Source organism: Zingiber officinale, chromosome 5A (genome assembly GCF_018446385.1).
Source record: "Zingiber officinale cultivar Zhangliang chromosome 5A, Zo_v1.1, whole genome shotgun sequence".
Taxonomy (NCBI): Eukaryota; Viridiplantae; Streptophyta; class Magnoliopsida; order Zingiberales; family Zingiberaceae; genus Zingiber; species Zingiber officinale.
In genome coordinates this window covers 133,748,285-133,820,373 of record NC_055994.1, presented here as the reverse complement: position 1 = coordinate 133,820,373, position 72,089 = coordinate 133,748,285, and the positions used below count along the sequence as shown (strand labels likewise).

At 42.4% G+C, this 72,089-nt stretch overlaps 2 protein-coding genes and 1 long non-coding RNA gene across 3 annotated transcripts; 1 reads left to right on the top strand and 2 right to left on the bottom strand.

Moving 5' to 3' along the window:
• Positions 1-32,348: 32,348 nt before the first annotated feature.
• On the bottom strand, positions 32,349-33,745 carry LOC121983268. The gene is made up of 3 exons (XR_006112442.1): positions 33,351-33,745; positions 32,890-33,264; positions 32,349-32,409 (listed from the first exon to the last, which is right to left on the bottom strand). It is a non-coding gene; the product is annotated as an uncharacterized LOC121983268 (long non-coding RNA).
• Positions 33,746-34,837: 1,092 nt separating this feature from the next.
• On the bottom strand, positions 34,838-44,488 carry LOC121980041. The gene is made up of 2 exons (XM_042532013.1): positions 42,737-44,488; positions 34,838-34,921 (listed from the first exon to the last, which is right to left on the bottom strand). The coding sequence occupies exons 1-2, from the start codon at positions 44,486-44,488 to the stop codon at positions 34,838-34,840; spliced, it is 1,836 nt and encodes a 611-aa protein (XP_042387947.1).
• Positions 44,489-46,964: 2,476 nt separating this feature from the next.
• Positions 46,965-48,535, top strand: LOC121983267 (phenylpropanoylacetyl-CoA synthase-like). Its single transcript, XM_042536214.1, has 3 exons — positions 46,965-47,192; positions 47,283-47,833; positions 47,913-48,535. Exons 1-3 carry the CDS (start codon positions 47,012-47,014, stop codon positions 48,354-48,356), a joined length of 1,176 nt encoding a protein of 391 aa, XP_042392148.1. The 5' UTR covers positions 46,965-47,011; the 3' UTR covers positions 48,357-48,535.
• The last annotated feature ends 23,554 nt before the right edge of the window (positions 48,536-72,089 follow it).

Below are 72,089 nucleotides of genomic sequence, written 5' to 3'. Positions count from 1 at the left end.
ATAGGCAGAAAGAGGCACACTTAATGGTATCAACCTTCTCAACTTCTGGTTAGTCAAGAAGCTCCATTGTGCTCTCAAATGTCTTGAACCAAGCCTGGGCATCCCAGGGCTCAGTCATGCCTGAGAATCTTTTTGGTTTCAGCTTCAGCCACTGGATGAGGTATGCTTCTTGTCTTCTAGGTGTTATGGCGACTTCTAGGACAACCGATAGGACTTCAATCACCTCTGGGGTCTCCACATTAATGGTTGGGGGAGTGGGAGGAGCTGACTTCTGATTGGCCATTAGATTGGCAATCACTTGCTACTGCTCGCTACTTGTCTCTGAAGTTGAGCAACAACTTCAGAGAGAATAGGCCCAGGGGTTCTGGGCTCTTCGTTCTCCTGAACTCGGTCCTCAGTATAAACGGTACGGGGACGTCCTCTTCTTGACATCTAATTATGCAAAGAAAGAAAAACTTGATATATTCTTTATCCTTTCTAACCAACTTAGGTATATGAATAAAAGAGAAACAAACTTCTATCTTACAGAAGCACATATAAGCAATTTCTCCATACTGCAAATAATAAAGAAGCATAAAAGGAAAAACTTAAATACTTTCTTACTTGAAGACGGCAAGGATGATGCTGATGTGTGTGTGATGCTGGAGAATGGGAACCGCTCTGATACCAACTGTAACGACCACCCTTCTTACTACTACTACTACTCTCTAAGAGTGACCGTTACTTATCTACTACTCTACTTAACCGGTTTATTAAAAATCTCTAGGAAAACCCTACCGAAAAATTTCGGCAGAATCTCCCCTGTACCGGTGATAATAATCATAAGTACATACATATACAAAGCAATAACATCACCACGCAGTTTATATATAACTAAAAATAAACTATCCTAGCCATAGTAAACAAAAGAACTCCAACAATAGGAAATAACTCAACTACAATGCGGAATAAACTTAACATAGACAAAGGAAAACTACTAAAACAATCTCTATCAATTTAATAACTGAAAGAAAACTCCAAAGAAGGAGTCTTGACAGTTTCCTTAACAAACTCATGATCTCTCCATAGTCCAGCCATCACACACCTTCATCATCACCACCTTGTCGCCTTCTTTTCATACTTTAGCTTTTCCTTTATCTGCAGTAGGAGGAAAATAGTATCTATAAGCTAAAAGCTTAGTAAGTGCTTGCCTACTCACAAAAACTCGATATGCATGTATATAACGAAAAACATGCTAAATCTGAATGCTTAAAAGAAAGCTACTCATGCTCATCTACTAGTAAATAAATCAGATTAACTGAAATACTAAACATGTAATCATGCTCATAAATAGCATAGAAATCATATTAACTGAAAAGCTAACATGTAAAGCTACTCATGCTATACAAGAATAAAACTATAACTGCATGCTGAAAAGCAAATAAAGCTAATCATGCTAAATAATCTAATAGCAAGAAATCAACTAAATGATAAGACATATAGTCATGCTAAAATAAACTCATAAGGAAGCAAATGAAAACTGATACTGCATGCTTCAAATAACAAGAAGCTAAACTTTCTAATTCTAAACATATTTGATGTTTGTTTCATTTGTTTCCAAAAACTTTTACTTTTATACTTCAAAATAATAATCAACTTCTCTTGGGCCCGGCATTGTACCACTTTGGTATTTTACCAATTTGCGCGCATCCTTAATAAGAGTCGAGGTAGCTAATCCCGAAACTACTAAGGTACTTCTAGGCCTTGTGCCTAGGGGCATCTTGGAGCCCATCCCTTGGACCTTGTGTCCGGTACATGCCCTTTAAAAGTAAAATACTTTTTATCTTTAAATACTTCTTATAATAAAATGTCTTGGCATTTTAATAAGCACCTTGTGTGCCAAAATCCCTAAAGTCTTGACTTCGGAATCTTACTTAAGGCTTTAGCCTTTTTCTTTCTTTTCTTTATCTTTCTTTTACTTATCTTTTGGTAATTTAGTAGAGGATCATAACTAAAACCAAAAGTAGATCTGTTCATGCTAAATGAGGTAGTAAAGAAACTTAAATCTAAACTGCATACTATCCTAAACAAATTCTGCATGCTTTGTTAACAAAATTCTAAAATACTATAAATACATGCTATCCATGTTCATTGCATATCTATAAAAACTAAAACTATATATTGAACACATGCTATTCAAGTTCATTGCATATATATACAGAAAACTAAGCAAAGCAATAAGAAAATCTGCTTGTCTAACCGCAATAAGAAAATATGCTTGTCTAATAGCAATGGAAGCTACTGGTGAAGTAAACAAAACATGTTTCAAAATCAAGCAAAACTGAAAGTCATGTTCTTCTTCTCTTGTTCATAATATAGGCAAATATTGATTGACTTTGCATGACCCCTTGGACCTATTCCGTATACAAATCACAAACGTGCTTGGAATTAATGACTTAAATGTTAAACAAGGAAGTATCCACCTCAGTAAACAAAACAAACTGATCATTGCTCATTAAGGTTGATACGGATCAAAGAAGATTCCAAGTTTTCAATATTAAAGCACTCTTCATAAACCAAAACTAGAATGCTGGCCTCAAACAAAATCAGATATTTAAATACTATCATAAAAATTACTATTTCAATCAGTAATACCATATTCCTTATAAACCTTTTAATTGAATCCAAACATAGACATTATAACATCTTATAACCCTTTTAGCCATGGTTGTCACCTTGAGGTTTGGGTTAATTTATATGCTCAGTTGCGAACACTGTAGTTCAATCCTTAACTTGAGAATTGTACCAATGGTTCTCACAAGAAGGAATACATGATAGTACAAAATTGAGTAAACACTTAACCTTAAAATGCTATAGGATATTTCCTTTTTTTTCTTCCTAATGATCTTATCACCGTGGCCATCACGTTTCTAAACTCTCCATAGCCATCAATTTCATTATAAGCATCCTGATGGTATTCAACAGAATCTAGCCAGCATTACCAACATCAAGGGAGACATTTATTCCATTATTATCACAAAGCATGAAACTAAGTAGCATAGAATCCGATCAAAAATGCCAAGCACCCTCATGCTGTCCAAAAGCTTTCGGGAATAAGGAAAAAGAACAAGGAATAAATCTCGGAGCTATCCTACCGCAGGTGAGAAGCACTTACATCGCTGTTCTTGGACTTACAACCGAAAGGAAGAAGAAAAGCTCTAGGGTTTCGAGTGAGGTGAAGATCTCGGCGATTCCTCTACGTCTTCACCTTCTCCTCGATGAAGGGGATCAAAATCGGCAAGGTTTGCCGGAAGAAAGCCTTCGTCGGCCACCGGAGAAAGGAAGCCTAGCTCCGCCGCCTCTGTCGCCCGAGCAGAAGTCGCAATGCCGCGCAAAAGAGAAAGAAGAAACGAGGGTTTAGGCTACGGGAAAATACCTAAGTTCTCTTCTTATAACTAAGGTTCTTATTCTCTAACTACTGCTTAAGTATTATTCACTCCTTCCTTAATTAACAATCGCCGCCAACACAGCCGGTCAGGCGGGTTTTGCTCGGGTCAAAGGTCTCGGCTTCGAACCCTCAGCCGCGCACTTTTAATTCCAATTTATTTTAAACGTTCCAACTATAGCTTAAATATATTCCGCTACATACTTGGTTAACAAATCACGCGCAACCCAGTTGGTCAGCTGGCTTTTAACCGAAGCCACAGATCGCAGCTTCGATCCCTCATCCGCGCACTTTTTCCCCATTTATTCCCTAATCATTAACTATGCTATAAACTTAATTCTCACCATATAAGGTTAACAAAACCGTGTAGCCCAGCTGGTTAGGTCAGTTTTGCTTGGGTCAGTCCGACCCGAGGTCGTGGGTTCGAATCTCACCTTCAACGTTTTTTTTTAAAACTTCTTTCTTTTTGTAACCCTACTAAACGATCTCCAAAAATTACGTAAAAATACTCTAAAAATTCCTAAAATTCTCTAGAATATTTTAAAAGTATTTCCAAATATTTTTATGGACTTTTAGAACTTGAAATAAGGAAAATTGGGTCATTACAATTCCTCCTCTTATTCCTCCGAATAGTCCGAGGATTCGTCCCACTACTTCCTCACGCCTTCTTCCTCGTGCTTCCGGTTCTGCCAGATGAGCTTCACTAGTGGTACTTCTTTGTTTCTTAGTCTCTTGACTGCTCTGTCCACTATCTGTGTAGGTCTGCTCTCGTAGCTAAGATCCTCTTGGATCTGCACTATTTGAGGCTGAATCACTCCGCTAAGATCGTGAATACTCTTCTTTAGCATAGAGACATGAAATACATTGTATATTGCTGACATGTCTTGTGGCAAATCCAGCTTGTAAGCTACCTTCCCAATCCTGTCTGTAATCAAGTAAGGTCCTACATAGCGAGGACTTAATTTGCCCTTCTTGCCAAATCTCATCACTCCCTTCATCGGAGCATCCTTGAGAAAAACTGAATCCCCTACTTGGAATTCTAGTGGCCTACGGCGTGTGTCAGCATAACTTTTCTGTCTACTCTGGGCAGTCTCCATTATCTGTCTGATTTTCTGGATAGCCTGAGTGGTCTCATCTCATCTATCATCTCTGTCTGAATGTCTAGTTCTACTTTCATTTATTTTCTTTCACCTGCTTCTTGCCAGCAAATGGGTGACTGTACTTCCTGCCATACAACGCTTCATATGGTGCCATTTTGATGGTGGCCTGATAGCTATTGTTGTAGGCAAATTCAACTAAGCACAGGTACTTGCACCAACTTTCCTTGAAATCTAGTGCACAAGCTCTGAGCATATCTTCTAGAATCTGATTTACTCGCTCTATCTGTCCATCAGTCTGTGGATGGAAAGCTGTGCTGAACTTGAGTTTGGTGCCTAGTGCGTTCTGAACACACTCTCAAAAGTGAGAGGGGAAGCGCCCATCTCTATCAGAAACAATAGATTTAGGAACTCCGTGAAGTCTAATCACCTCTTTAACATACAGCTGTGTCAACTGCTCTATAGAGTGAGACACCCTGATGGCTAGAAAATGAGCAGACTTGGTCAATTTGTCCATTATCACCCATATCGCATCATATCCATTTGTGGTTCTTGGGAGACCTGTTATGAAGTCCATGGATATGTCTTCCCACTTCCACTCTGGTATAGGAAGAGGCTGTAGGACTTCTCCCGGTCTCTGGTGTTCTGCTTTGACCCTCTGACATGTCAGGCAGGTACTGACATATTTAGCTACATCTCTTTTGAGTCCAGACCACCAGAATCTTTGTTTCACGTCTTGATACATCTTGGTAGAACCAGGATGCATGGAGTATGGTGTGCTGTGAGCTTCTTCTAAGATCTTCTTCCTCAGTTCTTCATCATAGGGCACGCAAATGCGACTCCCCTGATAAAGAATTCCACTGTCTGATACTCGAAACTCCGAATTTCCTTCTTCTTGTATCCCTTGCTTGATCTTTTGGATATCAGGATCTTCACTTTGCTTTCTCTGTATATCCTCAAGCAGGGTAGACTCTAAGGTCAATGCAGAGAGTTATCCGTAAATAATTTCAAGTCCAAAATTTGACAACTCCTTCTGCGGTGGCAGGGATAATGATGACAAGGACATCAGGGATGCACTGGATTTTCTGCTGAGTGCATCTGCCACTTTGTTAGTTTTGTCTGGGTGGTAGAGGATTTCACAGTCGTAATCTTTGACCAACTCTAGCCACCTACGCTGTCTCATGTCTAAGTCCTTCTAAGTGAAGAAGTACTTAAGACTCTGATGGTCTGTGAAGATTCTGCACTGGACTCCATACAGGTAGTGTCGCCAGAGTTTCAGTGCAAAGACCACAGCTGCCAGCTCAAGATCATGAGTGGGGTAGTTCTTCTCATAGTCTTTGAGTTGCCTGGAAGCATAATCTATAACTTTTCCTTCTTGCATGAGTACAGCTCCTAGGCTCATCTTGAAAGTATCACTGTAGATGTCAAAACTCTTGTCACTCTCTGGAACAGTCAGAATGGGAGCACTGGTCAGTCTCTTCTTCAACTCTTGGAAACTCTGCTCACATTTGTCTGACCATTCAAACTTCTTGTTCTTTCTAGTCAGGGTTATAAGTGGAGAGGCTATTCTGGAAAAGTCTTCCACGAATTTCCTGTAGTACCCAGCTAAACCAAGGAAGCTTCTGATCTCCCTGGCATTCTTGGGTCTCTTCCAATTGCTGGCCGCTTCTACTTTGGCTGGATCTACTTGTATGCCTTCTCTAGAAATGATGTGACCTAGAAACGCTACCTGCTCCAACCAGAATTCGCACTCTGAGAATTTAGCATAGAGCTGCTTTTGTTGAAGGGTCTGCAGAACTATTCTCAAGTGCGTGTCATGCTCCTCTGGGGTTCTGGAATAGATTAGAATGTCGTCGATGAACACAATGACAAATTTGTCAAGGTATTCTCTGAACACTCTGTTCATCAAGTCCATGAAAATTGCAGGTGCATTAGTCACACCAAATGACATGACTACGAACTCGTAGTGTCCGTATCTGGTCCTGAAAGCCGTTCTGGGTATATCCTTTCCTTCACTTTTAGCTGATGTACCCAGAGCACATGTCTATTTTAGAGAACACTATTGCCCTTTTTAGCTGATCATATAGATCATCTATTCTGGAATGAGGGTACATGTCCCTAACTGCTACTTTGCTCAGCGCTCTAAAATCTATGCACATTAGCATGGATCCGTCTTTCTTCTTATCGAACAACTCTGGAGTTTCTCGGGGTGAATGACTAGGGCGGATGGAACCCTTGTCAAGTAACTCCTGAAATTGTTCTTGTAGTTCTTTCAGCTCTGCTGGAGACATCCGGTACGGAGCTTTTGAAATTGACTCCACTTCTCTGTTTGGAGGTAGTCCAGGTAGCCTTTCTGGAAATACCTTTGGATACTCACAGACCACCTGAACATCTTCCTGCTTGGGTCATTCTTGTTCTTCTGTACTCCAGTTCTGATTACTTGACTGGGGTCTCTGTTTCCCCACTGTCTTGTCTTCTATCTTGACTGACTTGTGTTACGTTTGTTGTGCCTTGCTGCTGTTCAGATAGTGCTCACTAATGCCCTGCTGACTAGCTCTTCACCCATCTATGGTCGGTGAGTTTCACTACTCACATTAGGCGTTATTTCTGGTCTCATCATTAGGAACATTAGTCTGACTCGTTCTTTCACTGTACTTACTTACTCTAGGCAAAGGCGAGCTAGCCTGTTAAATCTTTTAACCGCTTCTTCTACTGGTAAATCACTTGGTCTAAATTCTATAACCTCCTCATAATGTTTATTGGTGATCCGTTGGCGAAAGAACTCTTAGTAAAACTGTATCTCAAAGTCAACCCAGCTCATCTGGTTGACTGCTCTCTTACTCTTAATTCGCTCCCACTATATACAAGCATCTCCAGATAGGCAGAAAGAGGCACACTTAATGGTATCAACCTTCTCAACTTCTGGTTAGTCAAGAAGCTCCATTGTGCTCTCAAATGTCTTGAACCAAGCCTGGGCATCCCAGGGCTCAGTCATGCCTGAGAATCTTTTTGGTTTCAGCTTCAGCCACTGGATGAGGTATGCTTCTTGTCTTCTAGGTGTTATGGCGACTTCTAGGACAACCGATAGGACTTCAATCACCTCTGGGGTCTCCACATTAATGGTTGGGGGAGTGGGAGGAGCTGACTTCTGATTGGCCATTAGATTGGCAATCACTTGCTACTGCTCGCTACTTGTCTCTGAAGTTGAGCAACAACTTCAGAGAGAATAGGCCCAGGGGTTCTGGGCTCTTCGTTCTCCTGAACTCGGTCCTCAGTATAAACGGTACGGGGACGTCCTCTTCTTGACATCTAATTATGCAAAGAAAGAAAAACTTGATATATTCTTTATCCTTTCTAACCAACTTAGGTATATGAATAAAAGAGAAACAAACTTCTATCTTACAGAAGCACATATAAGCAATTTCTCCATACTGCAAATAATAAAGAAGCATAAAAGGAAAAACTTAAATACTTTCTTACTTGAAGACGGCAAGGATGATGCTGATGTGTGTGTGATGCTGGAGAATGGGAACCGCTCTGATACCAACTGTAACGACCACCCTTCTTACTACTACTACTACTCTCTAAGAGTGACCGTTACTTATCTACTACTCTACTTAACCGGTTTATTAAAAATCTCTAGGAAAACCCTACCGAAAAATTTCGGCAGAATCTCCCCTGTACCGGTGACAATAATCATAAGTACATACATATACAAAGCAATAACATCACCACGCAGTTTATATATAACTAAAAATAAACTATCCTAGCCATAGTAAACAAAAGAACTCCAACAATAGGAAATAACTCAACTACAATGCGGAATAAACTTAACATAGACAAAGGAAAACTACTAAAACAATCTCTATCAATTTAATAACTGAAAGAAAACTCCAAAGAAGGAGTCTTGACAGTTTCCTTAACAAACTCATGATCTCTCCATAGTCCAGCCATCACACACCTTCATCATCACCACCTTGTCGCCTTCTTTTCATACTTTAGCTTTTCCTTTATCTGCAGTAGGAGGAAAATAGTATCTATAAGCTAAAAGCTTAGTAAGTGCTTGCCTACTCACAAAAACTCGATATGCATGTATATAACGAAAAACATGCTAAATCTGAATGCTTAAAAGAAAGCTACTCATGCTCATCTACTAGTAAATAAATCAGATTAACTGAAATACTAAACATGTAATCATGCTCATAAATAGCATAGAAATCATATTAACTGAAAAGCTAACATGTAAAGCTACTCATGCTATACAAGAATAAAACTATAACTGCATGCTGAAAAGCAAATAAAGCTAATCATGCTAAATAATCTAATAGCAAGAAATCAACTAAATGATAAGACATATAGTCATGCTAAAATAAACTCATAAGGAAGCAAATGAAAACTGATACTGCATGCTTCAAATAACAAGAAGCTAAACTTTCTAATTCTAAACATATTTGATGTTTGTTTCATTTGTTTCCAAAAACTTTTACTTTTATACTTCAAAATAATAATCAACTTCTCTTGGGCCCGGCATTGTACCACTTTGGTATTTTACCAATTTGCGCGCATCCTTAATAAGAGTCGAGGTAGCTAATCCCGAAACTACTAAGGTACTTCTAGGCCTTGTGCCTAGGGGCATCTTGGAGCCCATCCCTTGGACCTTGTGTCCGGTACATGCCCTTTAAAAGTAAAATACTTTTTATCTTTAAATACTTCTTATAATAAAATGTCTTGGCATTTTAATAAGCACCTTGTGTGCCAAAATCCTTAAAGTCTTGACTTCAGAATCTTACTTAAGGCTTTAGCCTTTTTCTTTCTTTTCTTTATCTTTCTTTTACTTATCTTTTGGTAATTTAGTAGAGGATCATAACTAAAACCAAAAGTAGATCTGTTCATGCTAAATGAGGTAGTAAAGAAACTTAAATCTAAACTGCATACTATCCTAAACAAATTCTGCATGCTTTGTTAACAAAATTCTAAAATACTATAAATACATGCTATCCATGTTCATTGCATATCTATAAAAACTAAAACTATATATTGAACACATGCTATTCAAGTTCATTGCATATATATACAGAAAACTAAGCAAAGCAATAAGAAAATCTGCTTGTCTAACCGCAATAAGAAAATATGCTTGTCTAATAGCAATGGAAGCTACTGGTGAAGTAAACAAAACATGTTTCAAAATCAAGCAAAACTGAAAGTCATGTTCTTCTTCTCTTGTTCATAATATAGGCAAATATTGATTGACTTTGCATGACCCCTTGGACCTATTCCGTATACAAATCACAAACGTGCTTGGAATTAATGACTTAAATGTTAAACAAGGAAGTATCCACCTCAGTAAACAAAACAAACTGATCATTGCTCATTAAGGTTGATACGGGTCAAAGAAGATTCCAAGTTTTCAATATTAAAGCACTCTTCATAAACCAAAACTAGAATGCTGGCCTCAAACAAAATCAGATATTTAAATACTATCATAAAAATTACTATTTCAATCAGTAATACCATATTCCTTATAAACCTTTTAATTGAATCCAAACATAGACATTATAACATCTTATAACCCTTTTAGCCATGGTTGTCACCTTGAGGTTTGGGTTAATTTATATGCTCAGTTGCGAACTCTGTAGTTCAATCCTTAACTTGAGAATTGTACCAATGGTTCTCACAAGAAGGAATACATGATAGTACAAAATTGAGTAAACACTTAACCTTAAAATGCTATAGGATATTTCCTTTTTTTCTTCCTAATGATCTTATCACCGTGGCCATCACGTTTCTAAACTCTCCATAGCCATCAATTTCATTATAAGCATCCTGATGGTATTCAACAGAATCTAGCCAGCATTACCAACATCAAGGGAGACATTTATTCCATTATTATCACAAAGCATGAAACTAAGTAGCATAGAATCCGATCAAAAATGCCAAGCACCCTCATGCTGTCCAAAAGCTTTCGGGAATAAGGAAAAAGAACAAGGAATAAATCTCGGAGCTATCCTACCGCAGGTGAGAAGCACTTACATCGCTGTTCTTGGACTTACAACCGAAAGGAAGAAGAAAAGCTCTAGGGTTTCGAGTGAGGTGAAGATCTCGGCGATTCCTCTACGTCTTCACCTTCTCCTCGATGAAGGGGATCAAAATCGGCAAGGTTTGCCGGAAGAAAGCCTTCGTCGGCCACCGGAGAAAGGAAGCCTAGCTCCGCCGCCTCTGTCGCCCGAGCAGAAGTCGCAATGCCGCGCAAAAGAGAAAGAAGAAACGAGGGTTTAGGCTACGGGAAAATACCTAAGTTCTCTTCTTATAACTAAGGTTCTTATTCTCTAACTACTGCTTAAGTATTATTCACTCCTTCCTTAATTAACAATCGCCGCCAACACAGCCGGTCAGGCGGGTTTTGCTCGGGTCAAAGGTCTCGGCTTCGAACCCTCAGCCGCGCACTTTTAATTCCAATTTATTTTAAACGTTCCAACTATAGCTTAAATATATTCCGCTACATACTTGGTTAACAAATCACGCGCAACCCAGTTGGTCAGCTGGCTTTTAACCGAAGCCACAGATCGCAGCTTCGATCCCTCATCCGCGCACTTTTTCCCCATTTATTCCCTAATCATTAACTATGCTATAAACTTAATTCTCACCATATAAGGTTAACAAAACCGTGTAGCCCAGCTGGTTAGGTCAGTTTTGCTTGGGTCAGTCCGACCCGAGGTCGTGGGTTCGAATCTCACCTTCAACGTTTTTTTTTAAAACTTCTTTCTTTTTGTAACCCTACTAAACGATCTCCAAAAATTACGTAAAAATACTCTAAAAATTCCTAAAATTCTCTAGAATATTTTAAAAGTATTTCCAAATATTTTTATGGACTTTTAGAACTTGAAATAAGGAAAATTGGGTCGTTACAATTCCCCATACCTTATAAAAAGTTCGTCCTCGAACTTAGAATAGTTCTGGACATTTCTGTCTCATACTATCCTCACGCTTCCAAGTACTTCCTCGTGCTTCTGGTTCTGCCAGATGAGCTTCACTAGTGGTACTTCTTTGTTTCTTAGTCTCTTGACTGCTCTGTCCACTATCTGTGTAGGTCTGCTCTCGTAGCTAAGATCCTCTTGGATCTGCACTATTTGAGGCTGAATCACTCCGCTAAGATCGTGAATACTCTTCTTTAGCATAGAGACATGAAATACATTGTATATTGCTGACATGTCTTGTGGCAAATCCAGCTTGTAAGCTACCTTCCCAATCCTGTCTGTAATCAAGTAAGGTCCTACATAGCGAGGACTTAATTTGCCCTTCTTGCCAAATCTCATCACTCCCTTCATCGGAGCATCCTTGAGAAAAACTGAATCCCCTACTTGGAATTCTAGTGGCCTACGGCGTGTGTCAGCATAACTTTTCTGTCTACTCTGGGCAGTCTCCATTATCTGTCTGATTTTCTGGATAGCCTGAGTGGTCTCATCTCATCTATCATCTCTGTCTGAATGTCTAGTTCTACTTTCATTTATTTTCTTTCACCTGCTTCTTGCCAGCAAATGGGTGACTGTACTTCCTGCCATACAACGCTTCATATGGTGCCATTTTGATGGTGGCCTGATAGCTATTGTTGTAGGCAAATTCAACTAAGCACAGGTACTTGCACCAACTTTCCTTGAAATCTAGTGCACAAGCTCTGAGCATATCTTCTAGAATCTGATTTACTCGCTCTATCTGTCCATCAGTCTGTGGATGGAAAGCTGTGCTGAACTTGAGTTTGGTGCCTAGTGCGTTCTGAACACACTCTCAAAAGTGAGAGGGGAAGCGCCCATCTCTATCAGAAACAATAGATTTAGGAACTCCGTGAAGTCTAATCACCTCTTTAACATACAGCTGTGTCAACTGCTCTATAGAGTGAGACACCCTGATGGCTAGAAAATGAGCAGACTTGGTCAATTTGTCCATTATCACCCATATCGCATCATATCCATTTGTGGTTCTTGGGAGACCTGTTATGAAGTCCATGGATATGTCTTCCCACTTCCACTCTGGTATAGGAAGAGGCTGTAGGACTTCTCCCGGTCTCTGGTGTTCTGCTTTGACCCTCTGACATGTCAGGCAGGTACTGACATATTTAGCTACATCTCTTTTGAGTCCAGACCACCAGAATCTTTGTTTCACGTCTTGATACATCTTGGTAGAACCAGGATGCATGGAGTATGGTGTGCTGTGAGCTTCTTCTAAGATCTTCTTCCTCAGTTCTTCATCATAGGGCACGCAAATGCGACTCCCCTGATAAAGAATTCCACTGTCTGATACTCGAAACTCCGAATTTCCTTCTTCTTGTATCCCTTGCTTGATCTTTTGGATATCAGGATCTTCACTTTGCTTTCTCTGTATATCCTCAAGCAGGGTAGACTCTAAGGTCAATGCAGAGAGTTATCCGTAAATAATTTCAAGTCCAAAATTTGACAACTCCTTCTGCGGTGGCAGGGATAATGATGACAAGGACATCAGGGATGCACTGGATTTTCTGCTGAGTGCATCTGCCACTTTGTTAGTTTTGTCTGGGTGGTAGAGGATTTCACAGTCGTAATCTTTGACCAACTCTAGCCACCTACGCTGTCTCATGTCTAAGTCCTTCTAAGTGAAGAAGTACTTAAGACTCTGATGGTCTGTGAAGATTCTGCACTGGACTCCATACAGGTAGTGTCGCCAGAGTTTCAGTGCAAAGACCACAGCTGCCAGCTCAAGATCATGAGTGGGGTAGTTCTTCTCATAGTCTTTGAGTTGCCTGGAAGCATAATCTATAACTTTTCCTTCTTGCATGAGTACAGCTCCTAGGCTCATCTTGAAAGTATCACTGTAGATGTCAAAACTCTTGTCACTCTCTGGAACAGTCAGAATGGGAGCACTGGTCAGTCTCTTCTTCAACTCTTGGAAACTCTGCTCACATTTGTCTGACCATTCAAACTTCTTGTTCTTTCTAGTCAGGGTTATAAGTGGAGAGGCTATTCTGGAAAAGTCTTCCACGAATTTCCTGTAGTACCCAGCTAAACCAAGGAAGCTTCTGATCTCCCTGGCATTCTTGGGTCTCTTCCAATTGCTGGCCGCTTCTACTTTGGCTGGATCTACTTGTATGCCTTCTCTAGAAATGATGTGACCTAGAAACGCTACCTGCTCCAACCAGAATTCGCACTCTGAGAATTTAGCATAGAGTTGCTTTTGTTGAAGGGTCTGCAGAACTATTCTCAAGTGCGTGTCATGCTCCTCCGGGGTTCTGGAATAGATTAGAATGTCGTCGATGAACACAATGACAAATTTGTCAAGGTATTCTCTGAACACTCTGTTCATCAAGTCCATGAAAATTGCAGGTGCATTAGTCACACCAAATGACATGACTACGAACTCGTAGTGTCCGTATCCGGTCCCGAAAGCCGTTCTGGGTATATCCTTTCCTTCACTTTTAGCTGATGGTACCCAGAGCACATGTTTATGTTAGAGAACACTATTGCCCTTTTTAGCTGATCATATAGATCATCTATTCTGGAATGAGGGTACATGTCCCTAACTGCTACTTTGCTCAGCGCTCTAAAATCTATGCACATTAGCATGGATCCGTCTTTCTTCTTATCGAACAACTCTGGAGTTTCTCGGGGTGAATGACTAGGGCGGATGGAACCCTTGTCAAGTAACTCCTGAAATTGTTCTTGTAGTTCTTTCAGCTCTGCTGGAGACATCCGGTACGGAGCTTTTGAAATTGACTCCACTTCTCTGTTTGGAGGTAGTCCAGGTAGCCTTTCTGGAAATACCTTTGGATACTCACAGACCACCTGAACATCTTCCTGCTTGGGTCATTCTTGTTCTTCTGTACTCCAGTTCTGATTACTTGACTGGGTCTCTGTTTCCCCACTGTCTTGTCTTCTATCTTGACTGACTTGTGTTACGTTTGTTGTGCCTTGCTGCTGTTCAGATAGTGCTCACTAATGCCCTGCTGACTAGCTCTTCACCCATCTATGGTCGGTGAGTTTCACTACTCACATTAGGCGTTATTTCTGGTCTCATCATTAGGAACATTAGTCTGACTCGTTCTTTCACTGTACTTACTTACTCTAGGCAAAGGCGAGCTAGCCTGTTAAATCTTTTAACCGCTTCTTCTACTGGTAAATCACTTGGTCTAAATTCTATAACCTCCTCATAATGTTTATTGGTGATCCGTTGGCGAAAGAACTCTTAGTAAATCTATCTCAAAGTCAACCCAGCTCATCTGGTTGACTGCTCTCTTACTCTTAATTCGCTCCCACTATATACAAGCATCTCCAGATAGGCAGAAAGAGGCACACTTAATGGTATCAACCTTCTCAACTTCTGGTTAGTCAAGAAGCTCCATTGTGCTCTCAAATGTCTTGAACCAAGCCTGGGCATCCCAGGGCTCAGTCATGCCTGAGAATCTTTTTGGTTTCAGCTTCAGCCACTGGATGAGGTATGCTTCTTGTCTTCTAGGTGTTATGGCGACTTCTAGGACAACCGATAGGACTTCAATCACCTCTGGGGTCTCCACATTAATGGTTGGGGGAGTGGGAGGAGCTGACTTCTGATTGGCCATTAGATTGGCAATCACTTGCTACTTGTCTCTGAAGTTGAGCAACAACTTCAGAGAGAATAGGCCCAGGGGTTCTGGGCTCTTCGTTCTCCTGAACTCGGTCCTCAGTATAAACGGTACGGGGACGTCCTCTTCTTGACATCTAATTATGCAAAGAAAGAAAAACTTGATATATTCTTTATCCTTTCTAACCAACTTAGGTATATGAATAAAAGAGAAACAAACTTCTATCTTACAGAAGCACATATAAGCAATTTCTCCATACTGCAAATAATAAAGAAGCATAAAAGGAAAAACTTAAATACTTTCTTACTTGAAGACGGCAAGGATGATGCTGATGTGTGTGTGATGCTGGAGAATGGGAACCGCTCTGATACCAACTGTAACGACCACCCTTCTTACTACTACTACTACTCTCTAAGAGTGACCGTTACTTATCTACTACTCTACTTAACCGGTTTATTAAAAATCTCTAGGAAAACCCTACCGAAAAATTTCGGCAGAATCTCCCCTGTACCGGTGACAATAATCATAAGTACATACATATACAAAGCAATAACATCACCACGCAGTTTATATATAACTAAAAATAAACTATCCTAGCCATAGTAAACAAAAGAACTCCAACAATAGGAAATAACTCAACTACAATGCGGAATAAACTTAACATAGACAAAGGAAAACTACTAAAACAATCTCTATCAATTTAATAACTGAAAGAAAACTCCAAAGAAGGAGTCTTGACAGTTTCCTTAGCAAACTCATGATCTCTCCATAGTCCAGCCATCACACACCTTCATCATCACCACCTTGTCGCCTTCTTTTCATACTTTAGCTTTTCCTTTATCTGCAGTAGGAGGAAAATAGTATCTATAAGCTAAAAGCTTAGTAAGTGCTTGCCTACTCACAAAAACTCGATATGCATGTATATAACGAAAAACATGCTAAATCTGAATGCTTAAAAGAAAGCTACTCATGCTCATCTACTAGTAAATAAATCAGATTAACTGAAATACTAAACATGTAATCATGCTCATAAATAGCATAGAAATCATATTAACTGAAAAGCTAACATGTAAAGCTACTCATGCTATACAAGAATAAAACTATAACTGCATGTTGAAAAGCAAATAAAGCTAATCATGCTAAATAATCTAATAGCAAGAAATCAACTAAATGATAAGACATATAGTCATGCTAAAATAAACTCATAAGGAAGCAAATGAAAACTGATACTGCATGCTTCAAATAACAAGAAGCTAAACTTTCTAATTCTAAACATATTTGATGTTTGTTTCATTTGTTTCCAAAAACTTTTACTTTTATACTTCAAAATAATAATCAACTTCTCTTGGGCCCGGCATTGTACCACTTTGGTATTTTACCAATTTGCGCGCATCCTTAATAAGAGTCGAGGTAGCTAATCCCGAAACTACTAAGGTACTTCTAGGCCTTGTGCCTAGGGGCATCTTGGAGCCCATCCCTTGGACCTTGTGTCCGGTACATGCCCTTTAAAAGTAAAATACTTTTTATCTTTAAATACTTCTTATAATAAAATGTCTTGGCATTTTAATAAGCACCTTGTGTGCCAAAATCCTTAAAGTCTTGACTTCAGAATCTTACTTAAGGCTTTAGCCTTTTTCTTTCTTTTCTTTATCTTTCTTTTACTTATCTTTTGGTAATTTAGTAGAGGATCATAACTAAAACCAAAAGTAGATCTGTTCATGCTAAATGAGGTAGTAAAGAAACTTAAATCTAAACTGCATACTATCCTAAACAAATTCTGCATGCTTTGTTAACAAAATTCTAAAATACTATAAATACATGCTATCCATGTTCATTGCATATCTATAAAAACTAAAACTATATATTGAACACATGCTATTCAAGTTCATTGCATATATATACAGAAAACTAAGCAAAGCAATAAGAAAATCTGCTTGTCTAACCGCAATAAGAAAATATGCTTGTCTAATAGCAATGGAAGCTACTGGTGAAGTAAACAAAACATGTTTCAAAATCAAGCAAAACTGAAAGTCATGTTCTTCTTCTCTTGTTCATAATATAGGCAAATATTGATTGACTTTGCATGACCCCTTGGACCTATTCCGTATACAAATCACAAACGTGCTTGGAATTAATGACTTAAATGTTAAACAAGGAAGTATCCACCTCAGTAAACAAAACAAACTGATCATTGCTCATTAAGGTTGATACGGGTCAAAGAAGATTCCAAGTTTTCAATATTAAAGCACTCTTCATAAACCAAAACTAGAATGCTGGCCTCAAACAAAATCAGATATTTAAATACTATCATAAAAATTACTATTTCAATCAGTAATACCATATTCCTTATAAACCTTTTAATTGAATCCAAACATAGACATTATAACATCTTATAACCCTTTTAGCCATGGTTGTCACCTTGAGGTTTGGGTTAATTTATATGCTCAGTTGCGAACACTGTAGTTCAATCCTTAACTTGAGAATTGTACCAATGGTTCTCACAAGAAGGAATACATGATAGTACAAAATTGAGTAAACACTTAACCTTAAAATGCTATAGGATATTTCCTTTTTTTTTCTTCCTAATGATCTTATCACCGTGGCCATCACGTTTCTAAACTCTCCATAGCCATCAATTTCATTATAAGCATCCTGATGGTATTCAACAGAATCTAGCCAGCATTACCAACATCAAGGGAGACATTTATTCCATTATTATCACAAAGCATGAAACTAAGTAGCATAGAATCCGATCAAAAATGCCAAGCACCCTCATGCTGTCCAAAAGCTTTCGGGAATAAGGAAAAAGAACAAGGAATAAATCTCGGAGCTATCCTACCGCAGGTGAGAAGCACTTACATCGCTGTTCTTGGACTTACAACCGAAAGGAAGAAGAAAAGCTCTAGGGTTTCGAGTGAGGTGAAGATCTCGGCGATTCCTCTACGTCTTCACCTTCTCCTCGATGAAGGGGATCAAAATCGGCAAGGTTTGCCGGAAGAAAGCCTTCGTCGGCCACCGGAGAAAGGAAGCCTCGCTCCGCCGCCTCTGTCGACCGAGCAGAAGTCGCGACGCCGCGCAAAAGAGAAAGAAGAAACGAGGGTTTAGGTTACGGGAAAATACCTAAGTTCTCTTCTTATAACTAAGGTTCTTATTCTCTAACTACTGCTTAAGTATTATTCACTCCTTCCTTAATTAACAATCACCGCCAGCACAGCCGGTCAGGCGGGTTTTGCTCGGGTCAAAGGTCTCGGCTTCGAACCCTCAGCCGCGCACTTTTAATTCCAATTTATTTTAAACGTTCCAACTATAGCTTAAATATATTCCGCTACATACTTGGTTAACAAATCACGCGCAACCCAGTTGGTCAGCTGGCTTTTAACCGAAGCCACAGATCGCAGCTTCGATCCCTCATCCGCGCACTTTTTCCCCATTTATTCCCTAATCATTAACTATGCTATAAACTTAATTCTCACCATATAAGGTTAACAAAACCGTGTAGCCCAGCTGGTTAGGTCAGTTTTGCTTGGGTCAGTCCGACCCGAGGTCGTGGGTTCGAATCTCACCTTCAACGTTTTTTTTAAAACTTCTTTCTTTTTGTAACCCTACTAAACGATCTCCAAAAATTACGTAAAAATACTCTAAAAATTCCTAAAATTCTCTAGAATATTTTAAAAGTATTTCCAAATATTTTTATGGACTTTTAGAACTTGAAATAAGGAAAATTGGGTCGTTACAATTCCCCATACCTTATAAAAAGTTCGTCCTCTTAGGTTCGGTCGTCGGATGCTTCCTGCACCAACAGTCGATACATACTCTCCACTTATTGTTGGGTTTCTTTACCAAGACTACATTGGAGAGCCAGGATGGGAACTGAACCTCCCGAACATGTCCTGCTTTTTTGAGCTGATCTACCTTAGCTCTTATTATTTTATTCTGGTCAGCTGAGAAATTTCTTTTCTTTTGCTTCACGGACCGGGAGTCAGGTAATAGATGCAACTTGTGCTCAGCCACCTCTGGCTTGACCCCAGGAAGTTCCTCAGTAGACCAGGCAAAGACATCCCGATTGCAGATTAAACACTAAATTAATTCTTCTTTGAGGGGAGGAGGAAGGTAGCTCGCCACCCGGGTCAGACTTTCAGGTCGATCAGCATGTAGTTGTACTTCTTCCCAAGGGATGGGCTCCTCAGCTATAGGAAGAGGCTCTTCTTGAACAACATGAACACCTCCGTCCTGCATCCTTTGATGTTTCCGAGCTTCAATTCGGACCATGTCAATATAGCACCGCCGAGAAACCTTCTGTTCTCCTCTAACTTGTTGGATCGAGACGCGCTAGAGGGGGGGGTGAATAGCGCTCGTGGCTATTTGTTTGGTTCGTAAAACGTAAGAATTATTGGAGTAATTAAGCAGCGGAATAAAACAAAGTAAGCACACAGAGACAAGAGGATTTTTACTTCGTTCGGAGCCTTGATCGACTCCTACTCGAAGGCCCGCGATCCTTGATCGCTTCCGGTGGGCAATAACTATAAGCTCGTTAAAAGATTACACTTATGAGTACAAATAAAAGCTACAAATATTATACCGACAACAAGAAATGTTAAATCTGAAGCTTCGGGTCGTCGGACACTTGTAGCAGCACTTCGGAACGTCTTTTGGAGCAGCACGTTGATGAAAGATCACTTGGAATTCATTGTCTTGAAGTGCTGGTCGAAACCCCCTTATAAAGGGTGTTCAAGGAGCCTTGAAGGCTGTTCAAGGCGCCTCCATGCTGCCTGGTCTTCCGCGTGGATCAAAACTAACCTGGTCGAATTTCATCCATTCAAGGCGCCTTATGGCCCTCTTAAGGCGCCTTCCAAGGCGTATACACTGCTTGGCGCCTCGATGGTGCCATCGCGGCTCGGCCTTTACCAGCCTCGAGCTCATGGGCGCCTCGGACTTCTTCATCCGAGGCTTTAGGTTGCTCCTTTGCTCCTGCAAGATCGTTAGTCCCAAACACTATCCCGCAACATAAAGTTAGCACAATAAACATTATTAAAGTATAGGCAGTCTCCGGACAGTCTGACCGGGTTTCCAGCGAAACCCTAGGTCGATCCGGCGCCTCTGTTCCCTACATGGGAAAGCGTCCTCACCTACTCCTCTCGGAGATTTACTTTGCCGATCGATCCTCGGATCATTGGACTTCTCGGCTTTTCGATGCTTAGGACTTTCTGCTGGACATCCGCTTCCCGGCTAGTCCAGACTTTCACCTGGTTCGCGACACCAGGACTTTCCACCTAGGGTTACCACCCCCTAGGACTTTTGCCTGAAGCCATCGACCTGCCAAGACTTTCCGCATAGGGTTACCACCCACTATGACCTAGGGTTACCACCCCCTAGGGTTTTCCCTTTGCCTAACCGCAGCTAGGACTTTTCTGAAATCCTCAAGTAGACTCGTTAGACTACAAAAACATCTTAACTTTGAATTCTTTTGCCGTTATCAAAACACGAGTTCGATCGTCGGATGCTCCCTGCACCAACAATCTCCCCCTTTTTGATTATGGCAACTCAAATTCAAAGTTAAGTGAACAAACGAATAGATAGACAATTTTAACACAGGCAAATCTACTAAGTATAGATGAACAAGGTAACTAAAGTAAATTTGCCCTATATGCTCCCCCTTAACTTTGGCTCCCCCTTTGTTTTTAACTTGAATTTTATGTTTACATTTTTGCTACTCTCCCCCTTTGCCATAACTCAAAAAATGGGCAATAATAGGTGTTTTAATGAGTTGTACATGATTAAGGTTAGCAATGTTCAACAGGGTTTGAAAGTTAAGGTCAATTGGAATAATAGTTTTAAGGTTTTAGGACAAGATTATTCATTTAAGTTCAGTTGGTCCTTAAGTCCAAGCACAAGTCATGTTGATATATTAGGTATCAGAGCCATAAGGAACAAAACATTCTTAACTAAAAAAAATTGAGTATCCTTTACCAACTGTCTAACTTTTGGTTACTTGTTGATTGTCTACAGGACAATAGCTTTCACTAGGTTAGTCAAGTTAAGTTATTTTGGTCCAGATAGACTTGACTAGAGCTGGAGAACTTAACTTGATTAATGTTTATTGCATATTTAACGCCCAAACTCATATTGATGCACAGATATAAGCATTCATGAGTCCAGGCTATACCCTATGCATCTCACACTGTTCTATATTTTTCAAACACAATCAAGGTAAACCTAGGTGTTTGTGAGATGCTCTGGCTTAATTCTAGGGGAACATGATATCTAGGGTGAAAGCTTAGGCTAATTCCAAAATTTTGAACAATCTAACAAAAAGTGGGGTTTTGAAAACTGTTTTTCCTAGAATTTGAAAGAAAATGATAAGTAAGTCTGGGGATTTGGAAATTTTGAAATTTTCTTAGAATTTGAAAAGAACAATGAGAGTTATTTTAGAAAATAAGAACACTACTCTACCCAACACATTCCTATTTGCCTTCTAAGTGCACTGAACTCAAGTTCAGGTAAGGGTTTTGTAAAGATGTCAGCTAGGTTTGATTTGGACTCAACGTGGTTGAGTGCAATTTCACCTTTAGCTACATGGTCCCTTACAAAGTGGTGTTTTACCTCTATGTGTTTAGTCCTAGAGTGGTGAATAGGATTCTTGGTGAGATTAATTGAGCTGATATTATCAATGAAGATTTGTGTATTTTTATACTCTAGTTGATAGTCTTTTAATGTATGCATCATCCATAGTAGTTGAGATGCACATTCTCCTAGAGCTATGTATTCAGCTTCTGTGGTGGATAGAGCAACACAATGTTGCTTTCTGCTTGACCAACTTACTAGGCACTGACCTAGAATCTGGCAGCTACCCCTTGTACTTTTTCTGTCTAGCTTGCACCCAGCATAGTCTGAGTCAGAATAATCGTAAAGGTTAAAGATGCAAGTTCTTGGATACCAAAGTCCTACATTTAGAGTTCCTTTAATATACCTAAGTATTCTTTTAACATAAGATAGGTGTGACTCTTTTGCACATGATTGGTATCTTGCACACATACCTACTGCAAACAATATGTCGGGTCGACTTGCAGTTAGATAGAGTAAGCTACCTATGGCACTTCTATAGTATTTTGAGTCAACTGGTTTTCCTTCAGGGTCAGAGTCAATGTTTATGTTGGTTGCCATTGGAGTATTTATAATTTTTGAATTTTCCATACAAAATTTTTTAATTAACTCTTTAGCATATTTAGTTTGATAAATGTAGATCCCATCTTTAGTTTGTTTAATTTGTAAGCCTAAGAAGAAATTAAGTTCTCCAACCATACTCATTTCAAATTCACTTTCCATTAATTTGACGAATTCTTTTAAGAATTTTGAATTGGTTGAACCAAAGATAATGTCGTCAACATAGATTTGGGCTATAAAGATGTCTTTCCCTATAGTTTTCACGAATAAAGTAGGATCGATTTGTCCTTGGTTAAATTCTTTGGATATTAAGTAATTAGATAATCTTTCATACCATGCTCTAGGGGCTTGTTTTAGTCCATATAGTGCCTTTTTTAATTTAAATACGTGATTAGGGTAGTCTATGTCTTCAAACCCTGGAGGTTGGCTTACGTAGACCTCTTCCTTGATAAAGCCATTTAGAAAGGCTGACTTTGTAACGATCACCCTTCTTACTACTACTACTCTCTAAGGATGACCGTTACTTAACTACTAACTCTACTTAACCGGTATGATTAAAATCCTTGAAGAAACCCTACCGAAAAATTTCGACAGAATCTCCCCTGTACCGGTGACCAAATCAACAATACAAACAAACTATACTCAGCCACAGGCGGCTGGAACATATATTTTCACAACCAAAAGGAATAACATCACCACGCAGTTTAATGAAGTCAAAGCATGCAAGTAATAAATAGCGGAAACAAAATAAAAATATACAGTTAACTAACAGCGGAAGACTAAATGACTCATCTAATACATTCTTAATAAATTCTTAAACTAAGTCCCAAGGCTTCCATAGTCCTGGCATCACACATCCCTCGAACACCTCCTTGTCGCCTTCCTTTCTATATCTTTTCCTTTCCTGTATCTGCAGTAAGAGGAAGTGTAGTCTATAAGTAAAATTTGCTTAGTAAGCGCTATCTAACTCACAAAAACTCGATATGCATGTATATAAATAAAAACATGCTAAAACTGAATGCTAACATGCAAAGCTACTCATGCTCATAAATAGCAAATAACAGTAAGCTAACTCATGCTCTCCTAATAGTAAAGAAACATACTGAAAGGCTAAACATGTAAGACAAGTCTATACTATCATGCTAGCATAAAGAATTTAACTTACTGAATTCTAAACACTTTCTGATTCTTATTAAACTTACTTAATAACTTATTCTTTTATTTTACTTATTTAAAACTTATTCTTTAATACTTGTAAACTTTTGTAAACACCTTGTTTTATTAGTTCAAAAGCTTATACTTATAATACTTCAAAATAGTAATCAACTTCTTCTTGGGCCCAGGCATAGTACCATCTTATGCGCGTTCCCTAATAGGTTGGGGTAGCGAGCCACCAATCCTAAAAGAGCAGACCTCGATCAGGGCCAAGACCTCGGAATTGGACACTGGATTTGTTTAACGACAAGCTCTTGGATGTCGGGTACTAGCCTCTTCTTAAAAGTAAAATATTTATAATCTTAATTACTTCTTCTTTTAATGCCTTGGCATTTAATAGCACCTTATTGTCGCCCCAGTAGTCCTGTCAGAAATTTGACGTCTCCCTGTCTGACAGACGATATGAAGCTCGGTATCATATATCTCCATACCTCGGCGCAGTAGGAATATCTAATCTGAAAAGAAAGCCCGCGGTTTATATCAACATTCCACATAATTGACATATAATCGATCCACGCGGTTTAATAAGGAAAGGCGATATAAAATCTAGAAAATATATGTCTGCATCCTACTCCGCTACATGAAGAAAACCCGAATCCGAAGTAATGAAAATATCTGCGGTGAAAACAATAGTAGTAAACTTAGAAGGTTCGATGTCAATCTGAACCCACGATACCGGTATATAAGATCTGGCGAGAATAAATCCGACAAAGAAAATCCTCGTGTTAATGGGGCTAGCGGTGGAATATCTCGCGGCCTCGGCACGAAAAATAGTAACAACGGGGTGAGTTGAAGAACTCAACGGGTAATCCAATAGATATATGCAATGACGTATAACCACGGTAATAGCCTAAGGTACGGTCTCTAAACCGTGGGATCGAGTCTGATTCTCAACCATCTGACCTACGGTATAGTCTCTAACGGAATATGATATGTCATGGCGAAATAAGCGTAGTAACCGTGATAGGCGTAAGTGCAGATCTATAGCAAGAATAATAAGAAAATGCATAAGCGAAATAAGCTGTACTCACTGCGAGGCTTGTCTGTTGTTGTAAACATACGAGATAAAGATAGTCGAAGCGTATAACTTTGTATGCGTATCGATCATATCGATCACCAAATGCATCGATCATAATTAATGCGATGCATGCGTATGATCACGAATGGCGTAGTCACCTGGCCGGTCGGAATCTCACCTGATGGTGAGACCGGCGTGGGTAGGGCGTGACACGTGCACTCTGCCGTCGCTGCCACGAAGAGTGGCAGGTGGACGGGATGCCGAGTACACCTATCCTCGACCTCACTATAGGAGGGCGCCGTACTCTCGTCTCCGTGCTGTGATGCGGGGAGGGACCCGGTGTGCTGCACTGTCACACTACCCGTGGGTGGAGCCTCGGTGAACACCGGGCGACCCTCACGCACCACAGTGTCGTGCCACTACCCGTATGGTGGTCGCGTGGTCTTGGTCGATGTGGCCGTGGCGAGCTCGTGATAATGGAGTCGTCGATCGCCCGACTGTCGATAATGCGATATGGTGCGTCGACTCTGATATATCATACCGAACATATCCTCCGTATGTAGATGCGAGCAGACGAACACGTATATAACGATGATAATAAGCGTGACGTAAATCAAAGGCATCACGTATAACGATGATGTAAGTATCGTGAATCGAGGCGTATCGCGTGTAAAGCAACTAATCCGATGAGGTAAAGCCTATAGATGTCGTCTACATGATCGTATATACGTGGCGAGATATAATACGATCACGAGTAAAGCAACTAGCGGATGAAGCATGTGATAGGTATCAACTAAATAAAACCGGGGAAGAAATGATCTCTATCTACCACTAGTAAATATATATAAGCTACGTATAATAAGACATTATCAAAGATAAGTCGAAGGGTACGCCTCGAATAGAAGGTCTGATCGAATCCGAAGTCGGCGTCGGGGCGTGCATCTCGAATCGAGAATCTGCGTCGAACAACGTATATATTTTATTTAGCTAAATCCATATGAATAGCTAAATAAAATCCTAACTACTAAAAGGTGAACCTACATCCAATCCCACTCTACACTTTAAATCTATTCTCGATTAGGGTTAGTTACCTAATCCCTAATCACCAATTAGATTAGAAATCCAACGGTTGATTAGGGTTAACTACCCTAACCCTAACCATTTCATTAGATTTCTTCTACACAATTAAATCTACACATATGTATTAATTAATCATGGATTAATCCAATGCATTCCTTATCCAATACATGAATCAAATTCATCTAGCACGAGATCATCAAACTAATCTCCAATTTCAATACCTCATGTACTCAAAATCCCTACATATAAACCACTAAGTAAAACCCTAATTCCAATCTAGAACAAGATCATCTAGCATTCAACTCCGAAACATGATCTACAACCAAGATCAATTACCTCACAACTTACCTTGATCTCAAATGTTGTTGATGCTAGAACCAGCACAGCTGCTGGATGAGGTGTCTGCTGAAACAAAGGTGAGTTGCTTGATCAAGAACACCACAGAGCACAGTGAGAGGAATTTTCCTGGCTGGATCAATGGAATCACAGCTAGCCCTACTGGAATTCTTCCCCACTTCAGCTGATACCTCAAACACAGCAAAGAAGCTGATCTCTAAAGGTCATCTCCAGAAGAAGTCACCCAATCGGAAGATCATCACTGATCGATTACAAACCACAAGAAGATGACCAATCTGATCAGGGAAAACCTAGCACAAGTCTGATTCGATTCCTTCCCCTAATCCAACAACACCTCCCTGATACCAACTTCTCCAAAACCGTGACCTAATTCCACCGCCAAGAAGATGAGGATCAGTAAACAGAGAAGAAAACCGAAGCTCTAACATCCACAGCTAGGTTTAATAGCTTACCTTCGAAACCCTAGGGCACCTTCAAGCCGGCGATCGAATCGGGGAAGAAAGGATCGGCAGAACCGGGAGGCAAGATCAGGGAAGGGTTGAGAAGAGAAAATCAAGATGAGCCGTGCCTCCTTAATTGATCTCCGACAAGCTCCGAGGATAGGTCTACACTGGCGATCATCGGCGTCGTGTCGTCCACGCGAGAGAGGCTCGGCTCGTTGGTTGGCATCTGATGTCGGCCATAGCAACCGAGGGCAACGCGAGGGAAAGGCCCGCGCTTGAGTTCGACGGAGCTCGGAAGAGGAAGATTATTGCCGGCGATCTACTCCTTGGTGTCGGCCTCGTCGGAGCAGAGACGAGGATAGGGCAGAGAGGAGTCGGGGAAGAGAGGTCGGGATCGGCAGTGTTTGGGGAAAACGGCGATTTGGGGGGGGGAAATAAAAGAAAAGAATTATTTAATAAAACATTTCCTCCCTTAAACGGGTATCCAAACAGGCTTTATCCGAACCGGTCGATCGATCCCCTCAAAACCCTCCGTACGAGCTCCGAAAAATTCCTAGAAAATTTCTAAAAATTCCGGAAAAATTCTATAAGGTTATTTCCCAAATAACCTTATTTATTAAATTCTTCCGAGATCTCACATCCTCCCCTACTAATAAAAATTTGGTCCCCAAATTTCGCTATAACCAACAGCAAACACTGAAATATAACCATGCAGTATAAATGCTGGAGGAACTCTAACCCACATACCTCAAGTAAACAGATGGGGTATCGAGCTCGGATCGTATCCTTGACTCCCAAGTAGCCTCCTCGTCGAATGATCTGCCATCCGACTTTAACTTGATCAGACGGTCTTGTTCATATGACGCTCTCTATGGTCCGAATCCGTCTGGGAACCTCCTTGTAAGTAGCGTCGGTGAATGAGGCGATATATCGGAGAACATGTCGGGATCGGATCGTATCTCCTCGGCGTAGATACATGGAATACATCGTGGATCTGGCTAGTGATGGTGGTAGCGTGCGGTGGCTCTTGCTCCGATCCTCTCGAGATGGAATAGCCCGATATATCGGGGCTAGCTTACCTCGGAGACGAATCTTTTCACCTCTTTCATGGGTGAAACTCGAAAAAATACATGATCACCATAGAGAACTCGGGGTCTCCAGTCTCGATCGGCCTGACTCTTACGGCGGTCTGAGCCTCGGCATCCTCCGTCGATGAGTGCGAACTAACTCTGCGTCTGTTGAGCTCTCGGGTCCTATCCACTAGGCCTCCGACCTCTTCCCGGAGGGTGGGTGTCAAGCAAGCCTACCATACAACGCCTCAAGCGGTGCCATCTGGATAGTCGAATGATAGGCATTGTTGTGGCGAACTCCACTAATGGCGGTGGTCCTCCCAGCGCCTCAAAGTCCATGACCAAGACCTCGTGAGTCCTCGATATACGAATAGTCCGCTCATCGCCCGTCATGCGGATGGAATGCCGTCTTGAAGCAAGTGTGCCCGAGGCTGCTGCAGACTCTGCGGAATCGGGACGTGAACCGTGGGTCTCTATCGGATATGATGCTCAATGGAACTCATGCGATATGATAATCTCTCGACAGTCAACTCAGCTAATCGATCCGAGAATCGGTCTTCGAATCGCTAAAAGTGTGCGGTTGGTTAATCGGTCGGCGATTACCCGAATCGCATCGTGATCTCGTCGAGTCTAAGCGATCCTACCACAAAATCCGTGATATGCTCCACTTCCACTCGGAATAGGGATCCTCTGAAGTAAACCAACGGGTCTCTGGTGCTCACTTCACTGGCGACAAACAAGACATCTAGCTACAAATCCACGATGTCTTTCTTCATGCCGTTCCACCATAGGAACGTCTCAATCGCGATACATACGAGTCCCGCTTGGGTGGATAGCAAATCTAGATCGATGAGCCTCACGAGTAACTCCTCCCGGGTGACACCGAGGTACACATAATCTACCTCGAAATAAACAATCCCTCGTCATCTCGTGTAAACTCATTCTGCTGTCAGGAAGCTATCATTTGCTAATGAGGTAAATCTTGATCTCGGCTGGGCCTCTCGAATCCTCATCACGATCGACGGTGAGCAACCATGGTAACAAGAATACCTGCCTGTCTGTCCCTGCAGGCCCAACTCGGAGAATCCCAGAATCAAGTCCGTGACAGTAACTTGATGATAAGCTAAAGTCCCTCTGGACTTCATGCTAAGTGCATCGCACATTAGCTTTACCGGGATGGTAGCTAATAGTACAATCATAATCCTCCAGGAACTCCATCCATCTCCTCGCTGGAGATTGAGTTCCTTCGGGTGAAAATATATTTGAGACTCTTATGATCGGTGAGAATCTCAAAAGTAATACCGTAAAGATGATGTCGCAAATCTTGAAAGCAAAGATAATAACGGCTAGCTCTAAATCATGTCTTGAGTAGTTCTTCTCATGCTCCTTCATGACGAGAAGCCTAGGAGACTACCCTCGTCTTTGCGTCAAAGCAGCTCGAGCCACGAAGAGATGCGTGCATGTCGATATGAATCCGTCGTCACGGAAGGTAAAACCAAAGCGGTGCGATACGATCTCGCTTGACTCACGGGCTGGTCTCACGAAGCCTCGACCACGTGAACTTCGCCTTTCCTAGTCGGGCGTGTCGATGGCATAGCAATCTTTGGAGAAACCCTCAGCGATTCGTCGGTAATATCCGACGAGCCCAAGAAAATCGAATCTCTTGGGTGACTTGGTGTCCTCTCGAACGAAACTCCGGACGCTCATGCCGAGCCTTGTGATAGTTTGGCTCAAGTGCAGGCGGTTTGCAATAATATGGTTGTCCCAGGGATCGTCACGGTGATGTGACCTAGGGATCCGTATCAAGTGCATTAAGAGTCACCGGTGGTATTTCGGTTCCTGAGAAGGCAGGAACATCACGATGAAACATCGACTTGGGTCGGCGGATGACCTGAAGTACTCGACCCATCGAGGTGATTTCTCTGCTGCTTGATGATACATGGGCTTGGATCCGTCCGGAATCCGTCGATCCTTTCTTTTCTTATACATGTTGCTCTCTCTTGGTGCCTAAATCATAAGCGCTATCCGGTGCCTCTGTATGATCCTATCACGAGACCGGCAATCTTCACTGAAGATGCCGTCCGATCCACGACAAATGAAGCATCTGAGATCTATCCTCGACAATTAACTCGGGAGAATCGGCGGCCAGATTAAATTCGGCATTATACTCCATCACTCACGGTTATTTTGTCGAGATCCCGCCGACGTGTCATCTGATACGCCGGGAAAACACCGACTCTCGAATGCCTCTCTAAATCTAGTATATATAACATCTTGCTACTTTATGATCGTTTGTGTGTCCCACAGATCTACCCCATCTAAATGCGTGGTAGCGGCCCTCAACCTTCTCCCACTCGGGCGGGCCGTATAAAGAATGTCGCTCACAGGACTCTATCCAGATTGAGCAGCTCGGATCGGTCTCCGCGAAATGGCGTGAATTGGCTTTTCAGACTCACTTGGTGGGATCCATGCTCGTGCCTGACCATATCCGTAGATATCGGCTGCGATCTGGCGAGAATCACTTGGAGTTGATCTTACGGGTGATGCTGATGGATAGGTTGGAAGAGGTACCCTGGTCTTGCCCACATAAGCGGTAGGAACCACTAGTGGAACTCTGAGTAGGCATAAGTAGGGACGACTAAAGGTGCGATGGGGTGCTGGGTGAGATGTGGCAAGTGCTGCTTGGTGCAGTCAGAGTATGTAGTAACCGGCCTGGATGTACGTGGTGGTGCAGTCTGTGATGGGCATGGCTAGAGAGGTCAGGTACCACATGGGTACTCTGGCTGATGCAGGCGGTAGGTACCTCTGAGTCGGGCCGTCGGGATCGGCGGTCTAACGTGGTCAGATACCGAGGAGTCTATCACACGGCAGACGGGCTCAACCCTATCAGAACTCTCGGAGACTCGGTCTCTAGAGAATCGATCGCCCTCATACATATGCGACCACGTTTAAGTACTAGAACACGTATCATATATGTAAAAAATGTTATATAGATATCACTACAGGTATGAAAACTATAAAATTACGATTTACCTATTGCCGTCCGGAGATATCCCGTCACTGTTTAACCCCGAATAGAACCAATAAAACCGTGAAATACCTCGGAATTCCGAAGCGATAAAATCGGCGAAAATTAAATGCGGTCAGAAATATCGGATCTGGCAAAACTCGTAGAAGCGATGTCGGGCGCTCTAATACCAAATTGGTATCGAATAAACCTCGAAAATCAAGCGAAGAGCAAGTATCGTGAGCTGGCTCGATACCAAATAAATTGGTATCGGATAAACTCGAAATCGATACGAAGCGGATCGTAAACCCACTCGATACAAAATTGTCACGCCCCGGTGGTCACTGTCAGAAGAAATTTGACATCTCTGTCTGACAGACGATATGAAGCTCGATATCGTATATCTCCATACCTCGGCCACACGGTAGGAATAATACAATCTGAAAAACAAGCCACGCGGTTTATATCAACATTCCACGTAATTCACATATAATCAATCCACGCGGTTTAATAAGGAAAGGCGATATAAAATCTAGAAAATATATGTACGTCCTACTCCACTACATGAAAACCGAATCCACGAGTAATGAAAATATCTGCGGTAGGAAAACAATAGTAGTAAACCCGAAGGTTCAATGTCCAAAATACACAAGTATATAAGATGCAAAGCGAATAAATCCGACAAAGAAAATCCTCGCGATAATGGGGCTAGTGATGGAATCTCCCGCCTCAACCCGAAAAATAGTAACAACGGGGTGAGTTCAAAGAACTCAGCGGGTAATCCAATAGATATATGATGACGTATAACCACGGTAATAGCCTAAAGTGAGTCTCTAAACCATGGGATTAAAGTACGATTCTCTAACCATCTGACCTACGGTATAGTCTCTAACGAATATGAGATGTCATGGCGAAATAAAGCTGTAGTAACCGTGATAGGCGTAAAGTCGATCTATAGCAAGAATAATAAGAAAATGCATAAGCGAAATAAAGCGTACTCACTGCGAGGCTTGTCTGTTGTTGTAAACATCTGGAGATAAAGATAGTCGGAAGCAGCGTATAACTTTGTATGTCGATCGTATACGATCACCAAATGCATCGATCGTAATTAATGCGATGCATGCGTATGATGCAAATGACTATGGTCACCCACGGCGGTCAGAATCTCACCTGATGGTGAGACCGCGTGGGTAGGGCTGCAACGTGCACTCTGCCGTCACTACCCACAGTGACCAGAGTGGACCGGGATGCAGGATACACTATCCTCGACCTCACTATAGGAGGGCGCCCGTGCTCTCGTCTCGATCTGTGATGTGGGGAGGGACCGGTGTGCTACCGCACTATCACTACCCATGGTGGAGCCTCGGTGAGCACCAGGCAACCTCACACCACGTGTCGTGCCACTACCCGTATAGTGGTGGCGTGGTCTTGTAGTCGATGTGGCCAGGCTCAACAATAATGGAGTCGTCGATCGCCCGACATCTGATCATGCGATATGGTGCGTCTGACTCTGATATATCATACTGAACATATCCTCCGTATGTGTAGATGCGAGCAGAACAAACACGTATATAACGATGATAATAAGCGGCGTAAATCCAAAGACATCACATATAACAATGATGTAAGTATCATGAATCCAAGAGGTATCACACGTGTAAAGCAACTAATCCATAGAGTAGAGCACTATAGATATGCATCTCTATGATCATATATACACATGGCAAGATATAATACCATCAAGTAAAGCAACTAGCAGATGAAACATGTGATAGGTATCAACTAGCTAAAACCAGGGAAGAAATGATCTACTATCTACCACTAGTAAATATATATAAGCTACACATATCATAAGACATTATCAAAAGATAAGTCAAAGGGTACCCGCCTCAAATAGAAGGTACAATCCAAATCCGAAGTCAACGTCGAGACGTCTGTCTCGAATCAGAATCCTGCGTCAAACAACATATATATTTTATTTAGCTAAATCCATATGAATAGCTAAATAACATCCCTAACACTAAAATAGGGTAAAACCCTAATCCACAATCTCAACTTACCAATTTAAATCTAATGGTCGATTAGGGTTAGTTACCTAATCCCTAATCACCAATTAGATTAGAAATCCAACGGTTGATTAGGGTTAACTACCCTAACCCTAACCATTTCATTAGATTTCTTCTACACAATTAAATCTACACATATGTATTAATTAATCATGGATTAATCCAATGCATTCCTTATCCAATACATGAATCAAATTCATCTAGCACGAGATCATCAAACTAATCTCCAATTTCAATACCTCATGTACTCAAAATCCCTACATATAAACCACTAAGTAAAACCCTAATTCCAATCTAGAACAAGATCATCTAGAATTCAACTCCGAAACATGATCTACAACCAAGATCAATTACCTCACAACTTACCTTGATCTCAAATGTTGTTGATGCTAGAACCAGCACAGCTGCTGGATGAGGTGTCTGCTGAAACAAAGGTGAGTTGCTTGATCAAGAACACCACAGAGCACAGTGAGAGGAATTTTCCTGGCTGGATCAATGGAATCACAGCTAGCCCTACTGGAATTCTTCCCCACTTCAGCTGATACCTCAAACACAGCAAAGAAGCTGATCTCTAAAGGTCATCTCCAGAAGAAGTCACCCAATCGGAAGATCATCACTGATCGATTACAAACCACAAGAAGATGACCAATCTGATCAGGGAAAACCTAGCACAAGTCTGATTCGATTCCTTCCCCTAATCCAACAACACCTCCCTGATACCAACTTCTCCAAAACCGTGACCTAATTCCACCGCCAAGAAGATGAGGATCAGTAAACAGAGAAGAAAACCGAAGCTCTAACATCCACAGCTAGGTTTAATAGCTTACCTTCGAAACCCTAGGGCACCTTCAAGCCGGCGATCGAATCGGGGAAGAAAGGATCGGCAGAACCGGGAGGCAAGATCAGGGAAGGGTTGAGAAGAGAAAATCAAGATGAGCCGTGCCTCCTTAATTGATCTCCGACAAGCTCCGAGGATAGGTCTACACTGGCGATCATCGGCGTCGTGTCGTCCACGCGAGAGAGGCTCGGCTCGTTGGTTGGCATCTGATGTCGGCCATAGCAACCGAGGGCAACGCGAGGGAAAGGCCCGCGCTTGAGTTCGACGGAGCTCGGAAGAGGAAGATTATTGCCGGCGATCTACTCCTTGGTGTCGGCCTCGTCGGAGCAGAGACGAGGATAGGGCAGAGAGGAGTCGGGGAAGAGAGGTCGGGATCGGCAGTGTTTGGGGAAAACGGCGATTTGGGGGGGGGAAATAAAAGAAAAGAATTATTTAATAAAACATTTCCTCCCTTAAACGGGTATCCAAACAGGCTTTATCCGAACCGGTCGATCGATCCCCTCAAAACCCTCCGTACGAGCTCCGAAAAATTCCTAGAAAATTTCTAAAAATTCCGGAAAAATTCTATAAGGTTATTTCCCAAATAACCTTATTTATTAAATTCTTCCGAGATCTCACATTGTGTGCCAAAATCCCTAAAGTCTTGACTTTTGGGATCTACTTAAGGCCTCGGCCTTTTCTTTCTTTTCTTAATCTTTCTTATACTTTTCTTAAACTCTTAAAAAGAACATAGGTATGCTACAGCAGAATTAAATCAAAGGAAAGAAAATCTGACTTCTATAAGCATGCTATATCAGAGGCAAATCAAAAGAAAGCATATCTAACTTCTTCAAACATGCTACAACAGGTTTAATACAAAGGAAAACAATTCTGAAAATCCTGAAATAAACAACATATATATAACTGCTCAGCTTAATCTAATAGCACAGGAAAACTAGAAAGTATACTCATGCATATCTCGTGGCAAAGGAAACTGATCATGCTCAACACATAGCAAACAAAACTAGGAATTAAATCAATACTGCTCATGCTATAATTAATAACAAATAAAAACTAAAGAAACTGCTCATGTATATCTAGTAGTAAAGAGAACTACACATGCTTAACTAACAACAAATAGGAAGGTCTAAACAACATGCTAGAATAAATCAAAAATCTGCAAAGCAAGCTCTGAAGCCAGTATAGGATTAATGGGATGTTCGTGCCACTACATAGTACAAAAGGGTCTAAACAGATGCTAAATATATATATATAGGGTTGTTCATGCCCACTAACTAGCACCAAAAACTATGACTGAAACTTAGCTAACTTGTTGAAGGAAAACTAAATTAACTAACCTGCTGCATGTGTAACAAAAGGAATAAAACTTGCAGAATTGAAACAAAAGGAATCAAGCTTGCTTAATTGCAACCTAAGAAAATCAACTTGCTTGCTATCAGAAGCCTAACTATTTGCCAAACCCAATGGAACCCCTTCTCATCTTCCCACAAGAACATCACGGCAGGAATCAAAGGAGGTGAATGCTGTGCTAAACAGATTTTTACAGCATAAATCCGAAATCTGTAGAAACCAAAACGTGGAAGCAAAACATGGAAGAGATCATCAGCAAGCAAAACCCTTCTCTTCCATGTTTATCTATTTCATTCGTTAAACTAGAACAGATCTAAACCATTCAAATCCCTTCTCTTCTTTCTTTAGGGATTCACGGCAGCAAGCAAAACCGAGAAGCTTCACGGCAAAATCGAACAAACAAGGAAACACCAAAACGAATCGAAATCCGGAACTATCCTACTGCAGGTGAGTAGCGACTTACCTTGCTGTTCTTGAGCTTACTACCGAAAGAAAAAGGCGGCTCTAGGGTTCCCGAGATACTTGAGTTCCCGGTTCCTCCTCGCGCCCACAAGCTCTCCTCGACGAGAAGATCACAATGGTGTAGAAGACTCTCGGCTTTGATCCTATGCTGGCTGCCGGAGACCAAAAACCCAGCTCCTTCGCTGTCGCCCGAGCAGAAACGCCGCACGCAGACGGAATCGGGAGGAGGGAAAAGAATTAGGTTTTGGTTACGGAAAATTAAGGCCTTAAGTTCCCCTCTCTTATAACCTCATATTCTGTTAACTTGTTAATAAATTTTCTTACCTTTTTTAAACAAAACATACGGTTGGATCACTTGGTCAGCCGGATTTTAACCAATTCTAAGGTCACGGCTTCGATTCCTTAGCCGCACACTTTCTGTTTTGATTTATTTCCAATGTTCCTAACTATACCTTATATACATTTTATTCCATATATAATTAACAAAACCTTTGCAGACCAGCTGGTTGGTTGGGTTCGGTTAAGACACGGGCTAAGTCCGAGGTCTTGCGTTCAAAACCCGGCTGCAATATTTTCTTTTTCTTTTCTTTTTTTTTAAACTTCTTCCGTTTGGTAAAAATACCAAACGAACTCCAAAATTACATAAAAATACTCTATAAATTCCTAAAATTCTCTAGAATTTTTCTAAATTATTTCTAAATATTTTTAAGAACTTTTAGAACTCCTAATGAGGAAAATTGGGTCGTTACAGACTTAACGTCCATTTGGTACAATTTGAATCCTTTATTGGCTGCATAGGCTAATAACATCCTAATGGACTCGAGTCTAGCTACTGGAGCATAAGTTTCATCATAGTCTAAGCCTTCGACTTGACTAAACCCTTTGGCTACTAACCTTGCTTTGTTTCTTACTATATCACCGTGATCATCCAACTTGTTCCTAAAAACCCATTTAGTGTCTATTATTGATTTATCTATGGGTTTAGGTACAAGGTCCCAGACTTGGTTTCTCTCAAATTGGGCTAATTCTTCCTGCATCGCAATGATCCAGTCTGGATCGGGCAGGGCTTCTTCTATAGTTTTAGGTTCAATTTTAGAAATTAGAGCAATCTGACTAAGGTTTCTATAGGACGATCGAGTTCTGACTCCTAGGTTTGGGTCACCCAAAATTTGGTCAGGTGGGTGAGAGGTGCTTATTCTAGTTGGTCTTATTTGTGAGTCAGAAACTGGTTCTTCTGACTCATGATGATTAGGTTGGATTTCATCATCGTCTGCTGCTCTTAGATTAGTGTCAATATTTTCATTTATATTAGGTAAATTGTTTTCTTCATCAAATATTACATTAGTTGTTTCTTCAACTTTCAAGGTATTTTGATTAAATACTCTAAAGGCTCTACTGGTAGAGGAGTATCCTAAGAATATTCCTTGGTTAGATTTGGGTGTAAATTTCCCTAAGTAATCTTTAGTATTTAAAATGTGAACTTTGCACCCCAAATACTTTTAGATAGTTTAGATTGGGAATTTTATTATAGTAGAGTTCATATGCTGTTTTATTGTGAAATTTATTAATTAAAATTCTGTTTTGAATGTAATTTGCAGTATTTATCGCTTCAGCCCAAAATTGATGATTTAAGTGATATTCATTTAACATAGTTCTAGCTGCTTCTTGTAATATTCTATTTTTACGTTCCACTAGTCCATTTTGTTGGGGGGTTCTAGGACATGAAAATTCATGTTGGTATCCATTTATTTTACAAAATTGGGTGAACTTATGATTTTCAAATTCCCCTCCGTGATCACTTCTTATTCTTTTAATTTTAGTATCTTTTTCATTTTCCATTAAGTTGCAAAAATTACTAAATATTTCATAGGTTTCATCTTTTGTTTTTAGAAATTTTACCCAAGTGTACCTAGAGTAGTCATCAATTATTACTAAGCAATATTGGTTCTTGTTTAGTGATTTGGCTCCATGTGAATCAAATAGATCAAGGTGAATGAGCTCAAGTATGGTGTTGGATCTTTCTAGGTTAGTTGACTTGTGGGTTGACTTGGTTTGTTTTCCTTTTTGACATGCATCACAGATTGAATTTTCAATAAATTTTAATTTGGGCAAACCTCTAACTAGACCATTTTGACTTATTTTTGAAATAAGTCTTGTGTGTGTGTGACCCAGCCTTCTGTGCCACAGTTGGGTTTCCTCTTGCTGTGTCAGGAGACATTTTATTGAGGATATTGATAAATTAATTGTGTAGATGTTATTTTTCCTAAGTCCCTTAAGTTTAATTTCTGGATTTTCAATATTTTTAACTAGACATCCAGATTTATCGAAATTAACTAGGTATCCGCTGTCACACAATTGACTTATACTTAGTAAATTAAAGTTAAAATTTTCAACCAATAAAACATTTTGAATAATGAAATTGGAACTAAGTTCAATATTACCTTTTCCGATTACTTTAAGTTTACCATTGTTGCCGAATGCAACTGATCCTAGACTCTTGTACTTGAGTTTGGTAAACTTCAACTTATCTCCAGTCATATGTCTGGAGCATCCACTATCCAACATCCATTGATCCAATTCCTACACATGAAGTAGTTGAATTGGTTTCTTTTTAATGGATTAAAGATAGCGTGATTGAAGCAGACACTATGTTTATTGTCTCCTTAAATTTTCTATTTTAAGATAATTTAGCAAACACTTATGTTTATTGAGTTTAAGAATAATTTTGAGATATAAGTTTTTAAAGTAATTTTGAAATTTAGGTTTTTAAAATGATTTTGAAATTTACGTTTTTAAAATAATTTTGAAATTAATTTTGAAAAGATTTTTTAAATAATTTTGAAATTAATTTTGAAAAGATTTTTTAAATAATTTTGAAATTAATTTTGAAAATAATTTTGAAATTAATTTTGAAAAGATTTTTTAAATAATTTTGAAATTAATTTTGAAAAGATTTTTAAATAATTTTGAAATTAATTTTGAAAGGATTTTTAAATAATTTTGAAATTAATTTTGAAAAGATTTTTAAATAATTTTGAAAAGATTTTGAAAAGATTTTTAAATAATTTTGAAATTAATTTTGAAAAGATTTTTAAATAATTTTGAAATTAATTTTGAAAAGTTTTTTAAATAATTTTGAAAAGATTTTGAAAATATTTTTAAATAATTTTGAAATTAATTTTGAAAAGATTTTTAAATAATTTTGAAAAGATTTTGAAAAGATTTTTAAATAATTTTGAAATTAATTTTGAAAAGATTTTTAAATAATTTTGAAAAGATTTTGAAAAGATTTTTAAATAATTTTGAAATTAATTTTGAAAAGATTTTTAAATAATTTTGAAAAAATTTAAATAATTTTGTTTCTTAGTCATCTCACCCGATCTAAATTGTCAGTCAGGGAATCCTATAATTGATGTGAGATGATTTATTGTTGAATTCAAGGGTCTGGTTTAACTTTGTGTTAGATTCAGGTTTAGCTTTGGGTTCAACAAGTAAGCATTCTTTGGATAAACTTCTGGGCTATGGTGAGTCACAAGGAGCTCATTAAAGTAACCATGCCTTCGAGGTCTTCCAAATAGTCCTACCCATTGAACTTAATACTAATCCTTGGTCTAACTAGTTAGGATCCATTTAAGGGTAGATTCGGTCAGTTCCACTTGGCCAAATGCACCAGGTCGAAGCCATATCTTCCTAGACATGCGATGCCCAAGCTTCCCTAACGTACTATCATCCAAAAATTTCACCAGTACTGTGGTTCAAGTTAAACTTATCCTTTTTAATCTATCCTTAATTACCCTACCGGGTAGTCTACTCTTGTTTTACCCATTCTGGGTAAATTAGGTTCAGTTACCCTGTCGGGTAGTTCTGTTAGAGGTGCCAGCTAGTTTGGATCCTCCATCTATTTTTAATTTAATTTTGTATTTTGAATTTAGATTTTGTAATTAAATTTTGAATTTTTAATTTAAATTCGAATTTAGAATTTAGATTTTGTAATTTAAGTTTTGAATTTGTAATTTAATTTTGAATTTTTAATTTAAATTCGAATTTAGAATTTAGATTTTGTAATTTAATTTTGAATTTTTAATTTAAATTCGAATTTAGAATTTAGATTTTGTAATTTAAGTTTTGAATTTGTAATTTAATTTTGAATTTTTAATTTAAATTCGAATTTAGAATTTAGATTTTGTAATTTAAGTTTTGAATTTGTAATTTAATTTTGAATTTTTAATTTAATTTTGAATTTTGAATTTAGATTTTGTAGATCGTTTTCATATTAGTTTTCCCTGGATCACGGCCTCGATACGGTCTGTCGAGGTAGTATATTTGATCCTTTGGAACCCAGTATTGGCCAAGTCCAACTTGATTGATCAATTTGGACTTGGGGACCCATGCTTGGACTGATTTGCTATTTTGTTTTATTAATGATAAATAAGATCTATATTTCTTTTTACTTTTATATTCCAGTCCAGTTTTGTTGTAGACGGCTCTTTGTGTCCCAAGAATTAGATCCAAATTCTTGGAGCCCAGAGAGAACTTTTCTAAAGTAATTTTTAAATCTTTTAACTGATTTTTCAGATTTGAATTTTCTTTCTCAAGTTGTTGTACTTGAGTTGAGTCTTCAATTTGAACTTGATCAGGTAAAGATTTTGAGTTAGTTACTTCTTTAAGAATGGTTACTTCTTTTAAAAGTGACTTAATTTTCAAATTTGACTTGGCTAATTTGCGAAGTAAATAATTGACTAAATTATTAAGTCTAGGAATACTTACAGCGGAGTCCGGCCCTTCGGAAGCGGATGCGGATCCGTGGCTTCTCTCGGAGTCGGCCTCGACTCGCTCTCCTGATTCGATGATCCGGTCCCGGCCATCAATGCGAGTAAACTCGTTTGGTCGAATTTGTCGTCTTCGTCCTCCGAAGAAGATTCGTCCCACGTCGCCTTCAGGGCCTTCTTCCTTCTTTTCTTTTTGCTTCCTTTTGGTTGGGGCAGTTGGCTTTGATGTGCCCCTTCTGGTTGCATCCGTAGCAGATTACTTCAAATTTTACCTTAGACCTCGGTTGGGCCTCCTTGGATTGTACCGCCTTCTTGAGATCTTTCTTGTTGAAGCCCTTCTTCTTTTTTCTTTACAAGATTCACAAACTCGCTGGCCAGTTCATCTTCTGAATTGGGTTCGTCTTCTGATTCTGATTCAACTTTTCGCCGTCCTCTTGATTCCCGTGTTCGACTCGTTCCTGCAATCAAAGCAATACCTTTCTCGGATGGCTGTGCATTAGTTTGTTCATGGAGTTCAAATTCACTAAATAACTCGTCTAATTTTAAGGACGACAAATCCTTAGAGACTTTGTAGGCATCCACCATTGATGCCCACAATGTACTCCTAGGAAATGAGTTAAGGGCATACCTTATTATATCTCTGTTTTCTACTTTCTGCCCGATTCCATGAAGGGAATTCAAGATATCTTGAATTCGAGCGTGTAAAGAACTTGCCGTCTCGCCTTCTTGCATTTTCAAATTATATAGTTTATTAAGTAACAAATCACGCTTACTTACCTTAGTTTCAGAGGTTCCTTCGTGAAGTTCGATCAGTTTCTCCCATAGTTCCTTTGCGGAGGAGAATGGACCGACTCTGTTGAGCTCTTCTTTGGTAAGACTACATTGGATGGTGCAGGTGGCTTTGGCGTCGGCTTCCACCTTTTTGATAAATGCTAGCTCCCAGTTTTCACAGGATGTAGGCTTACCGTCGGTACCAGTTGGTAGTTCCAGTCCTGTTTTGATGATCATCCAGGTGTCGAACTGGATCTTCAGATATATCTCCATTCGCCCCTTCCAATATCCGAAGTCCTCTCCGGAAAATAGTGGGGGACGAACGGTGCTATGTCCTTCTTATTGGGCCATTTAGATCTACGAAAACAGAAACAACAAGATCTATTCCAAGACTAAGTCTTGGATTAGTAGTGCGGGAGGAAGGGAAAAAAAATAGGCTCAAGTGGTATTGTCCAACTTTGAGCAGAAAATCGATTCGTGAAAAGAAATTAGAATATAGCTATGAGGCTAAATTCTAATCGACTCCGAACAAAAACCACGAAAAAAAAATTGTCTCGAATAGTGGTTGCACTGATTCAAGACGACCCCGCTCTGATACCAATTGTTGGATCGAGACGCGCTAAGGGGGGTGAATAGCGCTCGTGGCTATTTGTTCGGTTCGTAAAACGTAAGAATTATCGGAGTAATTAAGCAGCGGAATAAAACAAAGTAAGCACACAGAGACAAGAGGATTTTTACTTCGTTCGGAGCCTTGATCGACTCCTACTCGAAGGCCCGCGATCCTTGATCGCTTCCGGTGGGCAACAACTATAAGCTCGTTAAAAGATTACACTTATGAGTACAAATAAAAGCTATAAATATTATACCGACAACAAGAAATGCTAAATCTGAAGCTTCGGGTCGTCGGACACTTGTAGCAGCACTTCGGAACGTCTTTTGGAGCAGCACGTTGATGAAAGATCACTTGGAATTCATTGTTCTGAAGTGCTAGTCGAAACCCCCATATAAAGGGTGTTCAAGGCGCCTTGAAGGTTGTTCAAGGCGCCTCCATGCTGCCTGGTCTTCCGCGTGGATCAAATCTGACCTGGTCGAATTTCATCCATTCAAGGCGCCTTATAGCTCTCTCAAGGCGCCTTCCAAGGCGCCTTCTGCCTGCTTCAAGGCGCCTCCAATGGTGCTTCGCAGCCAGCTCAGCCTTTGCACCCGAGGCGTCTCCAAGCTCCATGGAGGCGCCTCGGACACTGTTCATCCGAGGCTTTAGGTTGCTCCTTTGCTCCTGCAAGATACGTTAGTCCCAAACACTATCCTGCAACACAAAGTTAGCACAATAAACATTATTAAGAAGTATAGACAGTCTCCGGACTGTCCGAGTCTGACTTCGGGTTTCCAACCGGAAACCCTAGGTCGACCCGACGCCTACTGTTCCCTCTACGGGAAACGCCTCCTCACCTACTCCTCTCAGGAGATTTACCTGTTGCCAGTCGATCCTCCAGATCGACTGGACTTTTGCTCGGCACTCGATGCTTCCGGACTTTCTGCTGGACATCCGCTTCCCGGCTAGTCCAGACTTTCACCTGGTTCACGACACCAGGACTTTCCACCTAGGGTTACCACCCCCTAGGACTTTTGCCTGAAGCCATCGACCTGCCAAGACTTTCCGCATAGGGTTACCACCCCCTATGGCCTAGGGTTACCACCCCCTATGACCTAGGGTTACCACCCCCTAGGGTTTTCCCTTTGCCTAACCGCAGCTAGGACTTTTCTGAAATCCTCAAGTAGACTCGTTAGACTACAAAAACATCTTAACTTTGAATTCTTTTGCCGTTATCAAAACACGAGTTCGATCGTCGGATGCTCCCCGCACCAACATAACTTCCCCGACTTGCTTGCCCACAGGAAACTTGATTTTTTGGTGAAAGGTCGAGACAGCAGCCCTAAATTCATGCAGGGCGGGCCTCCCTAGGATAACATTATAGGAAGAAGGGGAGTCTACTACTATAAACGTGCTCCTCCTTGTGCGCACCAGTGGTTCGGTGCCCAAAGATATAGTCAGCTTAATCTGGCCCATAGGCTTCACTTCATTACCGGTAAATCTATATAAAGATGTAACCATTGGCTGAAGTTCAGCGGCATCAATCTGCATTTCTTCAAATGCAGTCCTGAATAAAATGTTGACCGAGCTCCCGGTATCGACAAAAACCTGAACCACTCGGCTATTGGCAATGATGGCTTTGATGATGAGCGCATCGTCATGAGGCAACTCCAGACCCTCCAGGTCTGCTGACCCGAAGCTAAGAACAGGGCCAGCAGCTTGCTCCTGACTGCATTCGACGGCATGAACCTCCAATCGCTGAACATGAGACTTACGTGCTCTCCCTGAATCTCCGTTAGTCGACCCTCCAGAGATCATGCCGATCTCTCTAACAGCTGCGTTACCTCTGTTTTCGACCTCCCGTGATCCTTCTGGCTCTTTTCCCTGGCCAGGCTGATGAGTGCTGGGTCCTGCAAGGTCAGGACGAGATGGTTCGACCTGTCCTGCCACCCTTTGTTCTTCCATCATCTTGATCAACTGAGGAGCTAGCTCAGGCGGGGGCAAACCCATCTCGGCGGCTCGTTTAGAGTCTCGAGCAAACTGAAAACAACGGTTAGTATCATGTTTACGGGATCTATGATAGGTACAGTACCGATTATTCCCTAGCCTTGGTCGAGGGATATGTACAGCAGCCACTCGAGGGGCAGGTCGAATTTCTGGCCCGGGATGAAAGGCAGGTCTGGCTTCCCGGACTCGCGGTAGAGGTTGAGGGGATGGTTGAGGTGCTCTTCTTTCTTGCTTGTTGGTGGAAGGAAGTGGTCTTTCGGCCTTCCTTCGAGCTGCTTGTGCTTCCTCCACCTTAATGTAGGAAGCAGCTTTTTCCACCATCTCATCAAAATTCTGAGCAGGATTTTTGATGAGATTTCTGAAGAACTCTCCCTCTCCCAATCCATGAGAGAAAGCACTCATCAGAATCTCTGAAGTGGTAGTAGGGACATCTTGAGCCACTTGATTAAAGCAGTTGATATAACTTCTCAGGGGCTCAGTTGGCCCCTGTTTTAGAGCGAAAAGGTAATGATCTGTCTTCTGATATTTCTTACTGCTAGCAAATCGGCGCAGAAAATCCGTTTTGAAGTCCAGAAAATAGGTGATGGACCCTTGAGGCAACCCATCGAACCATTTTAAGGCTGAACCAGATAAAGTATTCAGGAAAACTTTGCATTTGACAGCATCGCTATATTGGTGCAGCAGGGCTGCGTTTTTGAATTTTTGCAAGTGCTCTTCCGGATCCTTGCTCCCGTCATATTCTCCGATCGACGGGGATCTATAACCTTTAGGCAATCTTTCATTTAGAATCCTGGCCGAGAAAGGTACTTTCTCGTCTGGATCATCGGGGAACACTTCAGGTATGACAAGGGCCTTTCCCTTCTTCGAATCCCGCGGCTGTGAACTCTCAGCCACAGATGCTTGAGGTTGCTCCTTCTTAAGGCTTTGTGCTTGTGGCTCTGGCTGATAATATCCTATGCCAGGCTCATGATAAGGATGTTGAGGAAATACCTCAGGCTGCTTTCTTTTGGAACCCCGATCTGAAACAGAGAGGGGCTCCTTAGAAGCTTCAACAGGGGCTTGTCGCGGTCGTGAAACAGTTGCCTGTCTCTCCGAGGCTGCCAACCTTTTGGCCTCCTTGAATAGCTTGTACTCTCCAGCGGTCAGAGTGACGTGAATGCGGCCAGACTCCTCCATCGTCACGTTCCGGATCAGGTTGTTGTGTTCCCACAGACGACGCCAAATTTGATCCCGTCCGGAATCTGAGTCGGATGGAGGCGGGTCTTGTTGTACTAAAAGTTGACGGAGAGTCGCTGAGATGCTAAATCAGCGAGGTACCCTCTAGACAGGTTCGCACGGGCGGTTCTACAGATAGAAAGGATCAGGATGATGATGCTATTGATCTGTACACACTCAGACGAGTCCACCGGTCGTTAGAGACCAGAAACCAGGGAAAAAGTCCTCGGGTCAGGCCCTCCGACGCTCAAGTCAAGTACTTTTTCCCCAGAAATCATAGAGAAAGCACGAAAAGTAAAAGACTGGTAAGAAATGACGAATGAGCGTACCTGCGTAAGGGACAATGCATCCCTTTTTATACTGCAACTGAGGCTTCTGGAACCTGGTGAATGTCAGGGAATGTCGGATGTCAGGCTCTGTCTGGCGGTGGTCGACACGTGGCTTTCTCTTATAGGCTGGCGGAGGAACCAAGAAGAGTATGAGCCTCCCCCATTAGAATATTCCCTGACATGTGATGATTGTTCTCTGACAGGTGGTTACGATTCCTTGCAGGCCTATTTGTCATGTAGTGTCTGGTCTCCTGACCCACCTTCATCTGCGTCATTTGAAGCATGCACATCCCGACCTATACGCTGGGTCTAATTCCCGACCTGCATCTGTCCGCTGTTATCCATGGTATGAACGTCCCGACCTGCACGCTGGGTCGGTTCCCTGACCTGCACCTGTCCACGGTTATCCATGGTATGAACGTCATGACCTGCATGCTGGGTCGGCTCCCTGACCTGCACCTGTCCACGGTTATCCATGGTATGAACGTCACGACCTGTACGCTAGGTCGGCTCCCTGACCTGCACCTGTCCACGGTTATCCATGGTATGAACGTCACGACCTGCACGCTGGGTCTGTCCGCCGACCCATATCTGTCTGCTGTTATCCAGGGCATGAGCGTTCCGACCTGCACGCTGGGTCTGTCCGCCGACCCGCATATCCAGGGAATGAGCGTTCCGACCTGCACACGGGGTCTGATTCACGACCCGCATCTGTCTGCTTTCCTCCAGGGCATGAATGTTCCGACCTGCACGCCGGGTCTGTCCGCCGACCAACACGTGTCTGCTTTTATCTATGGCATGAGCGTTCCGACCTGCACGCTAGGTCTGATTCTCGACCCGCATCTGTTTTCTTTCATCCAGGGCATGAGCGTTCCGACCTGCATGCTGGGTCTGATTCCCGACCCGCATGTTGGGTCTGATTCCCGACCCGCATCTGTTTGCTTTCATCCAGGGCATGAGCGTTCCGACCTGCACGCTGGGTCTATAAACAGACCTACCGGTAGTCTCCATCTGTAGCTGTATGTGGCCCATGAACCCCTTTACTACTTACTATCAGGGCTAAGCCACTTCTAGCTCTCTTGACCTCCTCGTCAGCTGGACTGTTGACCGGCCACATTGGGCTGACTTCTGACCTTCTTGACCTCCTTGTCAGCTGGACTGTTGACCGGTCACGTTGGCCTGACTTCTGACCCTCTTGACCTCCTCGTCAGCTGGACTGTTGACCGGTCACGTTGGCCTGACTTCGAGCCACATCATCTTATCGACCCCCACAAAATACGCACCGTATCATATATATTAATTCTTTATTCGGATTTCGAGCAGATTATTCGGATGGGGAGTTAAATCTAAAATTAAATTATTAACTCAATTAATATTTTGGGTCAGTTCATTCAACCGACTCGAATTTCATTTAACTAAATAAAATAATCCGAATGTTATTTGGATCGGACAAGTTAATGGATTGACCCGAATAATGAACACCTCTAGGTGTGTGTAAGACTTTGCTGAACGGTCAACGATGTTGCCTCCGCCAAGCGTGCCCCTTCAGATGTTCGCTCTTATCGTCCTTTTTCTTTTAATTTGTTAAAAAATTTCAATTGGATGGCGTACTTTGACTCTCTATTATAGTTAACTTCATCGGATTTACATGTCTTTGAGGTTATGATTCAGCGGTAATACATTCATATTATCACCCATGATTTAGCGGTAATACATTCAAATTATCACCCATATATAAATACGAAAAGTTATTCAAAAATATCATAATAAAAGAAATATGAGAATTTATCGCCTATTTGACCAAATAAGATCATTCAATTTCTATAGAATCTATCATTAAAGTATCTCTAGAAGGGGATAGGCGAGCACTATTAATTTATTTTTCATCGGTTTTACAAGTGAAGATCATGTCATGTCATGTCACTCTTGGTGGTAGGTGTGGTAGGTGAGTGGCTTAACGACAGAACGGAAAAAAAAAACAAAAAAAAAAAAAACATTCACGTGACTTACGTTATGAGTGATTGAACTGGCCGGACGTCTTTAAAGATCGTGCTGAACCAACGGACTCTATAAATAGAATGTCGAGGTTTCTTAGTTCCTCTGTCCATCACCAGTTTTTACTATAATTAGTTTGCTAGCTAGCTCCATCCAATCGATGGCGGCGGTCATGGAAGCCTTCAGCCGAACACCGCCGGCCGACGGCGCGGCTAACGTCCTCGCGATCGGCACGGCCAATCCCTCCCATTTCGTCGACCAGATGCAGTACCCTGAGTATTACTTCCGCATCACTGACGCGGAGGGCAAGACAGAGCTCCAGCAGAAGTTTAAGCGGATTTGTAATTAACTAGATCGATGAACTTTAACTATAAATAACTAATTATCGATGGGATTCTTGATTGGTGGGCTAATTTTGATAGATTGATTAGGTGAGAAATCGATGATCAGGAAGCGGCACATGTGCTTGACGGAGGAGGTGCTGCGGGAGAACCCCTGCCTGTGCGGGTACATGACCCCCTCTTTCGACGCGCGGCAGAGGATCGTGGTCGAGGAGGTGCCACGCCTGGCGAAGGAGGCGGCCGACAAGGCCATCAAGGAGTGGGGACACCCCGTCACCGACATCACACACCTCGTCTTCTGCTCTGCCGCCGGCGTCGACCTACCCGGTGCCGACTACAGCCTCCTCCAGCTCCTAGGCCTGCCGCTGCACGTGCGCCGCGTGATGCTTTACAACGTTGGATGCCATGCCGGCGGCACCGCCCTGCGCGTGGCCAAGGACCTGGCGGAGAACAACAAGGGCGCGCGCGTCCTGGTGGTCTGCTCCGAGCTCAACGTTATGTTCTTCCGCGGCCCCGGAGACGACCACATCGAGAACCTGATCGGGCAGGCTCTTTTTGGCGATGGCGCCGCGGCAGTCATCGTCGGTGCGGACACGGATGAGACGGAGAGACCTATCTACGAGGTGGCCTCAGCGACTCAGGTGATAATTAAATTAAATTCCACATTTCTTAAATGAGAATTCTTAAAACAAACATAAATATCAAATCGTTGATTGACAGGTTATGCTTCCTGAGAGCGAGGAGATGGTCGGGGGGCACCTGCGGGAGATCGGCCTGACGTTCCACCTGGCGAGCAGGTTGCCGGCGGTGGTGGGCGAGAACATAGAACGGTGCTTGGAGTCGGCGTTCGGGGTGGAGGCGGGGGACTGGAACGAGCTGTTCTGGATCGTGCACCCGGGCGGGCGGGCGATCATAGACCAGGTGGAAGCGAGGGTACGATTGAGGCCGGAGAAGCTGGCGGCGACGAGGCACGTGCTGAGGGAGTACGGCAACATGCAGAGCGCCTCTGTGCTGTTCATCATGGACGAGATGAGGAAGCTGTCAGCTGCGGAGGGCTGCGCCACCACTGGCCAAGGATGTCAGTGGGGGGTGCTCTTCGGCTTCGGCCCCGGCCTCACCATCGAGACCGTCGTCCTCCGCAGCGTACCCCGTCAAATTAATTAATTAATTAAAGGCAAATCAGTTGAATTTATATGTGGTCTCTTGTTACGGATGGACACATATAATCCATCCCTATTTATGTGTCCTTGTCAGTGGTATATTATCTGGACTTGTCACTGGTACAAAATGTCAACTGTGATTTTTCTCTTTCATAAATAATTCGTCATATGACTGCTATCTAGTCAACGTATTGTGCTCCTTATCCAATATTTGTTTGGTAATTAAAAAAACAATTAAAAAATGTTATTATATTCCTTTATCATCAATTATTCATTTGATTTTTTTTAAAAAAACACTCTTTAATGTGATGATAAGGAAGAGTCCACATGTCACAGGTCAATTGATACGGTGTCGGTCAAAATTAAGACGGTTAATACCGGGCTTACAATTATCCCGGTCAGCAGAGTAGTGGCCAAGCGGATATCACCCGGGGGGGGGGGCGAGGCATCATGGGCAGAGGAGTGGCCATTCAGACCGCCCATCCGGCTCAAAGAATGACATTACACAGAAGGAGACGAGAAAGCAAAAGAGAACACTCCGTCTATCATTAAATATGAGGAAGTCAAGACAAAGAAAAATACTACATTTATCATCAATATACGAAGGTCAAGACAAATAAGTCTTCCTCTGACAATTAATATCATTAAATAAGAGCAGGTGAAAATTACAAAAAAAAAAAGATATAAAAGGGTACGCCATGTATGAGGAAGGTAAGATTTTTTATTTTCTGGATTACTCATTCTCCTCTTAATTTTGACTTGAGCATCGGAGAGCCAATGCTAGAAACCCCTTCCCTGGTTTTAGTTTTATTTTGTAGGATCGAAGTCTTCATCTCTTCAGTGGTCACCCCATTTCCTGCTTTCCAGTTTCCTTCATTCGGACAGGATCAATTTGGTGTCATTTGTGAGAACATTGCCTGTATCCAAATAATAAAATAGAAGACGCTTGACGACTCACAACAGTGACACTGACGCAAGAGGAACTTGATGCACTAATGCAAGCTCGAGTGACAAAAATATTGGAGCAACAACAACAGTTGTTGGCCGATCGACCAATGCATGAGCCCGTTGCCTCTACAGCAGGTCGGCAGACTGAAAGAGAAAGAGAAGATCGAGCGGATCAACTTTCGGCTCAGGAGCTAAATAGGAGACCGATCGGCTGCTATGGGGACACCTGTAATGTGCCAATCCCCTTCAACCGAGTGCAATCATGGGCTCCCCAGAAGATAGAGGCCGAGCGGATAGAGACCGGGGATCTTCCTCGAATGAGGCACCCGTGCGGGATGCACGAAAAGGAAAAGCGGCGAGGGAAGACGACTCGCCTGTGTAACACCCCACCCTCCTCCCTACTAGTCTGTGGGAGTGGGACGTTACTGTACTATTAACTTTTCTTAACTAGTGTTGCTCACATGTAAATATCAATACTTAAAACTATCAAAAATGAGAAAGGATATAATAAGTAACAGCTGGAAACATAAATAATTCATCTATACATTCTATTCAAGCATTTGTTCTCAACTAAAACTATATAACAATCTGAACATGCATGCAACAATAATCCAACTCAAATAACGGAACTAATGTGCATAGCAATTTAAGTGGAAAAATTCTAAATACATAAGACCATTCTATGAATAAACCATCAACATGAAAGAATAGTTCTAACAATGCAAAAGGACATAATCCACCTAAATTTCGCTAACAATCTAAATACAAAATTTTTAATAAATTCTTTAAGAAAATCCCAAGGCTTCCATAGTCCAGACATCACACATCCATCCACACCTCCTTGTCACCTTCCTTCCCTATAGTTTTCCTTTTCCTTTATCTGCAGTAAGAGGAAAATGCAACTATAAGCGAATGCTTAGTAAGCGTTATCTAACTCACAAAACTCGGATATGCATGTGAACAGGAATAAATCTAAGAACTAAATTCTTTAAAAGAAATACTACTCATGCTCATCTAATAGCAAGGAAATCAAAATAGACTGAAATGCTAAATATGTAAAGCTACTCATGCTCATCTAATAGCAATAAGAAAATCTAAACATGTAAGAATAAAAGAACTAAGCTTGCTGATTTTTAAACTTATGTGGAGCTTATTCCACTTGTTCAAAACTTATACTTTTATACTTCAAAATAATAATCTCTTGGGCCCAGGCTTAGTACCATCGCGCGCTCCCTAATAGAAATTGAGGTAGCGAGTCACCAGTCCTACGAGGGTAAAGACCTTGGTCTTACCAGGGCCGAGACCTCGGAAACGGTCACCTGGATTTGTTTAACGACAACCTCGGAAGTCGGGTACTAGCCTCTTCAAGTAAAATACTTGTTCTTGTTAATACTTCTAATAAAATAATGCCTCGTACAAAACTGTAATGCTTAAACAGATTCTAAAACTGCATACAAAGCTTAACAGAAATCTGCATACAAAGCTTAACAGAAATCTGCATACGAAGCTTAACAAAATCTGCATACAAAGCTTAACAAAAATCTGCATACAAAGTTTAACAGAAATCTGCATACAAAGCTTAACAAAATCTGCATACAATGCTAAGTTTCTTACTTTACGAACTAAAAACTAAGGCTATCTGTTCATGACACATACACCCAAAAATGAGGCAAAAACCCACGGCATGCTCACAGGTTATATAGAAATTTATACACTATGCAACTGATAAAGAATCTACCACTAGAAACCTACAAAACATAACCATTCTTCATGCTTAGTGCCACGGCAAGGAAACCAAAGGGAACCGAGTTGCTACACATGACCGTTCATTGCAGTGACCACAAATCAACCTTCATGCTAAAAGAACAGATCTATACTATCTCATATTCATTTCCTAGTAGCAAAAATCCAAGGAAACCTGTATAACTCCATATGAACTGTTCATACCCATTAAGATCACAAATAGAAGGATCTACATCAAAAAGAATCCGAATCTCTAACTACAAAGCCTGAAGAAAACAAACCACATGCTAGACAAACCAATCTATTTCCTTTCTTTGAGATTCACGGCAGCAACATCAGATACATTGCTCCCTACATCATGTTTCAGAAAACAAGGAAAAAAACAAACTCCAAAAGCTACTCCTACCGCAGGTGAGAAGCACTTACCTTATTCTTGGACTTACAAACGAAATCACTTCTAGGGTTTCGGAGAAAACTCGAAATCTCGGCAACTCCTTCACATCTACGTGTTCTCCTCGGCAAGGTGATCGCGATGGTGGAGAAGGCCCTCGAAGATCACTCTGGACCGGTCACCGGAGAGAAGCCCTATCTTCCTCTTTCCTGGTTTCGCTCGAGCAGGGAACATCGTCGCACACGAGAGAGGAGAGGAAATTTAGGTCTCGGAAAATAATCCCTAATTCTCTCTTTATCTCCCTTTTAATACCTAAATATTTCTGTTATTAACTACTACTTAAATCATTTACGCTCTTTCTTTAATCAGCACGACCCTACTGGGTTCCTAGTCACCCGAAACAACTTAAGGCTTTGCTTAACCAGAGGTCTCCGATTCAAACCTCGGCCCGACCTCTTTTGGCCTCTAACTTGTTTCTTTTGGTAAAAATACCAAACGAACTCCAAAAATTGTATAAAAATACTCTAAAAATTTCTAAAAACCTCTAGAATAATTTTAAAGTATTTCCAAATATTTTTAATTACTATTAGGACTCGAAATGAGGAAATTTGGGTTGTTACAACTTGAGTAGGTCAATCAACAATTTCCAGAGGGGATCCTAAATGACCCTCTGCCGAAGCATTATACCCTATTGACGATCGGAGAGTATAATGGAATGACCGATCCCGACAACCATTTGCCAAAGTTGGACAATGTGGCCACCCTTCACCAGTATACGGACGGAGTGAAATACCGAATCTTCCTTACTACTCTGTCTGGATCAGCGTAACGATGGTTCAAAAGGTTGTCGAACAGCTCGATCTGCAGTTTCAAGGACTTCCGAACGGCATTCCTACACCACTTTGCTAGTAGTCGCTGCCACTAGAAGACTAGTGTGAATCTATTCTCTCTGAAGTAAGGGCCCCAAGAGGCCCTGAGGGCCTACATCCGGCGCTTCAATCAGGTGGCGATGGGCATTCCAGCCATCTCCTTAGATGTATTGGTGGGCGCCTTCACCCAAGGGCTCACCGAGGGAGAGTTCTTCTGATCACTCATTCGGCGGCCACCGAAGGACTTTGGTCATCTCCAAAAAAAGGCCAATGAGTACATTAATGTGAAAGAAGCCCAGGTGGCACGGAAGAAAGAGACGACCGCCGAGCCTGCAGTAGCATTCGAGTGGCGTCAATCGAGTAGTCATCAGCCATCTAAAGGGCCCCGGTCGGAAGCTCCTTCACACCAGGAGACTAAGCCAAATGTCGTACAGCAGGTGGCGGCCACTCACCCAGGAGGTAGGAGGTGGGCACCAATGTTTTATAGTTTCCACCAATCAACAACGCACACACTAGGGACTGCTACGACCTGGCAACTAATTGGTCAATTCCGCACGGATACCGCTGTCGATCGCCACTCCCAGTTCGGCGTCATCGAAGTCAATCTGCAGAACGAAGGAAGAAGGAGAGGATGATCGAGCCACGCCACCACTATCGGGACCGAATCCCTATCCGAGCCTCTTCCAAACAGACTAGACTGTCCGCAAGGGAAGAAGAGAACCGGAATAATGTCGCTTGATGGGAGATAGGAGTGATCGTCGAAGGGCCAATCGGTGGAGATTCTAACCGAGAAAGGAAGTTGCATGCTCGACGGCTCGAGATACATGCTGTTGGCTGCAGCAAGGAAAAAGCTGAGGGACCCGAGATTAGGTTCGACCCTAAGGATTTGGAGGGAGTGGAGGTCCCCCATAATGATGCATTAATCATCCGAGTGGTAATCTCCAACTATACAGTCCATCGAACTTTTATTGATACAGGGAGCTCGGTAAATATCATATGCAGGAAGGTCTTCGATCAATTGCAAATTGACCGGAGTCAACTGTTGCTCATGTCGACTCCGCTCTACGGCTTCATGGGCAATGAAGTGTTGTCGATCGGCCAGATCAAGTTGTTGGATCACGAAAGTCGATAGATGGGGGGAGGGGGTGAATATCGATCGAAAATGTTCATAGAGAATACGCAGCGGAAAAGAATAAAAGCAATGCTAACAAGAACCAATTTACTTGGTTTGGAGCCTTGGTCGACTCCTATTCTAAGGCCCGCACTCGTCGAGTGCTTTCGTTGGGCAATCCACTAGCAGTTCGAAAAGATGATTACAAAATTAAAGTACATGAATGCTAAATAAATGAAATACCGACAACAATTAAGGAAAAAAAATGTAGCACGTTGTCGGAGAAGCTTTGCAGTGTCGCAAGAGCACAGAGCTGTATAGCAAGCGTTGGAAGACGTAGTTGTGAGTTGTATTTTGCTTCAAGACGAGACCTCCTTATATAGGATGCTCTGGGTGCCTGGATCCCTTCCGGGCGCTCGGACTGTGACGTAGGTCTGGCCAATCAGCGCGCTCCCCGTGACGACAGGATAGAATTTTTGCCTCCGGGCGCCCGTACCACCTTTCTTCAGAATGTCTATAACGACATGCCTTCTACTGACTAGGCTGTAAGGCCGGGGGTTACAATCATTGTGCTAACTGAACTATAAGGTGCGGAAGCTGTACTAATTAAAGTCTACCCTGCTAACGACTAGTAAGAACCTATAACTTGTGTTCTAATTACCTAGTCATTGTTGTACGTACACTGAAGAATGGGAGCTAAACTTGCTATCTGATCAAAAACCTGAAATTAGACACTTCTAGTTGAAATCAGACTTTCCAATCGATCGGCTGATCGATTGGAGTGGTTTGTGTTGGTGCAACCTTAGGTCAAGGTTGACCTGGTTGACCTGACTCGAGTTGACCTGACTCGAGTTGTATTTTGATGTTTGACGAGAATAGAAAAGTCCTATTCTGATGTTTGACGAGAATAGAAGAGTTGTATCTTGATGTTTGACAAGAACATTGGAAAACTTGGGAGGTTGTGGGTGCAACCCTTGGTCAAGGTTGACCTGGTTGACCTGACTCGAGTTGACCTGACTCGAGTTGTATTTTGATGTTTGACGAGAATAGAAAAGTTCTATTCTGATGTTTGACGAGAATAGAAGAGTTGTATCTTGATGTTTGACAAGAATATTGGAAAACTTGGGAGGTTGTGGGTGCAACCCTTGGTCAAGGTTGACCTAGTTGACCCGACTTGAGTTGATCTATTTCAAGAAGTCCAAGCAGGGAGCTTGGCACGGGAAAAGTCCAAGTATGGAGACTTGGCACAGAAAAGTCCAAGCAGGGAGCTTGGCATGGGAGAAGTCCAAGTATGGAAGCTTGGCATGTGGAAGTCGGAGAGGGCTTGGTAGCTCGTTCTCCGGACTGTGGTCAGAGAGGGCTCGGTAGCTCGTTCTCTGGACCTGATGGAGTTGGAGAGGGCTCGGTAGCTCGTTCTCCGGACTATGGTCAAAGAGGGCTCGGTAGCTCGTTCTCTGGACCGGATGTGGAAGTCGAAGTGTAACGCCCGAAAATTCTCGAAACTGCATTATAAATATTCAATGATTTTTCTGGAATTTTTAGATATTTTTTCGGAATTTTCCGAGTAGCGGAAGCAGCAAAAATAAATAGAACCGCAAAATAGCTTAGGCGGGAATCGAACCCGAGACCCATGGTTTACGGATAAGTTTAGTAACCGGTGAACCCAGCAGGGCCGTGCTGAAAGAAAGGAGAACCAAATATATTTATATTAGAGTTGGGTTTATTAAACCACTTAATATAAATAATAAACCTAAGATGGAGTTGGGTTATTTTAAGATTTTGGTTCGGCAAAATCCCTCTCCACCGAAGCCCTCACGCCTCTCTTCCTCTCGGTTCCTCTCTTCTCTCGGCGCCCCCAAGCACAAACAAAAAGGAACCTAGGGTTCCTTCCCTAAGGGTCACGAGAGCACCTTCCGGCGAGATCTTCGATACAAGGACGTTCCCCTCCGCGAGAGGAACGCGTAGACGCAAGCAGCTCATCGAGAAGGTCTTCGTCTCCGGAAACCTAACGCTTAGATTTGTAAGAATCTTTGCACACGAGGTAAGAAACCCCTCACCTGCAGTATAATTGCTCTCGCTTGTTAGTTTTGACGTTAGTTTAGTAGTTTTACAGTTTTCAGTTATAGGGTGTGCTCTCAGTGCACACCAAGCATTCGGTAGAATGCCTAGTTCAGAAGGATGCACCAGTAGGCGTCCTAACAGCATGTAAAACGTATTAGAAACATTTTACTCAGTTTATTATCAGTTATTACAGCTATATGGATCAGATATCCATTGGGTGGGCTCCCACAGTAGCCTCTAGGTTCAGATAACCTAGCTCTAGGTTCAGATAACCTAGAACAGCGAAGTAAAATAAAACAGTATTCAGTATTTTACTTTTATTCAGTTGGCACTGTATTTGGATCAGATATCCATGGGCTGGACTCCCACAGTCGTCCCTAGGTTCAGATAACCTAGTAACCCTGCTGGATTCGGAACTTGCAATCCCGGGTCTCGTAGGGATGCGCGCACAGTAAGTACAGTTGCCAGGGCCCCAGCAGCATGTTTAGTATTTTCATCTATTATTATATATAGTTTTCCAAATATGTAATCAGTGATGGAAACACTAACTTAGTTCAGTTTCAGTTAATTATCTCAGTTAAGTTTCATGATTTGAGTTCATGACCAGTTAGATGTATATGCATGATCAGTTCAGTATTCATGCTTAGTTTCAGATATAGTATGCTATGCTCAGCTTGTTTGTATGCCATGAACAGTTCAGTACATGTTTGTATGCCATGCCATGTTGCCATGCTCAGTTCAGTTTTCAAACAGCATGTTTTAAAAACATAATCGCATCGTTGCATGTTTTTGTGAGGTAGATGGTTTCTTACTAAGCTCTTTAGCTTACAGGTACTACTTTTCTTATACTGCAGATACAGGTAAAAGAAAAGTGGACTAGCGGAGGCTGGAGGACAATGCTATGGAGGTGTGTGTGTGCAAGGGGTTTGGAATAAAGATCCTAGGGGTCTAAACAACTTAATTCCAGCATTTACGTTATTAGTTTACTTATGGTTTAGTCCTTAGCTTGTTAAATGTTTTAATCCAGTAAAACTATGCACTATTCAGTTTGTCCAGTTTGGGACGCATGTAGGTTAATGTTAGAATGTTTTTCATGTATCTAGAACCTATGTCTGTGAGTTGTGGCACGTTCCAGTGCCTGAAAGTTCTGAAATCAGGAACTCTGATTTCATATCAGAGTTGGATCGGTCTGCCGACCGATCCGTTGCAGTATCAGGGTCCTGGATCGGTCAGCCGACCGATCCAGAGGCATACAGTATGCCATCTGATCGGTCGTCCGACCGATCCAGCATCGAACAGAGGGTATCCCAGCGTATCCAGGTGCCTGGATCGGTCTGCAGACCGATCCAGACACACCTGGATCGGTCATGCCGACCGATCCAGCCTTTGCTGGATCAGTCCACAGACCGATCCAGCCAGTGTTCGCGTGAGTGCCAGTGAATCATTCTACGGACCGATCCAAAGCTCCAGTTTCACCTCCTCGGTATAGCTATGAACATCTAGAAGGTAGTTGGATATGAAATCTCACTCCCACAGAGTTAACAGAGGCAACTACAATAGTTTAGTAAAATTTTATTTTACCCAGTTTCCGCACAATAGCATCAGTAGTTAATGTAGCGATCCGGCTCACAGCCTAGTACCCAGGAGTTGGGTCGTTACAGAGTGGTATCAGAGCAAGTTCCTTACTTCCTACACACACATCAACATTGTGCCTACAGCTTCCAAGTAAGAACATCTCTCACTCAGTTTTGTTTTCAGCTTTCATATCAGTTATATGTGCTTTCATATTTGCTCTCATGTTGGTAGTTAATTAATTCATGTTTACAGTGATAGTATATAACATGTTACCAATAGTTAACTATAACATGATAGCCCAGTTATATATATATGTGTTCTCTGCTATTTAGAAAATGGTACGAGGACGTCCAGCTAAGAAAGCAGCAGCGGCTGAGCCCCAGCACGAGGCAGGCAGTGGCTCAGCTACAGCAGTAGTTAGCAGCAGCAGGAGATAGCCTCCTTAAAGGCTAACCAGCAAACTACTCCCCCAGTCACTCCAGTACCGAACCTCACGACTCCAGTAATCACAGAGGTTGTACCAGCTCAGCCTGCAGTACCAGTCAGTAGCCGTGGCGAGGCTAAGAGAAAGCTTACCTTATCCGTGGCGGAGAAGCGAGAACTTCTCGGGCACCGGCGAACCATGGAATGCTCGGGCATGGTTTAAAACCTTTGGAAAGCACGATGGAGCTTCTAGGCGGCGAGCACGAAAAGGTGAAGTGTGCCTCCTTCTGCTTGAGAGCACGCATGTGGTGGGGCGGATTAAATCGAAGTGGCGAGTAAATCGGATGACATGGGCCAACTCGAGAAAGAATTCTTGAGGAATTCTTTCACATGCAAGTCACGAACCGACACTATGGCGAGTTTAGAGAGTTTCGTCGGGCAACCTATCGATTCGGAGGCCGTGAAGAAATTCAGCAGTTGGCCGTCATGTCGAACTAGTCAGCTCGGAGAAGGAGCAGGTGCGGTTGATCTTGAAGATGCTCGGACCGAGATCGCAATGAATGTGGTGGTGGCGTTCATGGCCACAAACCACGGAGGAGCTAGTGAGTAGTGCTCGATCACCGAGCACTATCAGCACAACATCACCCAGTGAGCAGGTTTCCACAGAGCCCAAGGGACAAGCGGGCTCGGTACTCAGCAGAAACAACAGGGACATAGCTCCAACTGGAAGGGGAAGCGTAAGGCAAGCGGTGACCCAAAGGGAGGACCGGGTGGAAAACATTCCAGACATCCCAAGTGTGCTACTTGTGGGAAACATCATCCAGGAGTTTGCCGAAGGTGCGAGGTTGTTTGAATGTGGAGGAAGGGCACATGGCTAGCGGTGCGAACAAAACGATCTTCCTCGGCCTCGGTGATACGGTATGGAGCTCGGCCGGTAGCACTACACGGATGTATCTTGCCTTAGATGGTCCTGAGATCGATCGAGGCAGATTAAAGCCCCCACGGCTACCACGAATGCGGATTTTCTCAGCGACGGAGAGGACGTAGCAAATGCCTCGGCGGTTGTCACAGTCGGATCGGTATTTCTGACATAATGCAACTGTCTTATTCGATACTGGGGCAACCCACTCTTATGTATCCAGGGCGTTTGCCGAGAAATTAGCAACACCTCCAGAGTTACTCAATAGTCAGTTTCTGACAACACTACCCTCAGGAGACATCATGGCATCTACACACTGGCTCAGAGCAGTGCCAGTCATTATAGCAGACAGAGAACTTTTGGTGATCTGATAGTGCTAGAAATGACTGACTACGATGTCATCTTTGGAATGGATTTTCTGATCAGATACGGCGCGTCTATAGAGTGCCGTAAACAAAAGGTCATATTCCAACCTGAAGAAGGATTACAGTTTGAGTACGTGGGAAAACCAAAGAGAAAAGCCAGGAAGTTTCTCTCAGCGTTGAAAGCACAGCAGCTATTAGATTCAGGATGCATGGGATTTTTAGCAAATGTAGTCAACACCAGCCAGGACAAGAACCAACAACTATCAGAGGTTCGAGTCGTTTGTGACTACCCAACAGTTTTCCCTGAAGAGCTACCAGGCTTAGCACCAGACAGGGAGATCGAATTTGAGATAGAGCTCATTCCCGGCACAAATCCAATTTCCAAGGCACCGTACCATGGCTCGGTGGCGAAGGAACTTGAGGAGCAATTCAGGAGCTTCTTGACAAGGGTTTCATCGCCTAGTCACTCACCATGGGGAGCACTGTGTTGTTCGTGAAGAAGAAGGATGGAAGCATGCGCTTATGCATAGACTTGAACCAGGTCACAATTAAAAGCAGGTACCCTCTCCCGGGATAGATGACTGTTTGATCAGCTAAAGGGAGCCACAGTGTTCTCTAAAATTGACCTCAGATCAGGATATCACCAGGTTAGAGTCAAGAAAGGTGATATACCTAAAACAGCTTTCAGGACCAGATACGGACATTATGAGTTCGTAGTCATGCCTTTCGGTGTGACAAATGCTCCAGCTACTTTCATGGACCTCATGAACAGGGTATTCAGAGAATACTTAGACAAGTTTGTCATCGTGTTCATCGATGACATTCTTATCTATTCAAGCACTCAGGAGGACCATGCAGAGCATCTAAAGACAGTTTTGCAGATCCTTCAGCAGAACCAGCTGTATGCCAAATTCACGAAATGTGAATTTTGGCTAGACCAGGTAGCCTTTTTAGGTCACATCATCTCCAAGGATGGTGTTATGGTAGATCCCAGCAAGATAGAAGCAGTAAGTAACTGGAAGAGACCCAGGAATGCCACTGAAATCAGAAGCTTTCTGGGATTAGCAGGCTACTACAGGAAATTCGTAAAGGACTTCTCCAGGATAGCCTCCCCACTGACAGCTCTCACCAGAAAGAACAAGAAATTTCAGTGGACAGAGGACTGCGAGAACAGCTTCAGCGAACTAAAACGGAGATTGACCAGTGCTCCTATTTTAGCTATACCAGAAAACACAGACAGCTTCGACAGTGGCGCCTCTAAATTGGGATTAGGAGCGGTACTGATGCAGCAGGGCAAGGTGATCGCCTATGCCTCCGGACAACTCAAGGATTATGAGAGGAACTATCCTACTCACGACCTTGAGCTTCAGCAATGGTGTTCGCTCTCAAGATTTGGAGACATTTTTTGTACGGAGCTCGGTGAGTGTATCTAGATCATCAAAGTTTGAAGTATTTCTTTACTCGGAAGGATCCGAATATGCGACAGATGGTTAGAGCTGGTCAAGGATTATGACATAGATATCCTCTATCATCCGGGGAAAGCTAATAAGGTCGAGGCACTCAGCAGGAAGTCCGATGCTACCTTATTATCTTTAACTATGTCACCACCCCTAAGGAAGGAGATTACGGCTTTTAGTCTCGAGCTTATAGTTGGGCGGCTTTCCACTATGTCCTTAGCATCTACCTTGCTTGATGATATCCAGACAGCTCAGAGCAGGATCCCGAAATCGAGAAAATCAAGCAAGGTTAGCGAATCGAGAAAGTGGAGAGTTCGAGAATGTCGCGGTGGGGTAGTGTCTTGTGGTGGCAGACTTTGTGTTCGGATCGGGAGGAGCTACAGCAGATTCTAGGCGAGGCCACAGGACTCTATCGATCATCTGGTTCCACCAAAATGTATCGGGATCTAAAAGCGATTTTGGTGGCACAGGATGAGCGAGATATCGCCGAATCGTCGGCATCTGTCTAACTCGTCGGAGGTTAAGGCGGAACATTAGCGACAGGAGGAGTTCGCGGTGATCCAGTTCGAGAATGGAAGTGGAAGGATATCTCTATGGACTTCATAGTGGGATTACCGGAACCACGAATGGTTTTGATGCTATCTGGGTAATAGTCGACAGGTTGACTAAATCAACCCACTTCTTAGCTATCAGAATATCCTATTCCATGGAGCAGCTAGATCGGTTGTATCTCAAGGAGATCGTCGGTGCATGGAGTCCTGAACCATTATATCGACGAGGCGAGATTTACATCACATACGGAAGTGTGTACGATCGACTATGGGCACCAGTTAAAATTCGTACGGTCTTCCATCCTCAGACGGATGGTCGACGGAGTGAGTAAATCGGTACTCGAAGATATGCTCAGGGCTTGTGCCCTAGATTTCAAGGAAGTTGGTGCAAATATCCGAGTCTAGCGGAATTTGCATACAACAACAGTTATCAGGCCACTATCGGCATGGCACCTTATGAGGCACTCTATGGGCGGAGGTGCGGATCACCAATCTGTTGGTATGAGAGTGGTGAGCAGAAGGAACTAGAGCTTGAGCGGATCTAGTAGCGAGATACCACATGACCATCTGATGGATTCGCGGAGGATAGAGATAGCACAGGCCGTCGGAAGAGCTATCTCGACGCAGACCCCTAGAGTTTTCAATTGGGGATACAGTTTTCCTCATAGTAGCTCCCATGAAGGGAGTCATGCGTTTTGGGAAGAAGGGCAAGCTAGCTCCCGGATATGTGGGACCATACCTTATCACGAAGAGAGTGGGCAAGGTAGCATATGAGCTAGAGTTACCTCGGGAGATGTCAGCAGTCCACAACGTATTTCATGTCTCCATGTGAAGAAGCATATTCGGACGACACCCGGTGATTGAGCCACGGTTGGTACAGGTCCGTGATGATCTCAGCTATGACGGTCGGCCTATTCGGATAATAGACCGAGCAGTAAAGAAATTACTGAACAAGAAAGTAGCAAAGTCACACAGCAGCAGAGGCGACTTGGGAGACAGAGGCCAGCATGAGACAGAAGTACGAATTGTTCTAAGTTCGAGGATGAACTTTTATAAGGTATGGGGATTGTAACGCCCGAAAATTCTAAATATTCAATGATTTTTCTGGAATTTTTAGATATTTTTCCGGAATTTTCCGAGTAGCGGAAGCAGCAAAAATAAATAGAACCGCAAAATAGCTTAGGCGGGAATCGAACCCGAGACCCATTGTTTACGTATAAGTTTAGTAACCGGTGAACCCAGCAGGGCCGTGCTGAAAGAAAGGAGAACCAAATATATTTATATTAGAGTTGGGTTCATTAAACCACTTAATATAAATAATAAACCTAAGATGGAGTTGGGTTATTTTAAGATTTTGGTTCGGCAAAATCCCTCTCCACCGAAGCCCTCACGCCTCTCTTCCTCTCGGTTCCTCTCTTCTCTCGGCGCCCCCAAGCACAAACAAAAAGGAACCTAGGGTTCCTTCCCTAAGGGTCACGAGAGCACCTTCCGGCGAGATCTTCGATACAAGGACGTTCCCCTCCACGAGAGGAACGCGTAGACGCGAGCAGCTCGTCGAGAAGGTCTTCGTCTCCGGAAACCTAACGCTTAGATTTGTAAGAATCTTTGCACACGAGGTAAGAAACCCCTCACCTGCAGTATAATTGCTCTCGCTTGTTAGTTTTGATGTTAGTTTAGTAGTTTTACAGTTTTCAGTTATAGGGTGTGCTCTCAGTGCACACCAAGCATTCGGTAGAATGCCTAGTTCAGAAGGATGCACCAGTAGGCGTCCTAACAGCATGTAAAACGTATTAGAAATATTTAACTCATTCTATTATCAGTTATTACAGCTATATGGATCAGATATCCATTGGGTAGGCTCCCACAGTAGCCTCTAGGTTCAGATAACCTAGCTCTAGGTTCAGATAACCTAGAACAGCAAAGTAAAATAAAACAGTATTCAGTATTTTACTTTTATTCAGTTGGCACTGTATTTGGATCAGATATCCATGGGCTGGACTCCCACAGTCGTCCCTAGGTTCAGATAACCTAGTAACCTGCTTTGGATTGAACTTGCAATCCGGGTCTCGTAGGGATGCGCCGATAAATCTGATTGCGGGGCCCAGCATGTTTAGTATTTTCATCTATTATTATATATAGTTTTCTAAATATGTAATCGATGATGGAAACACTAACTTAGTTCGATTCGATTAATTATCTCGGTTAAGTTTCATGATTTGAGTTCATGACCGAGTTAGATGTATATGCATGATCGATTCAGTATTCATGCTTAGTTTCAGATATAGTATGCTATGCTCAGCTTGTTTGTATGCCATGAATAGTTCAGTACATGTTTGTATGCCATGCCATGTTGCCATGCTCGATTCGGTTTCAAACAGCATGTTTTAAAAACATAATCGCATCGTTGCATGTTTTGTGAGGTAGATGGTTTCTTACTAAGCTCTTTAGCTTACAGTACTACTTTTCTTATACTGCAGATACAGGTAAAGAAAAGTGGACTAGCGGAGGTGGAGGACAATGCTATGGAGGTGTGTGTGTGCAAGGGGTTTGGAATAAAGATCCTAGGGGTCTAAACAACTTAATTCCAGCATTTACGTTATTAGTTTACTTATGGTTTAGTCCTTAGCTTGTTAAATGTTTTAATCCAGTAAAACTATGCACTATTCAGTTTGTCGAGTTTGGGGCGCATGTAGGTTAATGTTAGAATGTTTTCATGTATCTAGAACCTATATACATGAGTTGTGGCACGTTCCGGTTCACGAAAGTTACGAAATCGGGAACTCGATTTCATATCGAGTTGGATCGGTCTAAACCGATCCGTTGCGATATCGAGGTCTGGATCGGTCAGCCGATCGAGCATCTGATATGCTCTTGTATGCCATCGATCGTCCGACCGATCCGACATCGAACGAAGGCATCGGCGTATCCGGTGCACGGATCGGTCTGCAGAACCGATCGAGACACCTGGATCGGTCATGCCGACTGATCCAGCCTTTGCTGGATCGGTCCACAGACCGATCCAGCCAGTGTTCGCGTGAGTGCCAGTGAATCGTTCTACGGACCGATCCAAAGCTCCAGTTTCACCTCCTCGGTATAGCTATGAACATCTAGAAGGTAGTTGGATATGAAATCTCACTCCCACAGAGTTAACAGAGGCAACTACAATAGTTTAGTAAAATTTTATTTTACCCAGTTTCCGCACAGTAGCATCAGTAGTTAATGTAGCGATCCGGCTCACAGCCTAGTACCCAGGAGTTGGGTCGTTACACGGAGAGGGCTCGGTAGCTCGTTCTTCGGACTAGGTCAGAGAGGGCTTGGTAGCTCGTTCTCTGGACCGGACGAAGTCGGAGAGGGCTCGGTAGCTCGTTCTCCGGACTAAGTCAGAGAGGGCTGGGTAGCTCATTCTCTAGACCAGGAAGGCAGATAGAAAATCCTGGTGAGTGAAGCCAGGTAAAAGTCCTAGTGAGTGAAGCTAGGCAGTTTGGAAGTCCTGGTTAGTGAAGTCAGGCAGATTGGAAATCCTGGTGAGTGAAGCCAGGTGAAAACCCTAGTGAGTGAAGCTAGGTGATAGTCCTGGTGAGTGAAGCCGGGCAAGGAAAAATCTAGATGGATCAAGGATGATCGGACATCTGGTGTTGAGAAGGTCAAGTAGGTCAAGAGAGTGACCAGATACTTGGCACGAAGAGAAAAGTCCAAGTGGGTCAAAGGGATTGACCGGACACTTGGTGGGGAGTCTTAGCAGGTCAAGGGAGTGACCGGATGCTAAGCATGATGTACCAACAGGTCAAGGTTGACCGGATGTTGGTGTGGGAGACTTGGGACTTGGTATTGGGAAAAACCAAGCTCTGGATCGATCTGGGGACCGATCCGTGTCTGGTGATCGGTGCGGTGACCGATCAATAACAAACAGAATGTACATGGATTATCGATCGGTCGAAGACCGATCGGGAAGCAAACGAGAGAAGAAGGAGAAGGCGATCGGTCCGGGACCGATCGAGCTTCTTTGCAACTCGATGGAGAGTTGGCTCGTCTCTGATCGGTCCCAAGACCGATCGGGGACGATGGACCGATCGGGTTGGGCTGATCGGTCAGCCGTTGTGAGTGACAACGGCTAGATCTCGGTCTTCTGTGTCTTCTTCTGCCTTCACAGGTTTGCAGGTTCAGCTATATAAAGAGTCGAGAGACTCTACAGGACCTTCTTCTTGCTTCTGCAAGTTCTTCCAGGTTCCTTCTGGGAGCTTTGTTGAGTTCATACTTCTTGAAGCTTCGCGTGAGCTTTCCTGCTGCTGGCATCCGTGAAGCTGCTGCTTCATCAACGGACTCCAGACGAGAAGGCAAGCTTGTTTGTTTTACATTCATATTGTCTTGTGCTTCTTTGTATTTTGTGTACTTCTATCTTGCTGTTGCAAGAGTTATTGTGGCGAGGTTTCTCCACCCAAAAGGAGTTCATATTAGCCGGTTTTTCGGGGTCTCATCCACCGACGGATTAATAGGCTTCGTCCACCTTACGGACACGCCGAGGAGTAGGAGTTTCATCTCCGAACCTCGTTACATCGCTGTGCTTGAGGTTTGATTTCTCTATTTACGTTTCTGTTGTTATTTTTCCGCTGCGCTAACTTGATTTGTAGAAAGAAACGCGAATTTGGGGTCGGCTATTCACACCCCCCTCTCTAGCTGCGACCGTCGATCCTAACAAGTGGTATCAGAGCAAGGTTGCTCTTCGTCGGATTAACACCCGGGGGAGCACAAGCTAGAGAATGGATCGACTCGGAGAAGACATCACGATTCCACCCTTCTACGAGTGCTACGACTTCGCGTATTGGAAGGTAAGAATGAAGTATTTTCTTATGACTAACCTAGCAAATTGGAATTGTGTACAAGTAGGTTTTATTCCTCTGGTGGATAGAAAGGGAGAACTTCTCAAGAAAAAGAAGTGGACGAAAGAACAAATCCACCAATCCACAATCAACGACGAGGTAACAAAAATCCTTGAATTTTCATTACCTAGTGATATCTTGTGTAAGATAGGTGGATACAACAATGCCAAGGAGTTGTGGAACAACTTGGCTAAGTTCCATGAGGAGAGCTCCAATTCAAATCATGAAGAGGAGTCAAGTGAGCCAAGTAGCTCACATCATGGAGGTAAGGAATTAGAAGTTGAGGGCTACTCAACATCTATGGAAGAAGAGGAGGAGAGTTCTTCTTCAAGATTGGTGCAAGAAGAAGCTTCTACCTCCGGAAGGGATGAAGAAGAGAGCTTACATCCATCCTCAACCCTAGGTAACTCAAGCGATTTAATTTCAAGTAAATTACATATAATGTGCTTTGAGTGTAGGGAATATGGGCATTACAAGAGTAAATGTCCAAAGAGGATTAGGAAGACTCCACCGGCACCAAAGGTCAAGGAAGCCGGAGTCCCGAAACGCAAGAGCAAGGAGCACGTGGTGTGCTTCCAATGCAAGCGAAGGGGACATTATAGGAGCCAATGTCCGAGGGGGAGGCAATCTCACAAGGACAAGAGACCGAGTACGTCTATAGGGGGAGCTAAGGCAAACCCTAAGGTAATCTCTAAGGCACATTCTTGCAATTCTAGAAGGATGCATGCTAGTAGCCTTATTGCTATTGTCAATAATAATAAGCATGATAACTATAGTAACCGATACACATGCTTAGGTGCCAAACATGTTAGCCTAGATAAGGACAATACTAGAAAAACCAACCCTAGAATTAACTCATCTAAGGTTAAGGAAAACCTAGGTAGGAATCCCAAAACAACTAGACATATGCCTAGGTATACCTCAAGGAAAAATGACAAATTAAAACTTGAGGTATTAGAGAAGGAAAATCAAGTCTTGAGGTCAAGACTTGACAATTTAGAAAAGACCCTTAAGAATTTAGAGAAGTCAACTCAAGGGTCTAAGGGTCAAAAATCAAAGCCCAAGAACATGAGAGGTTTGGGTCACAAACCTAAGACTCAAGTGGTAAAGCCCACTTATCATAATGTTCCATTTGATTATGGAACAAGACCTAGGGCTAGAAAGACCATCACCAAGGTCACAAGGGGAGTCACCCCTAGAGTTGATCTTGATGAGTCCCAAATGACCAAGGCTTTAGAGCCTAGGAGGGTCATTAGGAAGGTTGCTAGGGAAGTCATCCCTAGTGAATATTTAGTGAACCCAATGAGCTCAAATAGGTTTTGGGTTCCTAGGAGCGTGATTTCATCATGCTAGATGGTTTAGGGTGTGCCAATCTTACTTGAATAGGTAGTTAACCTAATCATCGCAAAAGGTGGCACTTTAGGAATTTTCAAGGTGTAATCAAGCCTTGAAAATGAAATGAAAAGTTATTCCTAAGGTGATTAGGATGTGCCAATCATATTTGAGGAGTTGTCTAGAGTCAATCTAATTGGCACATAGTGATCTAAAAATCTTTGGTATAAGATGCTAGGTCTATTACACTTAGGAATATAAAACCTATGGAAAAATGATCAAAACTATCAAAAATGACAATTAAGGCTAGAATTAGGTATCTTCTATACCTTTACATGTTATTTGCCATATATTGTTTGCCATATGCCATGTCATGACATCATATTTAATTTATTATCATTTGAAATGTCATGATAATGCTTAGGTTAGTTAAATGTCATGCTCTATTTAAGTTTCATACTTTATGCCATGACATCATGACATTGGCACATGTTTTTACTTATGATATCATTATATGTCATGTCATCATCTTTTGCATTTATAATCAATCAATTTGATTTAAGGACAAAAACACAATTTGATATGGAGATCAAATTGTTGTTTAGAAAATGCATGAGAACTTAGCCTAAGATGACCTAAATCCATATCTCACATCAAAATTGACTTGGATGTGTTTGATACACCTTAGATGTGTGTGAGATATTAGGATCATGAGTTAGGATCAAGGTGCATAGTTCTTGTACCTAGATGAGCCTAATTCGAAATTGAGGATCATAGGGAAAGCTTGTGTACAAGTCATGTACATTTAGCCCTAAGATTGTGGTCCTAAATTAAATGGTTTAAAATCATTTCAAAGTTGATTTGAAAAACCTTGATGAAGCTTTTCTAGTGATAGCATTCATCATTGAGTAAGTTGATACAAAGATTGATTAACTTTGAGTTATTTCAAAATCTTTTGAACTTTGTATCAAGATTTGAAAATGGAAGTTATTTTCATAGAAAACTATTTTTTCTTGATAGTATATGTTATGATGAATGTATCCTCAAAGTTTTACAATTTTTTGAATTTTATGTAATTTTTGAGAGGTTTCTGAATTTCGGAAGTAGAAAAATCAGAAACTTCTGATATCAGAGTTGGGGACCGATCAGAGGGGATTCTGATCGGTCCAGGGCACTCTGGATTGGTCACTGGACCGATCTAGGGAAGTGTGGACCGGTCTGGTGAAGGCTGATCGGTCTGGTGACCGATCAGAGCGTGCCAAATGCTGATTTTTCGACTGTTGACTGAAATTTTAGCTATGGAAGTTGGTGGTTTAGATTTCTAAAGGTTTGAAACTCTCCAAGACATTGTTGGTGCAATGGTCAAGGGGGAGTTGACCTTTAGGGGGAGTTTTACTACTGGTCAAGGGAGAGTTGACCTTTAGGGAGAGTTTTTACTCCTAAAGACTTGAGTGATATGGGATTATCACTAAGTTAATTGTTGACCTTAGTATCAAGGGGGAAATTAAGAATTTCAATGAAAGGTATGGGACTCTCATTAGGAAGAAACTCTTGACCTTGATTCACTCTTTTTGATGTGTGCCAAAAAGGGGGAGAATGGGAGAATGTCCAAAGAATGTTCAAGGAAGAACATTGGAAAACCTAAGTTAGGTTATCGGTTTAACCTAACTTGATTATGGTTTTGTCAAACATCAAAAAGGGGGAGATTGTTGGTGCAACCTTAGGTCAAGGTTGACCTGGTTGACCTGACTCGAGTTGTATTTTGATGTTTGACGAGAATAGAAAAGTCCTATTCTGATGTTTGACGAGAATATAAGAGTTGTATCTTGATGTTTGACAAGAACATTGGAAAACTTGGGAGGTTGTGGGTGCAACCCTTGGTCAAGGTTGACCTGACTCGAGTTGACCTGACTCGAGTTGTATTTTGATGTTTGACGAGAATAGAAGAGTTGTATCTTGATGTTTGACAAGAATATTGGAAAACTTGGGAGGTTGTGGGTGCAACCCTTGGTCAAGGTTGACCTGGTTGACCCGACTTGAGTTGATCTATTTCAAGAAGTCCAAGCAGGGAGCTTGGCACGGGAAAAGTCCAAGTATGGAGACTTGGCACGGAAAAGTCCAAGCAGGGAGCTTGGCATGGGAGAAGTCCAAGTATGGAAGCTTGGCATGTGGAAGTCGGAGAGGGCTTGGTAGCTCGTTCTCCGGACTGTGGTCAGAGAGGGCTCGGTAGCTCGTTCTCTGGACCTGATGGAGTCGGAGAGGGCTCGGTAGCTCTTTCTCCGGACTATGGTCAGAGAGGGCTCGGTAGCTCGTTCTCTGGACCGGATGTGGAAGTCGGAGAGGGCTCGGTAGCTCGTTCTCCGGACTAGGTCAGAGAGGGCTTGGTAGCTCGTTCTCTGGACCGGACGAAGTCGGAGAGGGCTCGGTAGCTCGTTCTCTGGACTAAGTCAGAGAGGGCTCGGTAGCTCGTTCTTTAGACCAGGAAGGCAGATAGAAAATCCTGGTGAGTGAAGCCAGGTAAAAGTCCTAGTGAGTGAAGCTAGGCAGTTTGGAAGTCCTGGTAAGTGAAGCCAGGCAGATTGGAAATCCTGGTGAGTGAAGCCAGGTGAAAACCCTAGTGAGTGAAGCTAGGTGAAAGTCCTGGTGAGTGAAGCCAGGCAAGGAAAAATCCCGATGGATCAAGGATGTTCGGACATCTGGTGTTGAGAAGGTCAAGTAGGTCAAGGGAGTGACCGGATACTTGGCACGAAGAGAAAAGCCCAAGTGGGTCAAAGGGATTGACCGGACACTTGGTGGGGAGTCTTAGCAGGTCAAGGGAGTGACCGGATGCTAAGCATGATGTACCAACAGGTCAAGGTTGACCGGATGTTGGTGTGGGAGACTTGGGACTTGGTATTGGGAAAAACCAAGCTCTGGATCGATCTGAGGACCGATCCAGTGATACGGCTGATCGGTCTGGTGACCGATAGCAAAAAGATGTGCTTCTCATAGAGTCTATTTATATCGATAACCGAAATGGGTCGAAGCAACAACCCCCAAAGGGGATAGAATTTCATGGGTGGTCTAACAAGCCCATGTTGATCCCTTTATAACCTGTCCGATCGGGTTGGGCTGATCGAGAGAGGGGGAGCAGAGCTTCAAGTGAGTCCTGTCCGCCTTGAGAGTGCGGTTCATAAAGAGTCGAGCGACTCTACAGGACCTTCTTCTTGCTTCTGCAAGTTCTTCCTGGTTCCTTCTGCGAGCTTTGCTGAGCTCATACTTCTTGAAGCTTCGCGTGAGCTTCCCTGCTGCTGGCATCCGTGAAGCTGCTGCTTCATCAACGGACTCCAGACGAGAAGGCAAGCTTGTTTGTTTTACATTCATATTGTCTTGTGCTTCTTTGTATTTTGTGTACTTCTATCTTGCTGTTGCAAGAGTTATTGTGGCGAGGTTTCTCCACCCAGAAGGAGTTCATATTAGCCGATTTTCCGGGGTCTCATCCACCGACGGATTGATAGGCTTCGTCCACCTTACGGATACGCCGAGGAGTAGGAGTTTCATCTCCGAACCTCGTTACATCGCTGTGCTTGAGGTTTGATTTCTCCATTTATGTTTCTGTTGTTATTTTTTCGTTGCGCTAACTTGATTTGTAGAAAGAAACGCGAATTTGGGGTCGGCTATTCACACCCCCCTCTCTAGCCGCGACCGTCGATCCTAACTGTTTGATCGATCCACTGGTCGATCCAACGTGCTACTGTGCATGGAAGTCCCGTCTGGATCGATCGGCTGATCGATCCAGTCTGGCCAATCGATCCAGAGATTGATTCAAAAGCTCTCTGTTCGCGGGAGCAAATTTCCCGATCGATCGGCTGATCGATCCATAGCCGATCGATCAGTTGATCGACTCATCAGCTCTCTGTACGCAGCAGATCGCGTTTCGATCGATCGGCTGATCGATCGAGGGCTCCTCAATCAATCAGCTGATCGACTCAATGGCGTTTTGTACGCGGGGACTTCTTCCAATTGATCGGCTAATCGATTGAGGACTGCTCAATCGATCGGCTGATCGATTGGGTTTCTGATTTCTGCAGAAATCAGACCCGACCTTGTACAGAACCTTCAGAAATCCAACTACAAACACAACACTACCACTAGGCATGTCATTACTCATGGTTAGCTATCTAACATCCAAACAATAAGTAATCTAAGCATAACTTTCATGATTCAAGATACTTAATATCCTAAACTGCAGAAAAGTAACAACATAAAGAAATGCTAAGTTTGAAGGTTTGCTAGTTCCCAAAAATCTTTATTCCAAGTTCCTTCCCACACACATCTTTATCGCATTGCCCTCCAGCCTCCGCTAATCCATCTTCCCTTTACCTTTATCTGCAGTATAAGGAAAAAGGAAACTATAAGCTTGGGAGCTTAGTAAGAAACCATCTACCTCACAAAAAAACATGCATTCGGAGAAATCATGCTTTCAAGGATGCTATTTGAAATACATGCTAATGATCATGCTGAAAATGCTAAAACCTGGCATATGAACATGTAAGTCATGCTAACAAATACTGAACAAAAAGCTATCCATTGTATCAACAAGCTAACTAAATCGATACATGAGCTAAGCTAATTGTTATAACAATAAGGAAAACTAAACTGAAGCTATGTTGTATTCACATATCTGGTTGTGAAGTTTGAAAACTATTTTCATAAATAGATAAAAATACTAAACATGCTGCTGATGGGCCCGACAACTGTACTTGCTGTGCACGCTTCCCTAACTAGGCCCGAGGTAGCAAGTCCCAAATCTAGTAGGGTACTAGGTTATCTAAACCTAGGGACGACTATGGGAGCCCAACCCAAGGACAACTGAAGTCTAGTATAGTGCCACTGATAAAGTAAAATATTGTTTATAAACTGATTTATCATATCTTTCTTTTACTAGGTTATCTGAACCTAGAGCTAGGTTATCTGAACCTAGAGCTAGGTTATCTGAACCTAGAGGCGACTGTAGGAGTCCACCCATTGGACCGTAGTCCCATATAACTGAAGCAAGGCTATGTATACTATTTAAAATGCATCTAGGGCATTTAACTGAGCTATTAAAATGCCTACTGTAGCATTTAATTATAC

What these genes read in the sequence shown, in the direction of transcription:
- LOC121983267 (XM_042536214.1), top strand. Translation starts at nt 47,012, where the DNA reads ATGGCGGCGGTCATGGAAGCCTTCAGCCGAACACCGCCGGCCGACGGC. An exon ending in GCAGAAGTTTAAGCGGATTT is followed by an intron (nt 47,193 to 47,282) that starts GTAATTAACTAG and finishes TAGATTGATTAG; the next exon opens with GTGAGAAATCGATGATCAGG. An exon ending in AGGTGGCCTCAGCGACTCAG is followed by an intron (nt 47,834 to 47,912) that starts GTGATAATTAAA and finishes GTTGATTGACAG; the next exon opens with GTTATGCTTCCTGAGAGCGA.
- LOC121980041 (XM_042532013.1), bottom strand. Translation starts at nt 44,488, where the DNA reads ATGGAGGAGTCTGGCCGCATTCACGTCACTCTGACCGCTGGAGAGTAC. An exon ending in CTTTGGGCACCGAACCACTG is followed by an intron (nt 34,922 to 42,736) that starts GTGCGCACAAGG and finishes TGGTTTCTACAG; the next exon opens with ATTTCGGATTTATGCTGTAA.